Below are 72,089 nucleotides of genomic sequence, written 5' to 3' on the forward strand. Positions count from 1 at the left end.
ACCACTGCCTGAACAGTGAATGGTTATTTTGTGCTTGTCTTGCTAGAGATGGTTTCCTCAATAAACCCCAGTACAGTCACATATTTTCAAGCAATCTGATTCTTATGTTTCTTGTGTAAACCCCTTATAGGGTCTGCCTTCCATTTTATCTCATGAAACTGCTGGTTAGATGGGAACAGTTGGCTGAGCAGCTGTAGATGCCTTTTCTTTACCTAGCTGAATTGAGAAGGTGGTCTGCAAATCAGTTTTAATAAGGTGTCTTTCTCCCATTATGCTGAGGAGTCTTTCCCTGTTCTGCCTTGCCTCTTTTTCCTTTTTTACATATGTGCACACATACATAGTGCCTTTGTAGCAGGATGCCTTGTCTAATTGGAGGTAAAAGGGCTGGAACTATGCAATATTTGCAGAAGTTACTGCTGGATGAAGGGAGGTCATGCTGCTTTAGCACTGAAAAATGCTGAGACCAGTCTGGCTCATCAATCTGAAAGTTAAATGCTCTGAGGAAGAAGGACATTTCCTGAAACTGGCACCAGTGAGCACGTGGCAGAGAAAGTTCCTGATAAAGCAACCAACAAGCTGTAACACTGATAATTTATCTAAAGCTGCTGAGCTGACACAGGACTTCCAACCACTTGGTATTCTGAAACTCCTGTCCCACTTTTTAACCATATCACCCCTTGAAGTGTGTGTGGAGATTCCCCTTAGGTGGAGACCCCTCTCCAGGTTAGTCCTTGAGGCTGGTCAAAAGAGATTTGCTCATGGTCATTGGTATGGGTGTGTAACATAAATCTCTGCATAACTAATTTGCTGACTTTGATATCATGGCTTGGATACTGCTTCAATAACACTGTATTAGTAGCTGTAGCTATCTATACTGTGTAGTAAATCATACTGACTAATATATTCTAGACTAATCATTATCATCATCCATTTAAATAAATAATTAATTTTATTCACATGAATATATATGATTTGTCATCCTTAATCCTATGTGATAAAGTCAAGCAAAGGCTCCTATAAAGTTCTTTAGACATGAACCGTTGACTAAGTCTGGGTCTAAGGTTGGATCATTGGAATTATCCTGACTTAAACTCATAAAGAAAAAGATGCAACTCAGCCAATATTTCCCAGATACAGTATAAAAGATTTTGATTTCCCCCCATCCCTCCTGCTAGATTGCACTTCCACACACAATTCATGCACAAGAGCACCCCATAGTCTTCAACAGACCCAGTATTCTCACTGTTTTCTGTAAAAGCTTTTTGACTGGGTCAGAGAAGATTACTGTGGAAATCATTAAAAACTTTTATTTGACAGAATTATTCAAATGTTAAAACATGGATACAATAAACAGATGAGAACCTAAAAAAGATAATGGAAATAATTAGGGAAACTAAACACAAGCAAAGGCTGAACTGGAAATGGCATCATGCCGGGCCAACGAGAAATAAAACTTTAGAGAGGAGGTTGGAGAAGAACTGCAACCCTGGTAAAATCAGAATAATACAGAGACACTGCAATAGTTAGTGATGAAAAATCAAGGGAGATATGATATGCCAGCAATTTATAACACCTTTATGCTTGTGAAAGAATCAGCTAAGGTTTCTGTAGAATGCACAGACAGACAGACAGAGGCACACTAGATATTCTAGTATTTGGCATGAGGCACTCAAGCTACTTGTAAAAAGCAAAAAGCACAAGGGAAACATTAAAAATACTTTCCCATAGATAAAAGGTTTTTAGAGTCTCCACACTTGGAGTGGGAATATCTGAGACATTTCTCTGGATCTGCTAGAGGTTTGTTGAGTGGGTTATTAAAGCTCTCAAACATCACAGAATTAGGATGATACTGCTGCCTTTTTATGAAGGCTATAAAATCTAAAGGGCAGAAATGTGGGGGGGGGTTTATTTAAGTTTTTTTAAGGAAAATCCCATCCTCCTCTGAGGTACCAAGGATCATTCCACTCACTGCTTGCTCTAGTAACAGTTGGGTGTAGTATTCCTCTATCTGCTGTCCAGCACATCCTTTTGGAGCCGAAGTCCCCTCGCTCTCAGAGGAAAGAATGGGATTGTTCCTTCTCCTGCCCTTGCACAGCCAGAAGACAAAGCAGGGAAGGTGTTTACACACATCAGCACCCAGCAGGACTGAGCAGACAGACTGCAGCCAGCATATTTATTCCTTCTAAGGGTACATCTCATACCACGGTCAGAAGACTCCTGCACACTCTGAGCTCTGTAAAAATCTAAGAACAAGCAATAGTAAAACAATTCAAGCAGCTTTTGTTGCAATGAGAGTTGTAAAGGGAACATGTAAAAGGATGAACTCATATTTTCATCTTTAGCCTTCAGACTATCCTTTCTACAGTTCAGTTGTAATTTGTCTTGCATGTTTATTATGGTTGTACATATTTTTGTCATTACAACTGATTGCAAAGATGATAAATCATTCATGTTTCATTGAGAAAGAGGGGGGTGATCAGAAAGAAACTGGTGAAAGTGCTAGAAAATCAGCTTTTAAAAAGTGAAAAAATAGTGAGTTTGATTTTTAAAAATGCCCAAATTTGCTACTCATACAGATTAAATAATGAAAAAAGGAGAGGTTTATTCTTAAACACAAGTACATGTAGAGATAGGACAAGAGGGAGTGGCTTTACATTGAAAAAGTGGAGGTTTAGATTAGATATGAGGAAGAATTTCTTTATTGTAAAAATGGGAGGCACTGGAACAGGTTGCCCATAGAAGTTTCAGATGTTCCATCGCTGGAAGTGATCAAGGCCAAGCTGGATGGGGTTTTGAGCAACCTGGTCGAGTCACAGGTGTCCCTGCTCATGGCAAGGAGGTTAGAACTAGGTGGCCTTTAAGGTCCTTTCCCAACCATTCTATGACTCTGATTCCATGTCTTCCAAAGGTTTGTATTTCTTCTTCAAGTGCATTTCCACTTAGAAATTTAATTCAGCAGAAAGTATGCATCATTTCAGTTTATAATAAATAAATGCTGTTGAGTATTGAATTTATTGTTGAATATTGAGTTTCCTGCAGAGATGCAGTGTTCAATAATAAAATCAGAATTCTTGCAGCAGCTCTCTAAAACTGCTCCTTGATTCTAAATCAAGCTTCTCCTAGAGCTAAGCTGAGAAAAAGGGAAATGTTAGGACAGGACAGAAAAAGAAGCTGTGGTAATTTTTCTGCTGACCTTTAGAAACTTCTCCCTGTTCTGACTTGTGTCAACATTCTCAAAAAGTGTAGAGTGACCTATTCCTCTAAAGTTAGCCTCTGAAAGAAAATGACTGCTTGTACTAAGGGAAGAGCCTGTCTGAAAATAATGGAATAGCTCATCAGAGAAGATTCAGAAAAGAGCTGTTATATAGTGGGAAATCTGCTTCACAGCTCTGTCTTTATAACTTCTCAAAGAAAAGGTGCAGAAATAGTTGCATCACAGAATACAGCCACCTCCATGGAGAACTAAACTTCAGTGAAGGTTTCTACAGCATGGCAGACAAAGGTGTAAAAAGTTCCAATGCTTGGAAGACATGCACATAGACACCAGGTCTGCAAAGAAGCAGACATAAAAACTTTTCACATATTCATAGGATATTCATCTCTGGAACTGCCAAAATTTCACAGAATGACAGAATTTTTTTAAAAATAGTCTGAATGTCAGCTAGCCCAACCCTCTGCTCAAAGCAGGATAACTTCAAAGTCATATCAGACCACTCAGAGCTCTATCTAGATGAGTTTTGAATATTTTCAAGTTCAGAAATTTCACAATCTCTCTGTGCAACACAATTCACTGTTCAACAATCTGTAAAGAGAATTTCTTGTCCCAATAGGAAATAGAAACTTTCCATAATGCATTTCTCATCCCTTCCTTCTTGTCCTTTAGCATTAACACCTGATAAGAATCTGGATTTCTATTTTCTAGCAACCACCTGCTACACTGTTTAATGTATCAAGTATTTCCATTCAAACTCCTCTTCTTCTGGTTTAGGAAAACCACTTCCGTCAGCCTCCTTTTAGAATGTCACATATTTCTATTCCTGTGTCATCTCAGTGGTCCTTCTTTGGACTCCTTCTAGCTTCCAGCTGGTAAATCTCTCTTGTGGGTAGGAGTGGGTGGAGATGGAGACATGACTCTAGAGGCAGCCTCAAAACTGCGGGGCAGAGGAGAGTAATTGCATCAACCTGCTGCTTGTGCTCTTGCTAACTGAGCAGTGTGCTGCAAGGCTTCATTAAAGGACACACTGCTGATTCATGTTGGACCTGCTGCTCACTAGGACTCTCCAGATCTTCTCCTGCAGGACTCTTACCTGCTTAGCTCACCTACAGCCTGTATTGAGCATGGGGCTGCTCAGCCCAGATGCTCATGTCTTTGTTGAACTGAACAAGTTTCCCATCAGCTAGCTCCTCTAGCTTTTTGAGGTCTCTCTGTCCTTTATCAGATTCCTGCCCCTCCATGCCCTCCCCCAGCTTGGTGTCAATCCTCAGCTCTTTTCTGTCATTCAGGTTGTTGATGAACACATTAAGCAGTGGCAGAACACCGATGCTGAAGTACTGCCCATTACTGCCCAGTGGCCCTGAAGATAACGGGCACTACTTCAGTACTTCCAGCTTTTCATACTCTGTAGGTCCCTCAAGAAATCTGCATCTACCCAGTTCATCTATAAGAATATAGTTCATGGAATTAGGATCAAATAATCTAATGAAGTCAAGATAAACTACATCCACTACTTTTCCTTTTTCACCCAGCCATCTGCCATTACTTCAGAGAAGGCAATCCAGATCAGCAGGCGTCATTTGCCCTTGGTATGCCTGTGTTGAGTAATCTCAGCCACTTTCTTATTAGTGTGCTTGGAAACAATTGAATTTTCTCCACAGTTCTCAGAACTAAGGTGAAGATAAGCAGCATGCAATTTATCTGATCCTGTCTTTCCCTTAGGTTCTTCTGCTATGCTTAATGTGGATTGTCCACCCAATAAGCATTTAGCTACAAACATTAAAAAAGAATGTTGAATCAATAAACAATTTAAATCCATTCTTGTGACCTCACTTAAAATCAAGGTGGATAAGAATAAATTCTATTCTTTATTTTCCTTGTCTGCTCATGCTGGGTAGCAGTGAAAAAGGAAATAGACAATACGTGACTTTGAGCAAATTTTATCTTCACTGCTGTGAAATCCAGACTGTGGTTAGATTGGGCAAGAGTAACACAATGGTATGAAGGTGAATTTGCTTATTTTCTCTTGCTCCTACAATCCCTTTAATCTCAGTACTACACTGTTTCTTCCAGTACTCTTCTTTTCTGTCCTATCTGTTATTACTACCAATCACTTGGTGTGGAAAAATACACACAAGCAACTATTTGGTTTCTGTATCAATTAATTCTCATAAATAAATAAACAAGCAAGCCCCATGGTATTATAGTAAGGAGTGGAAACACTTTTTTTTCCTACAATTGTTTACAAAGAATATTTAGTAAATCACTTTTCTGCTGAAGTTAGGGCATGCACCTTCAGGACAGAGGACTATCTTATCTCATTTCAGTCAAATGTGAATGTCCACTCTATTGGTTCAGTCTTATGTCAATTTAGCCCTGGAGAGGGTTGCAACAGCACTGTTAAGGTTCGGATGAAATAAATATAAATGCAAAGACATGTTTGTAAACTGAGAAAAAGGAATAACAGAGCAGGGATTGAGCATGACATGCAAAAATAGACAGGGCAAAATTAACACTGGTAAAACTGGTAAACCCTGAAGAATGTGCTGCTCATACCAAGATCGTGGCAGGGATGACTCACTAGCTGTAGGCTTGTGCTCTGGTAGAGGAGGGGGGTTAATGAGTTTATAGCCCAGTGCCATTTCTCTTCCTGTTATTCAAACAAGAATATACTCTGAGCCAGAAGATGCCCAAACCAAGAAAACAACACAGCATTCCTCACTCTCAATGTCACACACAAGCCATCCCCATCAGGCTTCTTGGACACAGGTATCTAGGAGCTTATGAATAGGAAAACAAAAAATCCCTTTATCCAGAAACAAAAATAACCTCTCCCTTCTCCAGCTTCACACAGTTTTCTTGCAATCCAATGGTCTTGTGTCCCTTTCCCCACCCTCCTCCAAAGACAATAAATTCTTAGAATGAAATCAAGCATGCTATTGCAGGGCTATTACTGAACACTGAGAAAAAGCTGAAAAAGATTCACACGTCACAATTTGTAGCAGGAATTAGTTCCTGACAGGCAATTGTCACTATAAGAAGTTCACAAAGTTTAAAATTTTTATTTTGAAGCTCCAGGACTACTTAGAGCTACTCCTCTTTAGGATTTTGTTGCTATGATCATCAAAGCCTTGCCTTTGATATCTTTAGAAAGAGAATTTTGATATTGCTGAATTATAATGGCTACACCTGTTTAATTTTTATTGCATACTGACACAGAAAAGGTTCAAACCACTAATTTCTCTGTTTCCTGTGTACAGTGCTTGGGTCAGCCTGTGGCTCAAGCCCTTGAGCAGCTCATGATCACCCTGCTGCCAAGAGCAAAATCCCCTGTCACTCTTCTGGCTCAACAGTGCCCAGTTGAAGCTTTCATTTTCCACACTTGATTTTAGCACTATTTGGTTACATACTTCCAGCAAAACACCTTTGGATCAATTTCAAAATTCTCTACTAAACAAACTGCTTTGGAAGTGTTAAAAAAGTCAGACCCATCCCTTCCCCTATAATAAGTGATTTGTATTAACTCTTGGTAGATGTGTGGATAAACCCAATGCTAACAGCTCCTGAGTATAGTCATCTTCTCTGGAACTGTAGTATATCTTAGAATTTCAGCTTGAGCCTGCACCATGTAAATGCAGATCCTAAGAAAGAGACAACAAGAGGAGCTGTGTCCTTTCAGCACCTGAAGGATCAGTGTGTGACACTTCAAAGTTCAGTAGATTGCATCAATCAGCATTGCAGTGTCCCCTGTCAGCAAAACAATGCCATGAGGAGGCAACAGTACCTACATCAGAATAAAACTAGCTGTGGAAATTTACAAAAGTAAGTTGCAAATAAAATAAGCTATTTTATGGTGTATACTGCAAAAACATCAACTGCCTTCAAAGTGCAAACAAACTTGCATTAAAATATTTGTACCTAAATGTTAATTTCCCTTAGGTTCAGCCTGTATGGACCTAAATGTCTATAAAGACTGCCTTGGGCATCCACATTATCCTGCCAGGCTGCACCACACCAAATCTGGGAAGTCAGGAGAGTTTTCATATAAACAATACAAGACCCAGACATAAACAGAATGTATTGTTCCCTGAGGTACAGGGCTGCTTTTGACTGAAAATCCATTAGCTTTTCAAAATAAAAATAATAAATAAAATATAACAGTCCAATCACCACAGCATCCCAACTGCAACCCCAGCAGTCTTTGTTTAGGCAGATTTTCACAGAAAACACAAGTTATTTGAGTTTGTGCAGAAATGCTATATACTGCCATTTAAGCATAGGAGAACAAGAATTTTTCATCCACCCATCACCACCTGCAGGGAAGGCAGGCTACAAAGAACCAGGGGACATGGTTCTCTGATTTTTGCCCTACCAAATTGCCAAATTCTGACAGTCCCTTCTGTGCCACACTGCTTCACTGCTATCCCTTCTGCTAATAAAGGGCAGCTCATACAGCTATCCTCATATCTGGACATTCATGATCACTGCTATTACCACAGCCATTGTCACAGATAAAATTTTCATTAGCTAACTTAAATGGTTATTGCTGTACCTCATACTCATGCACCAAGCAGGCTTTGGTTCCTGTGTTTGCATTATGTCTCTCTTAGTGGAACTTAATGGACTAGCACAAAAGGGCTAAGAAATGAACCAACTGGTAAAACTTTACCTGAGAAAATCAGGAAGGGAACAATGTGCACTGGCAATTTTAACAAAGGCCAGTGCAACTGAGGAGGCACACAAAAAGTAAGTCTCCTTAATCTCTAGCTGAAAGTTGTACAGTGCAGAGTCAAGCTACCGCAGTTAATTTGGGCATGTTCAGTCCAAGGATATTTTAGAAATAGGATGTTTGCTTAGCTCATCCAACATATATTAACAATATATATTAACTTCTGTCTAGGGTTAGATACAGACAGCAGCATACTTCCTTTGCACAGTTCTCTCAGGACACAGAGGAACTCAGCAATTTTCCAATAAGAGTGAAAAGGAATCTGATTTTAACAAGGAGAATCAGCAAATTTCCTTCCTGAATGAGGGAACTTAATTTGAAGTACATCTGTAAAGTTGTTTACAGGATTTCAGTAATTGTGAGGATGGGTGCACAATCCAGGACTTGAGTTGGGGGGGGTTTTGTTGTTTATTGCTAGGGGGAATGTTGAATCTTTTTCCTGGTTGCAATTAATCCCACCCAATGTCTACAAAGGAAAAAGGGAAAAACACTTGATGCAAAACAGCAGAAAAGGAATAACCTAAACTGTAACACCCTGTGGCACTGTATGTCAGAGCTAATCCCATACATTAGCATGCAGTGGCACCCTTAGGAGAAGCTTGCTGAGATAAGGCTGCTCAGGAAGCAAGAAAGAGAGGCAATTCTGGTGCTGTTTGTTTGTACATTTGATGAAGAGCTATAGAGTTACCCCTCAGTAGCAGAGCTATGCCTGACATTGCTATGAGGGTGAGTGCACATAACACTGGACTGCCAGCTCCTTGTGTAGGTAATCACCCCTTTCCTTGGAAGTGCAGCCAGCCTGTGATTAATGCTAGAGAAGAAACTAAATGCTGTGGTTATAATGTTGTGGGCCAAATGTTGTGGTTATAATTATATTCCTTCCAATACTTCTGGATGTACTGATAAAAATCATTCTCATCCCAGCAGCATTTCCTGCTGCAGCCTATGCAGACCTACAAAAGGTACAAAAAAGCCTTCTCTGCTTATTCCAGTGTCATTTCCTTCATCTCATCCAGCACAGATTCAACTTCTGGCCACTCATCTGCATTTTACTGCTAAAAGAGCACCACAACATTAATTGCTTCTTGTGGGTTTCTGTATATGCTTGCAAAGGGATAGTGTGAGATCCACTTGGCTACTTCCAAAGATGAATGCACAGAACTTGCACAGAGCCAAAGAAGTTTAATTCTGGCTGTGTACCTCTACAATACAATGTATAGAAGATCCAGTTTTTGAGCAAAGGGGTTTTCTCCTGGTAAGTGAGCTGCAAGTATTTCCATTAGAATTGTCTTTGCTTCTCTGTTGATATTCTGCACATCTGTAGTCAAACTTTATCTCCTTAGAGGTCTTTTAGCACTGAACTGATTGTACAGTTCTTCAGTAGCTCAGACACATTCTAGATCCTGATTAACTCAATCTCCCTTACAATAAAAAAGTACCATAATTCTGAATTGTAGAAAGAAAAAAAAAAAGTGTATTTACACATTACTGAAAAGAGGTTTTAAATAAATGCAGCACATTGAAGGACCAGAAACAAATAGAAGACAAAAAAGCTGTTCCTATTCCAGAAAAATGTCACTGGCCAAAATGAATGGTTGTTTAAACCAGAAGACATCCCAAGAAGCCAAGGCTCAGTGATGACACAAAACCCTTACAAATGCTTTAAAACTGTCCTGACACAATTCATTTAGGAGAATCAGATCAGTTCAGGAGAAGGAAAAGGAAATTAATCAGCATCCTCTTTAGAGAAAGTTACCCAGATATCTTCAGTTGCTAATTTTAATTAGTGAGTCTTGGAAAAACACTGAGTTTGTAGGAGAAGTAATACACAGACTTAGCTGCAAAAATAGCTTCTTCCAGGAGGCTGATCAGTGTGTACAGACACACAGAGAGATTAAAAAGCTGCACTTATCTGAACGTAGCTTCTATCACTTTCATGGCCAATACTGCAAGTCACCTGTCCACAACGGGTCTGGGGACTCCTGCTCAAACACCAACAACCAAAGTTCCAAGACCCTGTTAAAAAGCCAAGGACTGCCTCCCCTTCTTCCAGACCTGCAGACTTGGCAGGCCAAAAAGAGCAAAACATACCTGGAAAAAGTCAGAAACCAGTAAATAAAATTATGTGGTAAGATTTTTCTCCCCTAAAAAGTGCTTGGAACAGTCCTGAACCTAGGCCACAAATTCTCTCCTTATATTTACTCTTTATTCACTGTTTGTTGTCTTGAGTTAACAGAGCCAAATATTTGCATACATTCCCTCTCAGTTCCTTGAATAAATGCTAACTGAGCAGCAATGTTCCCACATAACCCAGTTCAGAGTGTATGCCTGGTGGCAGCAAGGTCAGGTGACACAGAGGAACACAGAGATGCTGCTCGCCACTGCAGGGAGAAAATTCATGTGGCCAAACCTCAGCTGGAGCTGAAGCTTCCAGAAATATGGGGGATAAAAAAAAGTTTTTCCAAATATATTCATGGCAATAGTCAGTGTAAAAACAACATCAGCCTGTTCCAGGGTGAGGATGGTCACTTCACAAACAGGGACAGAAACAAGGCAGAGGTGTTTAATGCATTTTTTACCTCTGTCTTCAGCACCAGTGGTGAATCAAGTGGTTCTTGGAGCCCTGAGCTGGAGGACAATGACTGTGAGAATGATCAGTATACTCTGAAATTTTGTGGTATCTGCTGCTCCAGCTGGATCCCTATAAATCTATGGAGCTTCAAGGGATTAATCTGAGAATCCTAAGAGTTAGCTGATGTAATTGCAAAGCCTCTCTCAATCATTTTCAAGTGATCTTGGGAATTTGGAGCTGACTGGAAGTCGGTGAACATTATCCTGATATTCATGAAGGGCAAGAAGGAGGATTTCAGAAACTTCAGGCCTGTCAGTCTCATTTCAGTGATTTCAGTGTCTGGAAAAGTTATGGAGAAGATTACTTAGGGAAGTATTAAAAAACACCTGAAAGACAATACAGTCCTTGGTCACAGCCAGCATGACTTCATGAGAGGAATGTCCTGCTTATCAAACCTGATTTCCTTTTACAACAGGTTAACCCACCTGCTTGGTCTAGAAAAGTCAGTAGGCATAATCTTTTCGGACTTCAGCAAAGTTTTTGCTACGACATTCTTCTGAACAAAGTGTCCATCCCACAGCTGGATAATCCTGGTACACATTGGGTGAGCAGCTGGTCCACAGGTCAGGTACAAAGGGTTACAGTGACATCAGCTGGGGTGACATCAGACTGGTGACCTGTCACTAGTGGGGTTCCACAGGGCTCCAACCTCAGCCCTGTGCTCTTCAACATCTTCATTAATAACTTGAACACAGGACTGGAAGGGATTGTAAGTTTGCCAAAAGCACTAAACAGGGATGAGCTACCAACTCTCTCAAGGGCAGAGAGACCCTGGAGAGAAACCTGGACAAATTAGAGAGATTGGGAATCACCAATTGTATGAAGTTCAACAAGGGAAAATGCTGGATTCTGCATCTGGGATGGGGCAGCCCTGGTTGTATGTATAGACAGCTCCTGCCTTGCAGAGCTTTGCCTTTCTGAAGCTTTTGAGATGACTGCATACATTCATTTCACCATTCAGCAAGCCTCCATAGCAGACTGGCTGCTGGCAACACCAGCCTCAGCCTCCTGAAAAAGCTGTAGAGTAGTCCTCAGCTCTTCCAGAAGTTATCCACAGTCCTCAGGTGCAGCTGAGTAGATCTGGCCGTAGCTGGGTTTTCTTACATCATTACAACTGAGCCAGTAGAGTCACCCCTATGAACACATAAAATTTGTCTTAAAATCAAAGCAAAATTCTGAGGCACTGTGTTTGCAAAATTATGTTAATATTTAATATTAAATACATGACCAGCCAAAAACCCCCAAATCTAGAGGTAGTTGTAAAATTTTTATTCAAGTGCATAATGAGATTTAAAAAAAAAAAAAGAAAAAAAAACTGAAAAAAAAGTGGAATCAAGATCTTGGAGATTGTGAGTCTCAAGATGACACAACCAAACTGGAACTGGTGCAGGGAAATCAGGGACAGACCAGGGGGAGGTATTGCTGATAGAGCATGACTCAACTAGTTCCAATAAAGACATAAAATGTACCAAGCATCCATTATGAGAAGAGAAAGAAAAGGGACAGTACTGAAAAGTAAAGCAGCAATTCCTGCTTTACAGAATACACACCAAGGAAGTGTATTGCACTACAACTGTAATTGACAAACCAGTGGAGGGTGGGAGGCAGATATGTTCACTGGTAGATACCACCAGTCACAATACAGACCAGCATTTTTCCTGAATTGTTCACTTGCAGAATTAGAATTTTGTGGCAAAAAAAAAAAGAAGTGGATTGCTCTTTTCTTTGATCAATTCTTCTTTGAATGAAGATATGCCCTTTGTGTGGAATTCTGCTACTATGGTTGCCATTTCAGATTTCAGTTTGACTGTGTAAATATTACAGGAAAACCAGCTATGCCTCTAATAAACAGTCTAAAATGAGTTCTCTGTTAATTATCTGACATCCAGAATAAAAGTCAATGTAGTAAGTAAAAGGGTATGCTCTAGTGTCTGGCTATAATTCTGATTCATATAGGGATTTCATCCACAGCCTTGAAGAAATTTTGGTCCAATAAATCTTTAAGTGGTATTTGGATTCTGTACTTGTTCTCAGCAGACCGAGCAGTCAGAGAGAAATAGCAGTGTCTTCCAGAACACAAACAGTAAATTTTTTCCCATGGAAAAAAGATATCTTAGACTTTAAATGAGATAGTTGATCTTTTCTGCTTTAAAGATCCAAGTCCTCCAGAAAGCTGGCTTGTTTAGCTCTAACACCAGTAAAATAAAAAATGTGCTCGTCATTACCCCAAATCGGGACAAGAGCCGTGTGTTTGTGCGTGCATGCTCAGGCACAGCTCTGGAAGCTGTTGTACAAACACATGGCTGTTTTATACACATACTGGGGAAAATCAGTGTCTTAGCTCTGTTTGTGTTGTTTGCCACCCATATTAAAATATCAGTGGTCTCATAATGGATACAGTAGATAAACACTTTTTTTAAAATATAGTATGGGAGAAAATCCAGGAATATGATGTCATCAACAGAGCGATGAGTCTCTGTGTTCAGGGAGGGGCAGTAAAACCATAAGTTAGACTCATTCATACTAGAGAAGGAGCTGTTCTCAGAGACGTGTTGCACTTCACTCATTTGTATCTGCTCAGTGGTGAATTTTCAGTCAAGGTATGTTTTTTCACTTCTCTTTCATATTCAGTGTGGTTTGTTGCTTCTTGGAAACCACTTATTGAATTCTTAATGTTTCTGGTTCAGTGACAAAAAAGCTGATATTATTGTTCCAGAAAAATGGAGGAGAAAAATAATTTTTGCTAATATGATTTTGTAACTTGCTGGGGTTTGCAGAGCTATAATATTTACAGAAAAAATGTTTTATTTCAAAGTACTCAGTGTATCAAAGCCACAGAGTACTTCACTTGCCAAAAATAGTCCTGTGTACTGGAGGGTAAGGATTTCTCCTATCCCGATGACTCTTCATGTCTGTAATCATACCATGGGCACTATTTCTTTCATCTCACAAAAATAATCAGAAAGTACAAGCAGATAACTTTGGTTTTGGCTGAGAATTTACCTACAAAACAGTAGGGAAAAACCAGAGCCAATTCTTTTCTGTACATACTGATAATTTTTTCTCTGTTTATTATTTTGATTGTAAACTTTGTTGGGCAGGATGTAGAAGTGCATGTGTGTGTACCTTACACTGCTAATCTGCACTGATTGAATGGCAAAGGCTAAACCTTTGAAACTTTTACTTATAATACAAAGAATTACTTATTTTGGATGACATTTAAGCTACCTTATTTGTTTCTTTTAAAAATCTGTAGGCAAATAAAAAAAAGTTCAGTAGGACCTTGACTTTTAAGGTGCTGATGAAAACAGAGAACTTAGTAGTGATATTGTAATTAGAATAACAAAAAAAAAAAAAAAAATATGGGGGGAATTTTAATTTAAAAAAAAAAAAAAAAAAAAAAAAAAAACCAAAAAAAAAAAAACCAAAAAAAAAAGAAAACAAAAAAACCCCAACAAATGCTGAAATATATGTTATACTTTTAGCTACTCATTTTCCATTACTGAGTATCCTAAGCAGCCTTCTTAGTGTAATAATAGCAAATAACCATAAAGCCAAAAGTGTTCAAATAGTTAACCGTTAGAATTCTTGTTTTAATATTTTGTTTGTAATCTTAGAGATGCCATCTCTAAAGAGAGGGGTACGCTTTTATCTTGAACAGCTGTACATATTTTCTTAGAAACTAGAAGACAGTTATCTAGGTAAAAGAAATATCTGTATTCACATATGAGTCTCTAAGATAGAAGTATCAGCATATTGAGTAACATCAGTCATATAACTTCTATCTGGTAATGTGCAATCATTAAGAAAAAAATTAAGAGAAGCATCTTAGCACTCCAGGTTCATTTATAGACTTCCAAATATATTTGTCTTGTTTTCAGTGTAAATAGTGAAAACACAAACAGAAGGGATAAATACACCCAAGTTAATAAAGACCTTGGAATAGCAGACCAGAGACACCTCCAGAAAATCTTTGCCAGGTTTTCCATTGGGCCCCTGAGTACATGTGAGAACAAGATTAATTGAGTTACTCAGTGTTACCTGAACATTTTGTACCGGCAATCTAACAAAAGAACTGCCTTTCCTACTGAGTTAGAGCTTCCTGAAATAAGCATCCCATCCTTGCACAGGAAAACAGCTTTAAAAATTACTGTAGCTATTTAATATTTCAAGCATTTTCACAGGCAGAAAACAATAGGAATTAGGGTAAATTTTAGGACATTCATTATGAAGACCCTAAAATTTATTGTTTAAGAATAGCCAGTGTTTGATAATCTGTTTCTCATTAAAAGAAGGGTGTAAAAATCTTTTAGGCACTGCAATTCCACTGTTTTTGAAGTCACAGTAAGCAAAAAAAATCATATGACAAGTCTAATGTGGAGGCCTTATCAGAGAACAGAGCTTTGCTTTCAAAACAAATCCCCTCTCAGTAAGTAAATCAACTGCAAAAGTACACCTGAATCCATTAGCAATGCTAATCAATGTAAAGTCAAAAAAAAAAAAAAAAAAAAAAAAAACCAGAGAAAAATGCCATTTAGCTAAAACATCCACTTTTCTTTAAAATTGTTCTCTTGTCACTCATGGCTTTTTAAATCTGCCTCTGAAGTACTCCATAGAGATGAGTTTCCCCTACCTTATCAAAAGGCTTATCTTCCTTCCTTCTTGCATTTAGCACACTACATACATGGAGATGGAAATTCTGCCTCTGCCTGACTGATAGCCAGCTGTAAAGGAACAGGGCACTTTAAAGTGGGGGCAAGAGCTGTCCTTTGCCAGCCCTTTCTGGGCTTTAGTAAGGTGTAGCTGCTCAGGAATCACAGCCTGGAGCAGCCCTTGGGTGCTGACTCACGAACGGGTGGCAGGCACATGGCTGGAGCAGCTTGTCCCCTGGCTGGGTGCCCTGAGCAGGGACAGAGGGAGGAGAGGGCATCCTGGTCCTGGGCCAGCCAGGGGGAAAGCACAGAGTGAGAGCAGTACTTGAAATTTGGGCCCTGCAGGTTGGCTTCACACAGATGGAGCTGTAACTGCTTGTGATCACCACAGTGGTGACACCTCGTTTACCTAGAAATAAAGCTAATGAGCTACGACTGAGGGACCCTGGTCATGGACCAACACTCCATGTAGGAGTTAAATGTTGGAGAACCGGCACAAATGGGACACAGACCAGAGAAACACAAGGAGCAAAGTTGCCAGCTGAAATCACTTATCTTCAGTCTGATGATAGGCAAGCCCAAAGCGTGCAGATGCTCTGGTAATGCTGCTATATAAAACTTCACCAAAATACTTCAGGACTTCTTATGTTTTCTGAAAGGGTGGATTTGGCTTACTTTTGCTGCTGTGCTATATTTAAGTCCCCTGCATGTTAACTCCTCAACTTGATTCAGCAAGGTTGGGTTGGTTTGTATGGTCCCTGCAAACAAATCTGATCATCCAGGTTTGCAGATTCAGTAGCTTTGCACACTAAGGTATCCCAGAATGGTGACAGTATTGCAAAGACACTGTTCAGACTATGGTTAATTTGCAGAGAAGGGAGCTGTCAAAATGCAGAAATCCATTTTTCCCATTCATTTTATCTGAGATTACAGTTAAATGCCACAAAAAGTGAGTGATCCATGGTAGAGAGCCAGGTCTTTTTAACAGGATTTATGCATGCATGCCCAGAGGCAGAACTGGTCATAGATGCTTTTCCTCCTGCTGAATTCCTGCCTTGGCAGAAAGGAATAAGCCCTTTGGGACCACACCCCAGTGTGGAGGTGTTCTGTCCCTTTGCCATGGTTGTAAGGTTTCCCATCAGCTGCCTGACTGACTGAAGGGCTGCTGCTCTGCAGTGTCCTGGGTTACCAAAGAAGGACAGCAGGTCCCTCTACCCACACACACGGAGCACAGCAACGTGCTCCTTTCCTGATGTGAAGGACAAACTCCCTACAAGTAATGGGCAGGCCACAAACTGGAAGTGTTTCTTCAGGTGTCCTGAGCATTTTTACAAAAAGCAGCTGTTAAGCTGTCATAATTCAAAGTTGGGACCCAATTCTTAAACAAGTAAGTAGGACAACAGAAATATTGCAGTACTTGTTGCTAGATTTTGGCTCAGCTCTGCATACACCTCTCACCTCATTCTGCAGCAGTCTTTCCCTAGAACAAGTCATATTCTTCACTCTGCATTATATTTGGATGCTGCTTAGATTACAAGCTCCTTGAGGCACAGCCTGTCCCTGTGCTTGAAAGACTTTTGCACAGTGATTATCCCCACAGCCTCTGGCCATCAGTGTAACACAGACAGTATGGCAGTGTCCCCAGAGCTGTGCTCCTGCTCCGACCTGCTGGACAGCACAAACTGCTCACCAAGAAAACAATCAGATGGAGGCAGAGAAAAAAGAGATACCAGTAACTACACAGGCTAGATCCTCAACTGGACGGAATGCTTGCAGTGCCCTCCAAATCAGCATCAGCAGAGTAATGACAGATTATAGAAGATAAGGTCTTAAGGATATATCAGCAGATCTGAGCAACTTGCTCACTGGTAGGCTGCTTAACAAACATCATTGACACATCCTCTTGTCCTGGCCTCCGTCTTCAGAGGGAAAGGTCTGTGAAAGACTGATTGTCCTAGCTGGGAAATTAGGAGATTACAAAGAAATGTATGCCATATGTGTTCCTTTACCCATCACAACAGATAAACCCAGCTCTGGGACACATGATATGCTCCAAGTCACATTCTAGCCTTTGTAACTGTACAGCTTCAGTTCAACGCTGAATTCAGACAATGGATCTTACAATCAGCCTAATGTCATCAGGATGTTTATCATAACAGTGTCTTCTCTGTCTGATACCTGAGCTCAAGGATGAATTTTTATTTCATTATTTCTTCAGATCGAGTCACCTAACACAAATCCACCTGACACTGTTTGTGCTCTGGGGAGCCCTCCACGTGCTCCTCATGCAGAATCCTGTAGAATCCTGTTTGACCTGTTCAAGACCAGCTTGCAGATGGCTGTTCACCTTGGCATCACCTAGAAAAGTTTCCTGTGCCTGGTCCTGCTAGTGCTGGGGGTGCACACAAGCCACTTTCTCCCTGAGTAAACAGCAAAAGACCAGGCAAAAGGTGTGAGGCACTGAAGGTGACCAGGAAGTGTCTTCTTTGTGGAAATTCTCTCTCTCTACACACACAGACATACATAAACACATATTTAGAATTATGGGAATCTTGCCACGGAAGTCAAATACGTGTTCCTTTGCATATCCATGCAGCCCTGTCCTACCCATTGCTAGGGGATGATCCTACATGGATGGAACCTCCATAATCTTCCTCCCAGATTTTTATCATTGCACAAAACAACCATTAAATATTTTCATCAGACAGTTCTGATGTGTGCATCTATTAGGATCAAGACACCAGTTGCATTTTTAAATTTATTTTCCTTTGCCTGGGCAAGGATCTTTATTTCTTCTCTCAGTTAATGCCAGACTTTCCAAGTCATGAGGGACTGGGACAATCACTCATGGGCCGATAAGTAACCAAAAGCAGTTATCTGCTTCCAAGCCTGTAATCTGTGTAGAGATTTGCAGTAAAAAGCAAATTCAAATAATTTCAAAGAATTTGGAATCGTTATTTACCAGAACAAGGGAACCACTTTAAAACTTAAGAGCTTTCTCCATACCTGTATTTTTTTTCTTCTCCTCTGCAAGTTGCAAGTTCATTTTCAAAATTATATTAGTACAATCTGACCAAAGCAGTCATAATGAATCAGACATGAATGCAGTTCATTCATGAATGGCTGTGATATTGGCATCAGAAGTTTTAATTTATAACATACACATTTTTTAAAAAATAGCATGTGGAGGCAGGTCACTTAAGACAACTCACCTTCTGATTACATCTTGCCTATGAAGAACTTTTCTTTTTTTTCTTTAGAATAGTCACCTTATAGCTCATAAATTCCAGTCAGCTGGGTCAGCAAAAGGGACATTTCCCAGAAGTAGAAGGAAGTAGAAGTAACAAAGAGAAGTCAGTTTTGTGTGAGTGTTTCCTGCAATGCTTTGAGAACAGTCTTTTTTGGAAATGTAACAACAATTCATTTTCTTCTACAATAGATGTAGTCTACAAATTGGCATTTAAATCATGCTACAACTAGTAACTGTACAGTATGAGAGATCTGGAGTTTCAGTCTTCTACTCTTTGCCTCATGTATTTCTATAGACAGGTTAAGTAGTTTCCATTGCACACCTGCCTCTGGTTTTTAAAAAAGGGTTCAATGTAATGTATCAATAAAGTTTGCCTTAGAATAAATGTACTCTAGTTAAATAACTTTTTAAAATCAAAGAAAAATTTGACTTTAAATACAAGAATGAAACAATTTCAGATTTTGCACTATTTTGCACTATTGCTGGGTAAAATATGGATCCAAACTGTGTAAACTACCTAAGTTGTCTAACATTTTAAATGAAAATCCCAGATGAAGGCCCTGTAAGCCTGGCATATACCCAGTTTAGGCAAGAATCCTTATTCATTGTTTGGTTTGGAACTCTCTACCCTCTTGGGAAATTAAACCCCTCTTTCCCCCTTCTTTCCTTTCTTCCATTTCAAAGTTTATATTTCTCTTTTTTCATCCTTCCTTCCTTCCCAACACAGCACTTCTCCTTTGCTTCCTTTAGCAGCATTGTGCTCCCTTCCAGAACTCACATCCACTCATCTCCCCTTCGCTTGTTCCTGCCCTGACATCCTGCCGTGAGCCTTTGCTGCCTGCTGCACAAAACTGTCACTCACAATTCCACAAAGAGCTTTCTCTTCTACAGTGGTGACAAAAAATGATGGGTCACAAGGTCAACGGTGACGTGGTTAACTTAAATCAGGATATTTTTCAAAATTAACAAAGCTGGTCAGAAGACATTTCTGTTCCAGAGAAAAATTGGTGAAGGTTCTTGACATTTTTAACAAAAGCAAGAAAACAAACCACAAAAGAAATGCACACACAGAGGATAAATCTGCCTGGGAATGGGGAGCACTGATAAGGGATTTTGAAAGAAGCATCTTCCTTCTTAAGCAAGTGCCTGAAGGGTAAACTGTAGTGAATTGCACTCTTGCAGTCTCTGTTCTTTTTTTGGAACTACTCCACTTTGTAAAGATATTAAACTCCTAGTTGGCCAGAGAGAGCAAGAGTGGATCTGGGTCACCTGCTAAACTCTGAGCAGTCAGTACATCTTCTCCTTTGTTCAAGACAAGAAATGAAATCTTTAAAACATTTTCTGTTATATTACCCAAATCTTTTGTGAAAAATCTTTTTTTTTAAAATCAGTTTCTTCAGAAATTTTCTGTTTTGATAGTCATTTTAATAGGAGAAGAAAATTCTCCTCCTCCAACACTTTGAAAAGTATCTCCTACATAGCTAGGAGTAGTAATATGTGAGTTTAAGGTAGCAGAAAACATGATCCAGCAACTGTAGCAGAGCAGAGGGGCAGAACCCCTCCCTCACCCTGCTGGCCACTCTGCTTTGGATGCAGAACACAACTGGGTTTCTGGGCTGCAGGAGAACATTAATGACTCAAGTCCAGCCTCTCATCCACCAGAACCCCAAGTCCTCCTTGGCAGGGCTGCTCTCCATCCCAGCCTCTGCTGATATCAGGGGTTGCCCCAACCCAGGGGCAGCAGCTTGCTCTTGGCTTGTTGAACCTCCTGAAGTTTGCATAGGCTCACTCACCTCTCAAGCATCCCTTCCCTCTGAGTGAATTCCTTCCCTCTGGATGGCATCCCTTCCCCCCAGTGTGTCAGTCACCTGCATCACACAACTTGGGTCATTGGCAAACTTGCTGAGGGTGCACCTGATCTCACTGTCTGTGTCCAAGACAAAGATATTAAACTATCTTTTTGTTAGCTTTGGGTACAATAGCTCTTTGAAGGAGCTGGGGCATATACTAAGGGAATCTGTCTCTCTAACTAAATTGTTGCCCTATTTTTTGTTGGGTTTGACATTCTGGAAAGAGCAGATAGGATGTATCTTCTTTGTAAACACCAGTGGTCAGAACCTGTATATGCAGAGAGAAAAACAAACTGTCTGCACTAGGTTCCAGCAGGGCTCTGTCATCTCCTGTTGCTAACAAAGGGATAACAATAAATTAATACACAATTTAATTTCAACACTGGCAAAGCATAAAAAGGCAAAATTAAAATTGCAATCCAGACATTGATGGTTGTAAATCAGCGTTGTAAATTATACTACTTCTTAGCTGGAGAAGTGTCCTGAACCTTCTAGATCTCTCAGTGTTGAAAGTTATATCCATGTTTCTACAGTTCAATCACCAAATCCCTATTAGCATGCATTTGAACTCTTGAGTTCTAATAGAGATAGTGTGTATTCCCACTAAAGAACTGTTGTCATTAGAGTTCCCCTGGGTTTTCAGTAGAAAAATAGGCTCCATTTGGATTATATCTAATTTTTATCTGCTGTTACTAGCAAAATAATTGCAATAGAGTTTGAAGTTCACTATAGTGTGAATGAATTACACACAATTTTTAACAGGTACATCTGGTTTTGAACTTTTCTCTACAACATATAGAGTATGGGGATTTCTAACTAAGCTATCTGAAAATTGACCTCTTTTTCTTTGCAAATACTTAATGTACTGGCAAAGTGAGGAGCAGATACACGAAAATAATATGAAATGACTGTCCCAGCTGCTCAAGAAACAACAACATAGGAGGTTGTGTTTGACCTAGGAAGGACAAGGCAAAATGGCTTTCTGAATTTTATCATTTGAGAAGTGAAGCACATTACAGACTAGGCTTCTCCTTGAGAAGGGAACTCACTGTTGCTTGCACTGCCACACTCCGATTCTAATTTTTAAAAGAATATGAAATTTAAAATAAACAAACAAAACCCTAGAATTCTTTAATAAAGACAACCTGTCATTTAGACAATGAGTATCATGTCACATTTATATTGCTTCCATGACACAAATCAGCAATGCTAGGGACCATTCCCTGTGATGATCCATGAGAAAACCTATTCAGGAGGCTGAAATCTGAATTTATAGTTTAGTGTATCTGTTGTCAGAAGCCCTAAATTAAACTAGGACTGCCTTCAGAAACGCATGAATTAGAGGTGCTAACCTGAACAAACTGGGAATATCATCTCTTCTGAATTTCACCTGTTCAAAATTAAAGCTGTAATGTAAGCATTATATAGTTATAGTGAGATAAGATACCTTCTAGCCTGTTCTGTTGTCAGAGCCTGAAGTGCTTTTTGGAAACTGAGCCATTACTCAGTGAAGCTGTCCATATATCTCTGTGGTGAAAGGCATTAAGAAAACACAAGGCATTATTACTGATTTACAGGGAGGACAGATTCTGCCTGGGGTGCCTTCTGTGCTAAGGGCTCCACTGCTTGCACAGAGCCATCAGTGTGTGGCTCAGCAAAGGAAAGTTGTGACTGAACCTGTCCAGCTGCAGGTAGGGATGACTGTGTAGTTGCAAATGTGGTTTTCAGATATAATGTGACAGGTTAAAATGTCTTTTATGTTTTGCTAATTACAGCAGAGTGAAATCATCAGTTACCTGTAGGATAAGAAATGAGGAAAGCAGTAGTTGTCAAATAAATAGTTATTAGACTTTGTGACAACAGCCAATCAGCCACACATGCTGTGAGCTTCTTTGGGAGTTCTTTGCTGTGGGAGACACTTGGGCTTTCCTCAAAGGCCACACCTGTGAGAGACAGTGGTGAAAATTTGCAGGAAAAGCTGCATTATTGAAAATACATGACAATAGCATAAATATTATAGTGGCTGGAGGCACTCAAGATAGCAAATCTCTTCTTTTTTCCTAAATGGCTGCCAAAATGTCCTCAAGGTGCTAGAAGTAAAGTGCTTTCAGGGCACAGAGCCAATTCATATGAAAGGCAAATCTCTCCATTAAATATTTAATGCTCAGAGGGACCAATACTGAAAAATACTATTAGGCCATTAGACCTTCACATTTTACATAGTCATGAGAACCTAATGCTGTTACCCAGGGAAAAGAGCAGTATTTAAATTGCTAAGAAAAAGGTGTGGCTAAACTGAGCTGAAGAGGTCTGGTGGGAGTAATGCATCAAAGAGCAAAAGCTTTAAAGGACATCCACGTGCGCGTCAGGGAGGGAGCCTTGCGTGGAGGTTTGTGCACTGCTGAACAGCTTTTCTGTGCCTCCACTACAGCAAGGCAAATAAAAGAGCATCACTAACTGATATTCCTGAGGAACTGATATGCTTCGGGACTTACAGCCTTTTATTCTTACCATTGCACCTCTGAGACTTTATTAATGTCGTCTACTTCTCTCTGTAGGATATTCCTATCGTTCTCTGTAATGAAGAGATCAAGAAATTTATGTCACTGGCATGGTTCATCAGTGCTCTCCTGTCTTTCATACTGAGATCAAGACTGTAACTAAACTAGATGAACCCCAAGACCAGTTTTGAGAACCCACACTAGGAACAGCTCGGCTCCTGCAGCCCATGTCCCAAAAGCTGTCGTCAGCCAGGTGAAAATTCTCCTTTTTCTTTTCCAGTTTAGCTGGTTTTGGCCTGGTTCTTGTAATAGGTTTGAGCTATCTAGTTTTCATAAAAGACTGCTTTCTAAAGCAGGAAATTCTCACTTTAAGAAAGAAATATAATCTAAGTGCACAACCTACTCTTGATACGATCACTAGCATTTCATTTCTTTATTACTGGATACCTTAGCTATTCACTGGCCTCAGGGTATTGTCTGCCATTTGAGAGGCACATTTGATACCATCAGACCTGCCATTTCACATGGTATCAGACTCCTGCAATGGATATTAAATTGGTCTCACAATGCTAGTGTGCTAAGCACTTAATTTTGTAGTGGTGATGGGGCACAGCAATCCCTTGTCTACAGCAGAGAATTCTTGTGGTACCTGCAGAGCTCAGGGGAGTAGATACAACCACCTTTGACACTGTTCAACTTGGTAAATCTACATGTCATATTATAAAACTCAGGAAGTTTATAGTCCCTTATTTGTCTTCACACTTCACTTAATTTGTGCAAGCTTTGTAGTCAGACACCCTGAGTGCAGGAGGGTTAAGGGACATGAAAGATTTCTGCCCCAGGACAAAATAGGGTTTCCCAGCAGTTACTGATACCCAACAGGGAGCCCTGTGAGGTTCCTAGGGCCAAGGTATGTTGCTTTCACTCCAAGCACTGCTTTGGCTGCGTCTCTCACTGTACAAAAGTGCAGTTTGGCTTGCAAGACAGTTCAGTTCAGGGAGATATTATCAAGCTAGGCAGTGAACCAGCTAGGAACAAGAATAAATTATGTTAATATATATGTCAGCTTCTCAGCAACAGAACCAATGTCAAGCATAAACTCTGCAAATCTCAAAAATGTAAGCACATGACAATCTGATTGTAGCTCCTGTTCGCAGGAGGCCTTCCAGCTAACAATAGAAAACAGAAAACATCACTTTGACCAAATATGAAAATCAAGTAAAGAAAACCCAAAAGACCACAAGTCAGACATGGCTGCAGACCTGAAGCTCAGTGTTATGCTCAGAACTTTCTGAAAGCAAATGCTAACTACAAATTTCAAGACAGCAGTATGCAAAAGTAGGCTGATCCTGTATCACATACATGGGAAAACAGAGAACTGACAAGACTCAGTGCCAGAAGTGTGACAAACTCATACATGGGCCTGACAGGGCTCAGCCTACCTCTGAAAGAGCAGACATAGCCTGTCACCCCCCTAGCCCTAACCTGAACTCTAGTGTGGCCTGAATCTTTCCCCATGCGTGGTTCCCATGAAAATGTTCTCAAGGATGAGTTCGTGTGGATGACTGCTCTTCATTCCTGCGGTGCCTTTGCAGTCCCACTCCTACTGCAGCTCCTAGATTTCTCATTCTCCTGAAACTAACCTAAATGCTAGCTGTTGGCTGAGCTCTGGACAATGAGCACTCATGGTTAACCTTACCTGTTCTCATATGGGAAATGCCAAAAGAAACAAACCAAAATAACCTTCCAGCCTTGCAGAGCGAGCTTGTGGTCAGTTTTCTCCTGTTTGTTTGAATATTTTCCTTCTCAGTTGTCAAAATATTTTGAGCAAACACACTACAATACACACAGAAAAAGTGTAGATCCGTCTGTGACTTGTGTTGTGTAAGATTTATGTGCTTTGCTGCTAGATTCAGAAAGTTATCTTCTTGGTTCAGGGACACCAGGCCGTGGAGTAGAGTCACATTAAGTCTAAGGCGGGTCCAAGAAGATCAAATCCTGAAGAATTAAAGAGAAGAGCAGCAAGTATTCACAAGGAGGGGGAGAAGGAGTTGTGAGATTGACATTGTAGGCCTCAAAACTGACGATATTTCCAAAGATGGAGGATTCAGATTCAATGTTTATTTAATTATATATACTAACTGAAAATAGCTTTATAAAGATACTCTCAATCAACATTAATCAAAAAGTTTGTGGCCTTCTGGTATACAGACATGTAAATCATCCAATTTCCAGCTAAACAGCATAGAGATTTGGAAATAGATCTTTCATCTGCCCAGTGACTACAAAGAGAGGAACAAACTGACTTATATTTGTTTAACACTCAGATTTAAGACTATCGTATACTTCATTTCTTCACAGACATATACAGTCTTGAGAAAGCTAGAGATAGAGGAGAAAATAGCTCTGTACATCAGAACAGCTTAAACTTACTGAGCTGTTTGAACAGCAGAAATTGAAATGTGTACTGGGAGGATATGAAAGGCAGTGATACCTGTTTTCAGAGCAGTTAGTTTTGGAATTAAACTTCTTTCTCTGCTCATGAACTACAATTATAAAAGTGGCTGAGAGGCATAGGAAGTTCTGCTTCAGGGTAGTTCTACTATGTTTACTAATCCATCATGTACAAAAGGGAAGGGAAAAGCTGCACAGCATTAGCATAATAGAAATCTTCAGGAAAACTAAATGCTAAACCAGATATCCAGGTCTAAATTTAACTTATGGAATTGTTGCTGTGAGCACATCACCATGAACATGTTTTGTATGTATCACATTTTCAGTTCATGCTGGCCCCACAGTTGCAGACCCCCTTAATTTTATTGATAAACCCTCTCTAATATTAGCCAAATGTTTATTATTTATCCTCATATTCATTCCTTCATCCAAGCTGTGCTTTGCTATGATATGTTTCACAACAACTCTAGAGAACTTTTCAATGAATTTGGCATTTCCTATTACTTGTTTGCTTATACCCTTCCCTTTTTAATTTAATGATGCTTCGATGCAGCCTTTCTCTGCAAGAGGAATGTCCTCACTGAGTGTATCACCAACAGCAATGTTTTCATGGATATTTTCTACAGGCTGTGATCTGTGAAAGATTTCCAAACTTTACAGAGTTACATAGCTCCAAAGAACAGCCCCGTGAGTTAACACCTGCAACAAAAGTGCAACCAAACCTTTATGGCAAGAGTGCTCCATCCAGTCCTTATGCTCACCACTGACTGGATGTGCCCATGTAGCCTTGTAACAGGTCAGCTGAGAAATGTTCACAGGAGACACTGAATCCATTCACTTTTGTGAAGTAATCTACCTAAAATTACTGCTTACTTATAACAATAACACATGGCATTTATGAATATTACAATGGGAATGATAGGTGATCAGAGCTGCCCATGGCAGGGGGGTTGGAATTGGATGATCTTTAAGGTCCCTTATGACCCAAGACATTCTATGATTCTATGATTTTGTTGTTGCTGTTGGCCTTAATGCAATTGGATTTTCATTTATTAGCACAAGAAGCGTAAATTCAGGAATTTAGGATAATTCCTAAATTATGGGCTGGAAGGTCTGTAGGCCAACCTCTTGCTGGGTTGACTGGGTCATCTACAAAATGAAACTATACTACTCTGGGCTTTTCCAGGTGGGTCTTTGAAACTTCTGAGGATTATAAGGCTGAAATTTAATAATTTAGTGGCTGGAGATACTTGCAGATTCTGTGTTTTGACCTGAAACAGCCTCTAATGTTGAAAGTATTATTTCTCACTTCAGATTAAATAGAATTCTTGTAATAAATGAGCTCTTTCAGAATAACAGCAAAATCCAGCATTGGTGACATTTGCAATGTTTTGGAGGCCACCTTAACTGAAAAATTTCTAAAATACTGTTGGCAGCAAGTCAGAGGTCAAACATGGACTAATTCAAACATCATCACAAAACCTGAACTAAAACAAAGCTTTATAATGAGATGAGCCCTTTCCCCTATACAAAGGTCCTGAGATCAGAACACTAGTTCTCTCTGAACTGGTTCATATTTTTCCTCTCCTTCCAGTTCTCACCACAGTCCAGCCATGCTGTTCTTCTCTATTTCAGTTATAACTACTTTACACAGAGATAATATATTTTGTCAGAGTCATCACAGTTATTGGCTGTGTTGTAAAAAGAGCATTGAATAAAAACATACCATGTTTCTAAAGCTAAAAAGTATAGGATTCTTTTTTTAGGAAATTGTAACCCTGGAGAATTTAAAATAAGAATATTCAAGATTTCCACTTGGCAAAAATATATTATGCAAGGTGCTTTGCATAAAAGTTATATATAAAAGATATCTTATGCATTGCACTTGATTAGATTTCTGCTCTTTCCACACCTTTCTTTAGCTGGAATTGAGTGACTTCATCTCCCACACAGGGAGAAAAATTAGTAGCCTCTTCTCACCTCAGTTTCATTGTTATTGAAATAACTACTTTACCAGAACAACTTTTTTCCCCATCTTTCCTAACACAGTTGATGTAGATACCTTTAATGGTAACTGCAGAGCCATAGTTTCTTTCCATGGTGTGCTTCAAGCTTACACAACAAATAATATCTAAAAATTACACTTTTGAGAGGTAGCTCCTCTGTATATTTTCTTTACTGCCTTAATTTTCTGGCAAACTATGGAGCTGATTTGTTTTAAAAACAATTTTTTTCTTTTACAAGGTTATTTTTGTCCTAGGCAAGTTCCTGAATCTGGTTCAACATGAAGCTTCACGAACTGCAAGGGCAGCCATAGAGGTAAAAGGGACAGTAGAGAGTAAATGAAAAGCAGGAAACCTTTAAGTTAACACTGCCACAGAACGTGTCCCCTGATCTGCAACCCCAAATGTAGTAAAGCCCATTAGAGATTCATTATACAATGATTGAAAATTAAAAATTAATGTTGTGGGATTTGAACATTTTAGGAATGTTTCCCACACATTTCCTCTACCTCTCCAAAATAAGTAATGCCTCCACAGAAAAAATTAAAAGGACATTCAGAGAATGTTTCAGAGAAGCTACAAGACTGATATAATTTTACCTTCCAATATTCATCCAGGTAAAGATACAAACCCAACCCATTCTGAAGCCAAAGAGAGGGGTAGAAGCAGTTCGCCTGGTCTTGGATTAGGTGGAAACAAGAGTCTCTGTGAACTGGGGATAGATGGCAAAGGTGATTTTTTTTTTTTCAGGAGAAAAGGTTGCAAGAAGACCGGGTTGAAATAGAGGCTTTCAAAATAAACCTTATGGAGAAGGTATAGAATTTATAAACAGGGTGGGTTGCCTGTATTTTTGTTGATGCTAAATTCTGAATGTAAGAGGCCACCACTGAAGCTCAATCTTCCAGTGCACCTTTGGCTTCTTGCTAGCAGTGCCTCTGCTTATGCCATCCCATCACACACGAGGCCTGCCAGACCTGTCAGTATGGCTGGAGGAGAAATTATGCATTGAGATTGTTTTGTTATAATCTATTACTAAACAAAAACCTCCTTTTCCTCTCAAATAGACATTGTCCAGGAATCAAATCCTCCAAAGCTGTTAAAATTAAACTTCTCTCCCCTTGGCCAGCAAACGCCTGTCTGAGGGTCACAAATGAGGCAGTTTAGGGGACATCACGCCAGCCTCCTAACAGCCTGCTGAGTCTGTCAGGTTTACACTCCAAGCTCCTGAGGGCAGCAGTGGTAATTGCGATTTCCCATTTCAGTGGCAGCAGATCTGTCAGGTAAATACCCTTTTCCCCTCATGGCTCCCCCAGCTCCTGTGTTACATTGACTCTAGCTTTTATATTACCACGATGAAGCAAGGCTGGCTGGCAAATAGGCAACACCAGGGACACTTGGCTGCCCAAGCTGGGCTCAGAGATGTTCAGGAGAGCAAACTCACACAAAAAGTACAAAGTGTCAAAGCAGGCTGGGCTCTGCAGAGAAGCAGAGTCAGAGGAGAGGCTGGGGCAGCCCTTGCTATTTCTTTCTGCAGCTAACACATCTTCTAAAATATCACCATGTCAGAAGTCAGCCAATGCCTCTCAGTTTGCACCCATTCATTCAAACCCATATTTCTGCTCCCAGCTTTTCCTCTCCTCTGTGCCACTGACCCCCAGCTGTACATAGAGCTGTATGTATGTGTGGCAAGCCAGCTGTATGTCTCTGAAAACACTTTTGGCTACTGACAGCACTCAAAGCAAACCAGGTAATTGTAAAATTCTGCTAGGGATGCTACAGTCTGGGTGCCATACCTATCCTTCATATGGTCTTGCTAAGAAATCCCTGAAATAAATGGAAAATAAGGCTGCTTTCTAGGCAACTTTCATCATGGATGATCATCCATCAGAGAAATTCCTCATTTGGAGAAGACTGGTGAGGCCTTGAGCCCACTCTATCCTTTGTCCTTGCAAATTAGACTGTGTAGGAAAACATCAGGACTGTGTACCTATGCATTTCAATATTCTCTTGTTCCAGCAAACAACATTATATCAGTTAACATCATAACAGCATTTATCTGTTTTAGGCTCCACCTCTTCTCTCTGAGGACTAAATTAGCAAGGTTGATATTATGACAATCTCAGAATGTACTAATTACAAATTTCACACTTTGTTTCTGCAAAACATGTAATCAGCAGTCACAACAGCTGTAAAATATGTTACAGAGTCTCTCTCTTACTCCCACTGAGTAAATTAGTGCAGGTGACATTGAAATAACCTGAACTCACTACACATTTCAGAACTCATTCTTGTATAAGACATGACTAAGACCATCATGAGACATTTAGTTATTCACTGTATGAAAATGTTTAGCATAATGCAAGGAAATATTAACACCAGCAGCAATACTAACAGCCATGAGTTCAGTAGCTGTAGGGCTTCATCCAGACCCAAAAGAGATGGTGAAAAACATTCACCTGAAGCAGCATATCCCATCTGGGGAGTAAAGCTGTGCCAGAGCCTGCATTAACCCAGCAGCAGCATTAACTGAGCTCTGACCCTGTTTCCCCTGTCCTTCCATTCCTTAGCTCATACCTCTTGATCCCTAGAGAACTTTTTGTTCCAATTCAACATATTCCCCTCCTTTTCTTTCAAGAGCTTCCATAGCCCCAGCACGTATTGCTGTAGCATGGAGATTTGCCCTCCACATTCTAGGATTAACCACTCTGCTGCACTCGAGGTGTTCTCCTTGGCTTGCTGATTAACTCCTGCCTGTCTTCTGGCATGCTCTCTCCAGCGCTGGTTGTGTGGGTCAGTCCTTGAACAGCAGGACATCCCAGGAGTTTGGCAGGAGACACCAAGGTGCCCTGGTGACTGCCCAGCCCTCAGAGTTTCAGGCTATGGCACTGGTGACCACCACCTTTTTGGAGTCCTCCTCCACCTGCCTGTAATGACAACCCAGCAATTGACCAACCCCTTCTTCCCAGTCCCTCTGCAAGGGTTTCTCATTTGCAGCATTGTCAGGATCTAGCCAACACCCAAAGAACACCCATGAGCCAGCCCCAAAGCCCTCCTGCCTTGCTGAGGGCGGTGTCTGCAAGAGGAACAGGGCTGGTTGCCTCCAGCCCTTCCAGGCCATGACTGCCTCTCACACAGGGCACCTGAAACGCCCTCCATCAAAACCTTGTCATTCGTTCCAATGCTATTAAAAAAAAATATTCCAGAATATGAGATAATGACTGACAGTGGGTATTACAGACTGCCAAGGAGGAGGTAACTCACAACAGGATGGGAACTCCATCAGGTTCAAATTTAGCCCCCACAGGGGTCCCTCAGAACCAGTAATGATAGATTAGTTCAGCTAGGCACTATTTCAATCAAGACTGCCACATGAAATCTTGTTGAAAGTCCCTGCTGAGATATTAGGCTTGTCTTGCATTGCACAGAAAGTATTTGTAGAGAATGTGTGAAAGGACCACATTTATTTTCACGAAAATATGACAAGAAAACAGCAAATCACTGCCTTCTGTAAGCTGTGGCTTTGTCAATCATACTTTAAACGAGTCTCCTGTGCAATATAGAATAGCATCAAGCACATAATTTTAACCCTAAACATTAGGGTTTGTAAATTGATAATTAGCACATTTTACCTTGTTCTCTCCGCTGTCCCTAGCAATGCATTATGGAAGGACTTCAGTTAAGGACCAAGGAGGTAGGTTGCCAGAAGTCCCATGTCATGGACTCGGTGACATCCTAACTGGTCCCTGCACACTGTTCCTAGACCAGAGTAACATGATATAACTAACTTATTTTAAAGTATTCTAGGTCTTTCCCTTCTAAAACCAAAATCTGAAAGAGATTAATTGCAGAGAAAATACAGATAAATCAATATGCAGTTTGGGAGCTGCTATTTGCTGTAAATTAAATTCTGTAAATTAATGTAACGAGGGAAAATCCCAGAAAAAGCCAACATGACCTTTATGACCACTCTCTGAATTACTAACGCTCATTAAATATGTGCATACATCCAACCTCAAAGTGTAAAACAATGCACTTAAATTTTTTTCTGCTGGTTCACAGCCTACTACCAGCAGAAGAAACAGTTTCTGTTAATTGCATCAGGCAACAGAACTTCTCTATTCACAGATGACCTCTTGCTGCCCATCCATTAGTGTTTCACTTCCTATGTGTTTTTACAGTGAAAAGTGCCAGCACAGAAAGAAAGGGAGACTTGAAACTGCTGTTTGCAATTCGTTAGTGGCAGCTCTCACATCCACACAAGCTGGGCTTTGAGATGTTTAAGCGCTACAGTGTTTTATTAACACAAAGTACACAAAATATGACCATCATTTTTCATCAATTCTGCAACCAATAGCTGAATTTCTGTATGCATATTAAGCACTGATACCAGCCAACAATTCCAGCAACTAGAAAACAAGTGAGAACCCTCACTCTTTTGGGAATTGCAAATGCATTCCTTTTCACTGCCAAGTTACCAGTTGAATAGGACAAATGTCTTAATTAAAAATACATTTGAAAAGCTTCCAATCAAATGGTAATATAAACATTGGTTATTATAAACACCTTAAAAAAAGACAAGCAGTGTTTCTGTCACTCAGTCCAGAGAATTATATGTACAGATCTGGGAAGCCAATCTTGCATTTGAATAATATCTCAGCGTTCATTGTCCAAGAACACAACAACAAGAAAACACAGTTGGCATTTTATCAGTAGTGAGTGATGCTGCACACTCAACTTCTGTTTGGTTCTAGTAACATTTAAGTACACATCTAACATTTCTGCCTGTCAGTAGCTCCCTGTACGATCGCAGGCTGTTCTGATCTGTAGAATGTTTACAGTATTCTAGTTTTCAGACTGTGCTCTTGCACCCAAGCTACCCAAGCTGGCTGACTGCAGACATGTCCTGGCTTGTAGGATGGCCACTGTCTCTACCAGACTGCCAACCCACCCACTGCACACCTCTTAAAACTGAGCTCCCTCAGGAAGGTTGCACCATTTATGTCTACTGAGACTTGGCGCAGAAAGAGACTGCAACACAGAGACAGAAATACACAGACAATCTCAGTGAAAAGCTGAGAAAGGCTCACTGCTGGCAAACACTGATCCCTCGGTGTTCTCAATGCAAACTAGAGCTGCAAACTGTCTCTTTATTGTACAGTCTGAGAAAATATATGGTGTTCTTTGGGGAGGAAGCACCACTGAATTCTACTCAATTCCTGTTCTAGAGGGGAGGGTGTAAAATGTTGCAGGATGTGACACAGAACTAGCAGCTTTACCATGAGAAACCTGAGACACAAGGTACACCTGTCCTTTAGGAGATCATGGCTAATGAAATAAAAAGATAAGAAGACAAACTAATGGTGAACACCCTCAAAGAATTAACAAGGACTTGCTGCAGCTCAGTTCTAGTGAACAAAGGCTTCTAAATATTCTCTTATTTATTCATAACAATAACTGTTGTTGCTACATCCCCTCTGTTTCACTTGCCTAAAATTAGTCCAGTCAGTCCATAGCAACGCAGTCTGTAAAACATTCTACAGACACACCCAGTGTCTGTGAGAAGCAGCCCAGGGAACTGCAAGCCTGTTCAAAAGCTATGCTTTGAGGACATTAGGAAAAGCGAAAGACAGCTTTTCTTATTGTGTCTTTTGCAGCAATGAGCTAGATCTAGCAATCTCATGTCATCTATTTTTCTCTTCACAGAAATGGTTTCCATCACAGCTGAAAATGTTACGCAGCTGTACAACATGACCACCCAGGAACTTACAGTCAGTCCAGAATATTTCCACAATAATTCAGGAGTGCACCACATAGATCAATATGAATGTGTTAGTGCAGATGTGTGGAAATGGCTACAGGATTTTCAGCCTGGATTTCTCTGGTTTATATTTATTCTGGGATCAATAGAAAATTCCTTTGTACTCACCGTCCTGTGTTTCCACAAGAGTAGCTGCACAGTGGCTGAAATTTACCTAGCAAACATGGCATTTGCTGACCTAATGTTGGTCTGTACTTTACCTTTCTGGGCCATTAATATTTCTAATAACTTTCATTGGCCTTTTGGCCAGTTTCTCTGCAAAGCCATCAACATTATGAGTTACATGAACTTATATTCTAGCATTTATTTCCTGACACTAGTGAGCATTGATCGCTACCTGGCCTTGGTGAAAACCATGTCCCTTGGACGGATGAGACGAACCGTCTGTGCCAAATGGAATTGTTTTGTAATTTGGACATGTGCACTGCTCATGTGTTCACCTACAATGGTGTTTCGAAATTTACGTTATTTTAAAGAGTACAACATCACAGCCTGTGCTCTTCTTTACCCAGCTAGCTACTGGGAGCCCACTAACAACTGCTTGCTGAATATTGTGGGGTTCGTGATCCCATTCTGTGTAATTACTTATTGCACTGTGCAAATCATCAAAGCCTTACGAAGCAGCGAGCTACGAAAAATGAAGGTAGTCCAGACAGAGAGGAGAGCCACCATGCTGGTCTTTGCTGTGCTCCTGCTGTTCATCATTTGCTGGCTTCCATTCCAGATCAGCACAGCCATCGACACCATCCGTTACTTCTCACCCACTCTCAAATGCCTGGAGGACATCAATGACATACTGACCCAGATAGCCACATACTGCTCCTTTAGCAACAGCTGCCTGAACCCAGTCTTGTATGTGATTGTTGGGAAAAACTTCCAGAAGAAGGCTGTGGAATTCTACAAGGACTTGTTCACAAAGAGGTGCAGGAAATCACAGTCTGTGCAGATGGAAAACTCCCTGGACACTTTAAGAACTTCCATTTCAAGTGAATACCCAAGGAAAAAGTCTGTTTTGTCATTACCCCAATAACGTAATTTTAGGAAATCCTTAAAGGAAGAAAGCTTTCTAACGGGTCAGTCTCCACTCATATCCATCTCTTATAGGTCCACAGAGTAAACCTGTAGCAGTGATCATTACGTGAGGGAAAATAATTGTTTGATCTTAGTGGAAAGTCCATAAAGAAACCTGCTTCTAGTGTTATTGGATGTTTTTCATGATTGAATCCTATTTTGTAACTTACTTACATTTTCATGGCTGAATGATACTTGGCACATGCATCATTTGGAATGTTTTCTAAGGTGTACATACAATTCTCCAAAAGAGCCTCAGTACAGAAGCAATTGTCAAGATTGTGCAGCTACATATGGTACCCATAATAGTGTGTTAAGACAAGGTTTTTGATCTGGGAGGGGCTTGCATTTGAGTAAGTTCTGTTAAATGAATCCTGTAGGATGCATTTTTAGATGTATCCATCTTTTGGGCTTTTAACTTCTCTCTTCAGTCATCTAAAACTATCTGATTTTTTCATTGACAGGCAGTGTCTTTTTGCAGCTGCTCCAGTTAGTTACAGATTTACTTGAGCAAATAGGTATCAAAAGTAGCTGAAAAAAGGTAAAGCAGTAGTGGAAGGGAACCTGCACCCACCTGCATGAAGTTAGCTGAGTTTTCTTCGTAGAAGAAGATTCTTTACCCCTTGTATCTTGGAGTGAAAGCATTCACTTCCTCCTTTTGAGTGAGCGAATGCTGTTTATATTCATGCTTACACTTCAGCTCAGAGACACAGGTTTTTAATATTCACAAAGTATAATTAATGCTATTCAATGGATATATAAAATCTCAACACAACTGGTATAATTTCACAAACAGAAGAAACTGAGAATACAAAGGAGAGCGTCACCTAACTACATTAGAAATCTAACTGAAATAACAGGGGCCTTGAAAGCTCAGAGTATTCAAGAATGGCCTTTTCAGATTCTAGTAATACCTACATTTTATTTGTAGAGTTAATCTGTGAGATTTTAATACAAGATAGTTTTTTCCCCAGTTGGACTGTATTTTTAAGCTAAGTTGATTATACACATAAAGAGACTCATAGTGTACTGAATTGTCTGTATGCACTTTAACCTCTAGGAACCTTGACCATAACTGAGTAGAAGATGATTTAAGATATGCTGAAACATCTTTATTCTTTTCAAAGCACTTAAGGTTACAGCTTCTAAAGCTACCATGGGAAATGGAGTTTGGTGACATGAGTAAGCTTAGATGGCTACTACATGGTCTTTATCCGTCAGAGCTTGAATTGAGCAATAAAGTTCATTTAGGATGGGAAATTTGTATTAAACCTTCAAATAGCTAAACCACAAAATATAAGTGTGCAGATGTGATTTAAAGACTAAGGGATTTAGATCACTGTATATGATTTATAGGCAATTTCCATGCTGTTTCTTTGATAAGCCAGTGTAATCCTATGTCATAAATACTTCTGTTGCTCATCCTTTTTATTGTCTGAAGCAATGGGGGCAACTATGATGAAACATTGCAAGGCTTTCTGTTATATCCAGTCTTATCATACTGTCTCATCCATGAGCATGCTGTTCATGCAACCCTTACACAAAAGGAACTCCATACAGAGGTTATTGAGGCAACAGAAGTTATTTTTGAGTATTTGGTACTGAGAAGTAAAATATAAAAATGTTATTATGTGAATATCACATTAATTTAAATAATGTAAATATATAGGCGCAATTTTTTGGGGGTTTTTTTGGGGTTTTTTTTTTTTTTTTTGCTATACAGTAAGCATGTACAAAAGAAAATAAAGTACTTTGAGAAATAAAATTTCCTGGCATTTTCTTCTCTATCCTGTATCCTGTTACTAAGGAATGATTTGTCAGAAGTTCAACTGCTCCAGATGCTTACTTGGCTTCCCAGTACACCAAAGGAAAGTGAACTGAAACAACAGAATTTTAGTTGCTTTGAGATCTTTCTTTTCAGGGCCCATTTCTGAGTGCTGTTGACCACCCTCAGTCCCTTTGGAAGTTTAAATCAGAATTAAGGCAGCTAACGGTACTGAAATATTTCTGGTAGCTTTTCTCTGCCTGCTGATAGCTCAAGGTCCTATGCAGACACCAGCAACAATGGAAAGCCCCTGCAGCAGCTTCTGCACATCACAGAACAGACAGTGGCAGCTCACAAACTATATCATTCCCATTTTCCTGACTCTTTAGTGTGATGACACGTTTGTGGTATTCACATGCACCATTTACACACACAAGAAAAAACCCCAATAAATGAAGTGTAACATCCAAGCTACATCTGACCTACTGATAGTTTCCAGTCACGCTTGGCTCGGTTCTGTTCTTACAGAAACATGACAAAATACGAGAAGGATTTTTGGTAATATGAGGTCAGACTCTGTCCAGAGAATTTCAGAGTTGTAGATGGCAAACAGTAATCATATCTTTTTACTCTTCTTTATCCTGTCCCACTCTTACCTCTGCTCCCATCTTCTCATTTACTGAGGCTGCCACAACTAATATCAAGATTTTGGGCATGCAAAGGGCTGACTCCCCATTCAATCTGACAGAGGTGGGGACCATGGCCAGAGGAATGGCAAGGATATCAACAGCCAGATGATATTTCTGGCCTTCAGCATTTACAGGCAGGAATTATTTCTCCACGCTCTCATTTTTCATGTGGATTATTGTCTTCACTTGAAAATTAAGAGTTTAAGGGCTGTTACACAAGCTGCAGGTGCTCACTGCAGACAGGAGAATGTTGCTCCTTTTTAGACAGGGTTTCAGTGGAGGAGTTAGGATCTTGGCTCAGTTCTTCCAAATCCCTAAGCAGTCTTTAGCCATTGAATCATCTTTCCATTCCATTCAACCTATATCGGCTCCTTCATATTTTGCTGTTTCAAGCTCTGTAAACTGTAATTAGTAGGGCTTGATTATTACCAGACTGTGATAGTACCAGCATCATTCTTTGTAAATTGTAAATATCTGCACCAGAGTTTAAGCTCTCCTTAGCAATCTCTCGAGTATATGTGAAGAAATCCAAGAAAGCTGAACACAGAGTTTTTCCTCAAAAGGTCATATCAAAAACCTTCTCTGGTGTGACAGAACAGATGAACAGTTACAGCGGATAATTAGGCTGATTTGCCAAACATTTCAATAAAGAAAACAAAATCATTAAAACATACTGATCAAAAAAGATATTTTGTCCCAATCATTAAAGGCTCCAGCCATCTTAAAAGGAAAATTTTTAATGGCTGATCTGTTGGACCAAGAGCCAGAACTCTGGACACCTTTGGGATTTTAGACATTTGTCTGCCTTGCAATGTGTGTGATAATTAAGCAAAGTCTTACCTCTAAGTTCAACATGTTTGTTTAATCATTCTATTCAGAGAGGATCAGTGAATTCTTACACAGCTCTAAAATGTTTACTTTCTACAGGAAAGTCTGCCTAAATGGTGTGACTGAAGATCATTCTACCTTAAAACATTAACCAACAAACTGTGAGCATCCTGAGCTGAAGGTGCCAATAGACAGATATGCTTTTTACAGTAAAAAAACCTTAACTAGTGACTCTTACAAATATTTTTAAACTAACCCTTCACATTCCTTCAATTCATAGTCCATTATATCTGTGCAAACTGTGAAATGTTACCAGATCTTTATTTACTTTCTATAGGTTGAAATGTGGAATTAAGTTGTAAAGACACAATAAATTAAATCCCCTTTCTATATAAAGTTACAGCTTCTTCTTTAGACTTGTTCTAAGATCTTTAAATGCTGGAACTACTGCAGTGCCCACTCACTTTTTCTACTAAATGCATAGACTTCCAATTTTGAATCTCTCTCCACTACTGAAAAGTGTTCCAAATATAGCAACAAAAAAAACCCAGAAAATAAGAAACTAGATTTGCAAAGAGGAGTTGGATTTGCAAAACCAGTATTTTGATCTCATTTTAATGTGACAAGTTTTGTAAGACTTGTTATTTATAAATAAAAATAACATATAAATTGTCATATAAATTTTAGACACAGCTGCAGTTTTTTATTCAGTCTGTGAGTAAATGTGGAACTTGGCAGATCCTAGAGATTCATGTCCAAGCATGGACAAATTCCAAACTTCTTGTTATTGCTCAAATGTTCTTCATTATGGAAAAAATAACAAACACGGAAATGCAGTAGTGTAAGCAAAGTGGAGACTTTGGAAAGTCTGTGACGAAGATCTCCTGTCATATTGCACTTACCTTTATGAGTCAGTGTGAGATGGGTTGTTTCAAGATTTTCCTTCTGTTATTTGTTAGGATTCCTTACATAATGTGTAATTCACAAATTACATGTTGTTTTTAAGTATTTGCCAAAATTAAAATTTTACAAGATATTAGAAAAAGCAAACCAACATTAAATCTTGAGCCATTTAGAGTTTTCTCCATTGTGATGGTGTTAACTGGAACATGTTTTGTTTATCAATTTTAGCACTGTTTGCATAACTATCTTACTATCCTTTAATGAATAAAAAATTTGGAATAAAAGTATTTTTCATGATAGGGAAGTCCATAATAAGATATCACCATTCAGCCTCCCCTACCTTTTCATTTTAGCTTTCTTATCAAACAAAAATGGACACAATTGAATAAGAACTGAGATATATGGTGCATGTGTTGGTTAAGTAGCCAATGAGAAGAATATTTTCCTATAGGTAAATAGCATTCCAGTAACTTGATAATTTCTTATATTTTTTTTAATTGAAAACCTACATTGTTTACGTGGTTATGCTTAAGACAGATTTGCATGTAAAGTCTGGGATGCAAGCTATTATCTTTTTAAAATATTGCTCTAATCAGTGGACGATCAGAATGAAAAAGATAAAAATAACTTATAAACCACCACTCTCAGGCTACTTGGTCCCAGAAAGTAATCAGAAAAACAAGAAGCTTATTTGGGTACAAGTCTGAGAAAATCCAGCAGTCATCATGAATATTACTGAGAAGCAATATTCACAGAGATTCATGCCCTGGACATCTATAGTGGGGTGCAAAAAACAGTTCTTTTCAAAAAGAGTGTTAGTGGGGTTTGCCAAGGTTCATGTTTCAGCAGCCGTTCCCACCTATCCGTGCTGCTTTCCCCCAGCTCCTTGGGGAAAAGGATGTCATGTCTAGCAGGTAAAGGAGCTCCCAACACAACAAAAGCCTAATTCTAATTTCTCCCTGTGTGCATTGGTACAGAGAAGGCAATTCAGAGCTGTTAATTAAGTTCGTATTTTTACAGACATTCACACAATGGAACTTTTAATTGCCAAGGACAATTTGAGAGCTTTAATTAGCGGTCAAAGGATGACAAGAGCCATGACACTTGGCTTGTATTATTTCACAATGAGAATGAAATATCTTACATGTCTTGAAAATTACTTCAGCTGACGTTTGGGAAAGTTAAAAAAAAAAAAAAGTCCTGGGGCTTTCTTCCAAAATGTAACATCATACACATGGTGTATGGCCAGCAAAACACTCAGGACAGCCCTCAGTCACTCAGTTGTGCCTCAGGATGCATCCTTGAATTCTCTCAGTCGGCTCTGTACTGCTGTTTATCAACTGTTTCCGAATTTGAAACTTTGCCTGGATTGCCAGGAAGGACAAAGAGTAGGTATGCCTTTTTAAATTTATAATCTTTATTGAAATAATTTCTATATTTTATCTTAATAATATTTTTTTGCTCTCAGTTCTGATCTACGAAGTCTAGTAAGACTTTCCCTTTCTTTTTCACCACAAAAGTAATTCTGAAGGTCAGTATAAGTTTATGTGTAAAGCCATGATCCATTTTACCTCATTGCTCTAACTGGCAAATTAGTATTAATAGTAAAAGGGGTGACAGATGCAATGTGCATGGAAATTCATCAGAAATCAGTTCAAAGTAAGAAAAATATGTCATTATTTGTATAAAAGATGACTGGAATGTTAAGGACAGAAATTGAAAACCATTCATGCTGCTAATTTTCCATTAGCACTAACTACTTCAAAATACTTACAGGAATTACAGAAAATAAAATGCATTTTCTGTCAAGAGAACATTTGGAATTCTAAATTTACAAAAGGCTTGTGGCTTGTGTAGTGCTCAGATACTGATTAGTAGACTCTGAAGAAATTTTTGCAAAAAAAACCCTACAGAATCCTCGGGTACTATTGCTAGCTGAACAAGAATTCAGATTTAGCTGTGAATAAAATCTAAGTTGCAATGAAAAATAAAACTTCCAGGTGTTTTTAGCTGAGCCTATCATGAATGAATTTGTGGCTCCAGCTGACAGATTGTATCTGAAGTGTGCGGAGTGGCTGGCTTAAGCTGGTAGCAAGAAGTGTCAGGAAAAGGGCAGGCAAGGACAATAAGAATTTCTTTTTATTCTATATTTATTAAAAGAAATAATTCTGTTTAGGTTTAACTGTTATCTTTCTTCTACACTATTTTTGAAATATAAAATTACAGATTTTCTGCCATTGTTCTCTCGTGCCCTAACCAGCCTCCTGCTATAAAAGCATTAGATTTCTGCTGTTTTATAAAAAGTCTCTCTGATGCTAATCAGCCATTCATTTGCTACCTGTGTTTTACCTGTAGTTTCAGATCCTCTCAAGTTATCTTTGTTTATGTGAGAGGTCTGTGAACTAGGTAACATTCAGACTGTTGTGAGGGAAATCCAGGGAGCTGTGCTAACTTGAGTTGTAGCTCAATTCCCCACCATGGCTGCCAGCTTGAGTGAGTTTATGAACTCAGACACAACTTTGCTGCTCACCTAATTCTGCAGCGATGAAAAATGTTGTGTGCATTAGTACCAGATAGCCTGATGTGGAATATTAATACTTAACTTATTCCTAGAGGCATCCCAAAATTAGTACTGCAAGGTGCTCATATACAGAAATCACTGAGGCTGGACATGGGTGTAAAAGAGACGAAAGATGGTCTAAATTCTCTCTTCAGAAATTCCATCATTAGGTGGAAAAATAGGTGCAAAATACAGAAGCTGAAAGGGCAGAGTTAAATAGCTGCAGCAGAAAGTCAACATTTAGAATGATTGATTGCAAAATATTCCTTTTTTTAAAATACATTATTTTCTGTGATTGACATGCTCTACTTGCATATGAAATACTGAAATGTTAGATGGCAGAACAGGCTCAACAATAACTTGCCTTCCATAACGTTCTGAGACCAAATGCTTGTAAAAACCAGGATCCAGGCACTATCATCAAGCATGGCAGCACCAGAAGAAAGAAGCAGGGGACAGTTCTGAGAGTGGATCTGTGGCAAAAAGTCCACTAGATTTTCATAGGAGGATAAGGTTTTACCCATGTTCTTAGTCCTGTACAATCTCACATGGAACTACCGGAAAAAAACTAAGGTATTGCCAATGCTATGATGAGCTAAACACTTTGGAGCCTGGGACAGCCAAACTCAAAATTTTTGAGCTGGAGAAGAGGGCTGTAAATTTAGAGCTGCAGAGGCCTTTCCTCCAGGCACGATTTTTAGTGTAATATTTTGGAGAAGTCTGTGTTTTATTATTCCAACCACTGACATTTGAAGGCAATAAGCTGTCTAATCTAACAGCAATTTTGAACCCAAAGTTCAGGGTGGCAGGAACTGAGAAGGAACAAAAGAATGCAAAGTTCAGTCAGCAAGTGGCACATACAGAGCGTGAGCAGCTTTCTCAGTTCAGGGAAACAGGCATGATCCTGCTTCAGCAGGACAAGAGAATATAATAATATATTAATGTATATATAATATAGTATATAATACAGTAACATAATAATGTACATAGTATGGTAAATAAGAGTAAGAGAAAGGGCAGGGAAAGATGCAAAGCTGGCTTTGTGTCGCCAGCATGACTCCCACTACTCCCAGGGAGATGGAATTCTCCCATATCTGTGTCTGCCATCAGTCTCGAGGAGATGTACAGAACTATTTACACTAATTTGTCACTTTCCTTCCTCTGTGCCACTTCAAACAATGGAAACATGGAGAGGAAACTTAATGGGATGTAGAGGAAGTTCTATCGTTGCTAATACTGGGAACATTTCCCACTGCTGCACATATCAAGAATGGATTGATCGAGCCTGTAATAATCAGTAAGGACTAATAAAGAATTTGCAGCAGTTAAATGTTTGTTACACCACTCATGGGAGGCAACTTTTGCTCTTTTATGCTTCTTTTTTTGCAGTAATTTTCTCTCATTTCAACGACGTCTCCTGTTCACTTCAGAATTTTTAAAAAATGACTGAAACTCCTCTACTGAATATTCCCACCTCAAACCAGAGTGAAAATCAGAGTAACTCAACTGTTTGCCCAGAACTGGATGACTGGTGGGACATCGTGTACTACATAGGACCCAAGTACATCAACACTGTCTGCATTATTGGTATGCTTGGAAATGTGTTTGTTCTCTTCATTTATTCACTGCACAAGGGCCCCCTGAAGATAGCTGAAATCTACCTTATGAACCTTGCTGTTGCTGACCTGATCTTCCTCACGTGCCTCCCTTTCTGGGCAGAGAACATCAGTAATGAGTTTAACTGGCCCTTTGGCAGTTTCCTGTGCCGCAGCATCAGCGCCTCCATCACCCTGAACATGTACACCAGCATCTACCTGCTCGTGGCCGTCAGCGTGGACCGCTATTTGACTTTTGTCCACACCTTGAACCACAGAGAGATATGGAGCAAATCTATGACCAAAGGGATCTGCTTGCTCATCTGGTTCTTTTGCATCCTTCTCAGCGTCCCAGCTTTCATGTTCCGGACTGTGAAAGACTTTCCCCAGTGGAATATTTCAGCCTGCACTTTGGAGTTCCCCAGCCCATCGTGGGAAATAGCTGAAAGCCTGGTAGGCAATGTGGTGGGGTTCCTGCTGCCATCCACAGCAATCATCTTCCTCAATTTCTCTACCATTAGGTCCCTACAAAAAACAGCGAAAGAACGAAAAGCACTCAGAGCAAAGGGTTGCAAGAGGCACAGAGGCACAAAGGCAACCAGGCTGATCTTCACTGTGGTACTGATGTTTCTTTTCTGCTGGACTCCTCACCATTTTTTTGTATTCCTTGATATATTATACCATACAGAAGTGATAAAAGGCTGCTTCTGGGGGGAACTGATCAACTTTGGGGAGCAGTTTTCTTATATGCTGGCTATCACCAACAGCTGCATTAACCCCGTGATTTACGTCTTTGTTGGGAAATACTTCAGGCAAAAGGCTTTAGAAGTTTTTTCACAGTTTATTCCCTGTGGATTTCCTTCGAGATGGGTATCTTTCAAAGAAATATCTTCAAATTTCAACATGTTTCCAGTCAAGAGTAGTTTAACATAAGGATTCTCAGTTCCTCTTCATCTTGATATTATAACTTATTTTATGCTGCTGCAAATGGCATTAAAAATTAACATGAAACACTCTGATCTGGCCTTCACAGACCAAGCTAATTATCTATTAAAGTAAATCACTTGATTGATTGCTTACTTTTTCCTCAGGCTTGCTTTCCTAGTTCTGTGTTATCCATCCAAATGTATAACGTGTGATGCCAGAATTTTTTACCAAATGATCTAACCTTTCTTACCTATTAACAGTGGCTTAAAAACTTTTTGACAAAATACCAGAAATCTGGTTTCTTTGCAGAAAGCCATAAGCCAGCTGAATATTTTGCTGCATTGTACCTGTGATGACAGATACTATACCACCTTTAACACTATTCATAAAATTACAACAGGTATTACAGAGCAAATATGAGCTTAATGTTTAGCTGATAAATGCATTTAAGCAGGTATGGGATAACTTTGGTCATTTTGAACAAAATTTTCACTGATTTGCATTTTTACGGTAAGATCTAGAGAATTTTTTTGTGCACTTTAATTATGTGCAGTGCATAACTATTGTACAAGAGGATGTAACACAAAGAAAGTGTACAGAAATTGTGAAAAAAGCAAGGTAACACAGTAGCCTCTTCAAAACTTGATTTTTGCTGATCCAGTAAAGTATTACAAAATTGCTCATAAAGTACTGTAAAGATCCTTTTTATTTTTTTATGTGAATATATCTATGATGGCCACTGATACAGTATTATTTAGAGGCAAATCCTTAGATACGTATTTATGGTTTTATGAATCAAAATTAATAAACTATGTAACATCTTATTTTGCTTCATAGTCTTGTTCTTTCTTATATTTATTTTTTATTTTTTGTCTCTTTCCCCCTAATCCTTTGGGAAAGAGCAAATATATAGTTCTGTCATTAAAAATCCTTGTTGCTACCAGAACACAAACTCTCATAGTTAAAAAAAACAAAAAACAAAACAACTTCTTTTCCATCACAGCCAAAATGGCAGAGTAGATGTAAAGCAACTGAGATCAAATTATGTGTATGTGCAGACATGGAAAAAGATAGAAAAGATAGTGCAGCTTGTTCAGCCAGAGGATGCTGGTGCAGAAGGGAGCATCCAGACACACCATTTGTACAACAATTCATTTAACTCCTCACTGTAAAGCCTGTTCCGTTCAGCCTTTACAGTTATTCACTGTAACAGCACTACATTTTCTGTGGTTCTTTTTTGTGTTTCCATTTTGAATATGTAATTAATCTCTTATTTGGTTATAGAAATCTGCCTATTCAACTTCATTGCAATAAGATTAGTGTTAATTTTTAATGGTTCTTTCAAACTTTTTGAATCTGAACAGTGGAAGCCTTTTGAAGACTCAAAAGTCTATCTTCTGGCAATGATGGTTTAAGAATCAGGGGTGGATTAAGGGATCAGGGAGGAAGAATCTGTCATAGGTTTACTACTTCCACTGCTTCTATGACAGATGTTTTTAAAATAAATATCAGGCTTAAACACCAGTAATAACAACAGTATGTGAAGTCCCCTGACTCATCTGAAATCAAATTCCTAATTCCCATCTATTGTAAACTTTTGAACACTGCATCTATTTAATACATCCCCACCTGAATCTTTAATTCAAAAAACTTCCAAGCAGAGATATTTTCTTGGGAAAGGGGAGGAAAGGAAAGGGAAAAGGAAAAAAAAAGGAAAAGGAAAGAAAGTCTGAAATTGTGAAAAAGGTGCAGAAGAAGAAGTTCCATTTTCTCACTACTGATGAGGACCTTTAAAGGGAAAAATATTTCGTCTCATCTGACTAACACTGGCTCATGTTATTCAATGTACAAATAACTGGAAAAAACACTTCTTGAGTGTGGTGGCATATTTGGGCTATGACATAATACATTGAAAATTAGTATGAAATCTGAATTTAATGGAAAAACCTCCTGTTTCCATCCATGAGCAAGTGACAAGGGTTTTCATGAAAGCACTGCTTCTTTTACATATGCTCAACTGTCAGGAAAAACATGTGTAGTTTAAATACTGCTTTAAACCACTTAACAGAGTCTTGCAAATCAATGGATTCCAGCATGAATGTCTGTAAATGTATGCATTTCTGACTGTGTGTTAGGGTCTGGTGCTCGTTAGTGGCCACTTTTTGCTGCGGTGCTGTGCTGCACTCACCTCTCTGAGCTGTGCCCAGGAAGGCTCTGGTGACAGCCACGGTGATGCTGCTGGGCTGGCAGGTGGCCAGGGCATTGCTGCTGTGCTGGACAGGCTGGAACCAGTGTGACCTTGAGCTGAAGGGATGTGGATGAGCCCATGACGGAGCAGAGATTCACCTGCAGCCCCTGGGGGACCCGGGGCTGGAGCAGGGGGATGCCTGAAGGAGAATGTGGTGTGACCCTGCGAGAAGCCTCTGCTGGGGTAGGTTTTATGGCAGGACCTGTGACCTCATGGGGCACCCGCACTGGAGCAGTTAATGAAAAACTGCAGCCCTTGAGAAGGACCCACAGTAGAGAAGTTCAAAGAGGACTGTCTCATGTGGGTGGGAACCTCTGCTGGAGCAGGGAAAGCAGAGATTCTCTTCCAGCCCATGGTGAAGACCATGGTGAAGCAGTGTGCCCTGCAGCCCATGGAGGAGGACAATGTAGACTTGTCACTGTTGAGTAAGAAATGACACAGACTCACCAGAAGGCTGATTAGCATAACACACCATTTCTTTCGACTGCTCCTTTTTACAAGTGGTTCTGATCCAGGTGGACTTGCTTGGTCATTTGGTTAATACATTTCACCTGACTGGCTAATTAACAAGACACGCTTCTTATAAACAATCTTTGAGAAAAACAAGAAAACAGAGAGTAGGAAAACAACACCTGCAGGCTGTTTATGATAATAAGCTATCATTGTTTATCTTCAACTCCCTAAAGCCTCTCAGGCCAATTCTGGGAAAACTTACCTAGTTTTCTCTCTCTCTCTGACCCAGCTGTCACATCCACATAGACTACATAAGTGATGGACTTCAGGGAGAACTCTTGTTGCAGCCAGGCTGGAGACAAGAGGAGGAGTTCATTGCAATGTTAAACCAGATAGCCTGGTCCAAAAAGGGGCCAAGGGTGGAGATTGTAATGGATGTGCCTTTAAATTGCTGTAAGCTGTGATTTGAGTTCATGTTACAGGAATTAGTACAGCAGAAATCCATATCATTGGAGGAGAGGCCTTACAAGAAGAAGCTTAAGAGCATCAGTGACCAGACCTGAGCTGGCTTTGGTGCCCAGTAACTCCAAGAAACACAACACCACACCACTCCTGTACTGAGTGACTGCCAGAACAGATGGAGCCTGAAATCGTGGACTAAATGAACTCAAAGGATCTTTTGTAAACATTTGTGGACATTTTATGAGCATTTTCTAGGGGTGGTCCATTGACTCAAGAAATAACTTCTGTGTATTATGTCAAAGGATGGGAAGAAGGGTGGTGGTTAATGAAGTTGTATCAAATAGTGTGGGACCTGGGCATGATGCAAATGGTATGGAATAAGTGATGGAATGTGCTGGTTTGGGCTGGGGTAGAATTAATTTTCTTCACAGTGGCTAGTATGGAGCTGTGTTTTGGATTTGTGCTGAATACAGTGTTAATAATATAGAGATGTTTTTGTTATTACTGAGCCAGGTTTACACAGAACCAAGGCCTTTTCTGCTTTCCATGCTGCCACACTGGAGAGAAGACTGGAAATTGGAAGGATAGGTGACTCAAACTGACCAAAGGGATATTCCAGACCAGATGATATCATGACCAGTATATAAAATGGGAGGAAGAAGAAAGCAAAAGGAGGAGGGGATATTTGGAGTGATGCCATTTGTCTTTCCAAGTATCTGTCACAGGTGATGGGACTCTGCTCTCCTGGAGGTGGCTGAACACCGGCCTGCCCATGGGAAGCAGTGAATTTATTGCTTATTTTGCTTTGTTAATTTGTGTGGCTTTTGTTTTCCCTATTAAATTGTCTTTCTCTCAACACATCAGTTTTGACCCTTTTGATTCTTTCCCAGATCCCTCTGGTGGGGGGATGAGCAAGAGTCTGCGTGAGGCTTGGCAAATGACTGGGGTTAAACCTCAACAAACCTGACCCAGGAGTGCTGTGTTGTTTGTGCCTTGAAGGTGTATATGAAAATAGAGAATGAACTTGAATTGCAGCAAGGAAATCTCAGGATAAGCATTAATGAAAAAGCTCCTGGTGGAGCCAGTGACAGGCTGCCCAGGAGAGAACCCAGAACAGCAGCAACAGGACCCTCGGAGCCCACTTTAGACAGCAATTTTTGGGGAAAATATCAACATAGCTGGTTCTGCCCCAGCACAAGGGAGTGTATACCCCTCCACTGATCCCTTCTCTTGTGGTCAATAAATAAAGTTTCCTTGTTTGCTCTTTCAGGTTCTTCACTGATCACCTCTCAATCAGTACTGAAATGTCAGCTCTGTAGGACTAATGTTGCCAGACTCCACTGCCCATGGCTTGTACTTTTCAATAAGCATCATTTTTACCTTCTCTCATGTTACTTCTCACACTCCTCATAAACATTGTCAAGAATTAATAATTAAAAAGCTCCTCTGCTGCACCTCAAGAGCTTACAAGTATGATTTAACCTGTTCTCATCTGTCTATATAGAATATATATTTTACTATTAATTACTCTAGGACAAGGACTATCTTTGCACTGTCTGTTCAGGCCTTGCTTAATGCCCAGCCTGGTCTTAGTTGATCATACAGGGCTCCTAGCACTAGTGTAATAAAGTGACATTTAGGATTCACTGAAACACATCTCAAGGAATAATACAGCCTGGACTTACATTTGTAACATCAAAACATTTTGACAAGCCATTTCAATATTAAAAACTCTACCTGTAAATACAGATAGTTTTGTCAGAGAAACTTTGCCTTTGACAACAACAGCAAAGACACCACCAAACCCAGCTGATTGATTTCTAAAACCGAAAATTGAAGAAAATACATTGATCCCTAAAAGTAAAGACTTGAGCATTTTCAGAGATCTATAGCCACATGGATTTCTAACCTGCCAGCAGTCATCTTCCTGGGAAGAGATCTGTTTGTCATCCCTGTCAAATCGTGCCACATTGAGTAAATATGTTGACTCTTGGATAGAAAAAAGCACTTTGCTCACAGGTCAGATGTACTGCAGCTTTCAGCAGTCAAATCCTCACAGAGATGCTTACACCTCTGCAGCTGCCTGTGTCAGTGTTTCACAGGAGACTTGTTCACAGAGCAACAGGACCCACTTTACTGCCCATGGGTCAAGGGTGGAGGGTGTCAAATAAACTGTTCATTGTCCCAGTGAGCTCTTGGTGCACTGCCAGCAACAGGACAGGAAGGAGTGACAAAAGCTGCACCAAGGTGGCAGGACCAAAATCATACTGGGGAAATGGGTGGAGTTTAATGGAGAGCAGAGAAATATCTGATTGGAGATTGGGAGTCAAGAAGCAGAGGAAAAGGGTGAGTCAAGAGAAGAAATAACCCACCAGTGCCTCTGTCAGCATCTTCCCAATGCCAGAGTGTGGGGACGAGCAGGGAGGTCACAGTGACCAAAAGAAAACATTGAGGGAGCAGGAGACAGGCACTGGCTGGACCAGGGGACAACAATGTGGAAGGGAAATGACTTTGACTATGAACTGGAACAGAGTTGGGACCTGATGGTGAAGAGGTCAGAGCAAATTGTGAAAAAGGGGAAGAAGAAATAGATATCTCAGGATGGGACTTGGAATATTGCATTCCCTTAAAAAACCCTGTCAGGACTGAAAACACTAAAAATCAAACATCCAAGGGCCAGGAAATATTTGACCTAAGACTGTCCCTGGAATTTCAGTTTGGTCTCCTTCAGGGTATGAGTTATTATATGGTCTTACAGTCTTATGACTAAGCTTTGAATTTCCAACATTGCAACTTATCCACTTCTGATTAACCTTGTGTCACCCCGCCTTGTGTAGGAGAGGAACACACTTGCGTAAACCAAATAATACCCTGAAGAAATTAAATCATCCATCCTGCATATTAAATAAAATAAATGGTATTGATAACACACATGCTGCCTTGAATTTTACCCTGAGAAATCTTTGAGACAACATATAATTAAACTCAAAAATTAATTTCAGTAAGGTTTTCTAGAAGGAAATTAGTCTAATAATCATGTTTGATCACAACTGAAAATATTAGAAGACATTGTAAAATAAGAGAAGACAGGAAGAATATTGTGATCAGCAAAAATGCAGGAAGAAATATTCCCCTTTCCATGTAGAACAGTAGGACTCCTGACAAAGAGCAGACACCCCTTTTGGTCACTGGAAAGGATTTGTCAAAACACCTTCATCACAGAACAACAGGCCAGGACTTTGGGTCTGTCAGGAGGACAGATGAAGAGAAAAACTGGGATTTCAAAAGAAATCCTCCTCTGGCAGCTCAAAGAACAGATGGAAATACACATCCTGGGACTGGACCATACAACAGCAGTTTGGCTTGGTTTGTTGTTTTTTTTTTTTTCGTAAGGGAATTTGAAACTCTCATGCAAAACAAATCCATCTGAATTACACAGTTTATTTAAGTATTTTAGCTGTTTTTCCCTTTGAGTTTTCAGTAGTTGCTGTTTATTGCCAAGACTTCTATTTCACACATGACTCAGAGTAAATCCTGGGTATCTTTCCCAGCCTACTGGGCTAGATAGGGGACCTGCCCCCTCTTTCCTCAGCTCCAAACCACAGGAAGCCCTTGCAACTGATATGTTTATCCCTGGTGGAGAATGGCCATGGACCCATTTGGTCACAATTGCCTGTCCTATCTGAATTTTCCAGAGGACACTGCACCACGAATACCCATCATGGTGAGCGAGAGAAAATGTTAGCAAGGCCTATTCTTGAGTTTCAGCTTGGTTAGTAAGCATGGCTTGAACAGATCCATCTCCCTCTCAGGCTTAATCCATGGGCAGCAATGCATCTGTCCAGATTTTGGCTGGGCTAGGGTTAGTTTTCTTCTTAGCAGCTGGCACAGCACTGTGTTTAGCTTTAAGATTAAGATTGATATTGATATCAAATTGATTTCAGCCAGGAAACAGGTTGGGCATTGGTCAATTAGTTGTGAGCAACTTAATTGTGCATAATTTTTTTTCTTGGGGTTTATTTCTCTCTCTCACCTTTTCTTTATTGTTATTATTGTAGTTACTATTATAATTTGTATTATTATATTTTACTTTACTTCAATTATCACTGTTGTTATCTCAACCCATGAGTTTTATCTTTTCTTTTCTGATTCTCCTCCCACTCACACTGTCAGTAGGGTGTCTAGTTGCCTGCTGGAACTACAACTACATCATACTACCTTGTGTGAATAGTAAGAGGGAAGAAGCCTGCTTTAGCAGTGCTCCTCAACTTCTGGCAGAAGAACTTTGTCCACACAACCAACTTTGGCCACGTTGTTGCCACAAACTCAATAAGTCCCTTGTGCTATCAAGCACTGCTCATGGAGAGTTATTAAATGACATGACACAGAATAAAGAATCCATTAATTCAAAACTTCCTAGTTTTATGCATATGTGTGGCTGGTTGCAGTGCATTCTACAGGAAAAAAAAAACATTAGGAAGAAAACATGAAGCAACTGCTCTAGAAAACCCTCCGCTGCCATCTTAATATTGTGCACTTCAGGTTTGTTCCAGCAAAATTTTCACTGTCTGCTAGTGATATTTTCTTTCAGGAGTGAGACTTATTTTCCATTATTGCTCCAATATACAGCTACAGCTGGAAAAGATGTTCTCCTCTGGGAAGTAATTCACACATAGTAAAGTTCACATTTGACTTTCAGCTCCTGTACAGAAAATCTCCAGGCACGCACTAGAAATGAAACCAGCCGCCACCATTTCCCACAGGAAGAGCTGGAATAAATCTCACATCCATCACACAAGACTAACTTAATAGATAAACTGCAAGGTCCAAATCCTGAAAAAACTTTTCAAATTGTCCCATTTTTGGTGTATGGATAAATGCATGTGATATGTAGCCCTGGAGTATCATGGAGTGAGAAATGCTCTTCAGCACTGGAAGGAGGGTAAATAGAAATAATTAATGCTCCAAGCATTCCTTACCTGAGTGACAGAACTGTGCTGTGAACAACAGGTTAGAGGCCAAAACCTCACTTGATGTACATCACAGTAGCAGAAAGCTGTACATATTTGTAGCAGACAAAGGGCTAGTCCTGAACAGAGATAGTGAACCTGACTATTGATCATTATATCATAACAAAGTTACCATAATTTTTTGAGACAAAGAAATGACATCATCTTATAGTTAGCATAATAAGCAATAGTCTCTCTCTAATTTTTTTTCTTCTATGCTCTTTAGCTATTAAGCTTCTAAGAAAAATATTTTTCATGTGACAAAACTGCTGGTGCACACTTTAGAAGTTATTGGGGGTGATGAGGAGGATCTCATGACGAGAAAGTTCAGCCTCCAATGATAAAGTGAGACACTTGGTAAGGTCAGATTGGAAAAAGATAAGCAAATTTTTTTAAAAAAAAAATTAACAAATTAAAAAGCAGCTAAGACATTTTCAAAAAATGAGAAACCCATGAAAATTTAAAGGTGAGACTGCCTATTCTGCAAAACTTTAGTCAGTCTCTTATGAATCAGAGGAAGCACTGAGCCCCTGAGTGAGGCCTCTTGCCAGCATTGCTCAACTCTTATCTGCTGGTTGCATGCCAGCTCCCCAGCAAGGATGCCAGTAATTCATAAGGCAAATCACCCACAGCCAGAACACTGAATGTCTCTGACGTGGCAAGTGGTAGTCAGAGAATGGATGATGGTACATCTGATGGGGCTCAACACCCTACAGATATCCCTCTAAGGCAGACATTTATTGCAGATAAATAGTAATCTACTAAAATAATCAGAATTATTTGTAAGAAGGTGTTATGAGGTCAGGCACAGTTTTGTCTCCTTCCTTGCCTCAGACTTTTGGATGTGAAGGGCTGAAAAGCATCATTGAGTCAGTTAAATACAGTTTAAAGCTGTCCAAAAACTGTCAGCAAACTTTCTTCTTCCCCTGGTGTGGGAGAAAAGAACTGCTCTGATAAACCATCACTATCAGGATATAATGGAAATGATTGTCATTGCCCAGTTAAGAGAACAGGGAGCTAATGATGGCAGAAGATGAATGCAGCAAACTGACTTGCAGGTATATGGAACATCAGGAACATTCCCTTCCATTCCATTTCATGGTATTAAAATCCCTACAGTCAGCCCTGGTATGGTCTTCATGACTGGATCATAAAGGAGGAAGAGAAACAAATTCAGGCTAACAGGAAAATACCTAACAGAAGACAGTTCCAGAAAAGAAGTGTTACTTTTCTAAAAGAACTCCTAGGTGTGCAGACTACTGAGACTTCACACATCCTGAGCTTCAAAGCAATTCCTTGCTAAATTGTCATTGCAGATCAAGAGCAACATTCAGGTGCTCTGTGATGCATTAAAGACACACTTTCCTTCACACATGGCCCTGTTCAAACCAAGACTTGCTATCTTTCTTAGGCCAATGCACACACGTGGTAGCCCAAGGAGGAAAGACAGTGGTCTAACTAGCAATTGTGCATCCAGTATCTAAGTTCCCTAAAACCACAGTGCACCAGCTCTGGTGCCAGCTATACCCACTCAGCCCTTTGGTGCTCTGCAGCAGCTGTATTAGTTCTTCTCAGCTGCCCTTGAGGGCTGGCTTTCAGCAGCAAGATTTGGTCAAAAGTATTCCAGTGTCTAAGGCACAAAGGGGACTTCTGAGGGACAGTTTCAGCTCTCCCCCCTTCTGTAGCCTTTTTTTTTTTTTAAATCACCAGATGAGGTAAGATGTGGCTCTAATTGCAGCCTTGCAGGCTGTTCTAAGCTCTGTGTGCACACCCGATTTGCCCCTAAATGTACCAGCAGTCACCCCAGAGGTGAGCCCTGGACCAAACAGTGCAGCCAAAAGGGCACTTTTGTTTTGAGGCTGCTGTGATCTGCCCTACACATAGCAGGATCACTGCCACCAATATATGTCAGGTAACCACCAATACAATGAGGTTTCCAAATCTCACAGATGTCTTGATCTCTTGTGGTACCCCAAAATAAAATAGGTATATGGTCATAGAATCATGCAATGGGCTGAGTTGGAAGGGACCCATCAGGACCATGGAGTCCAACTCTGACTTGTGCAGGACACCCCAAGAATCACACCATGTGCCTGAGGGCATTGTCAGATATCAGATACTGTAACAACAGAGATTACCAAGTGCTTCATCAAGACAATGAAAGGTATTCCACCCATTGTCTGTGAGTATATGGCACTTACTTTAAATGCAGGACACTTGTCCAAATTTTTCCCACAATACCTGTCTTGCTGGTTGTTTCATCCACAGAGGTGGCAGCATCACTATTGTTTTCCTACCTATGTTCTCCGTAAAGGTATAGATTTGTATTTGCTAGTAAAATATTATCTATAAAAGAAGTGTTAATATGTTTTACTATGAGATAACCATTTACTTGGAACAGCAGGAAGAAAATGAGCTTTGTTAGGATTATTCATATTCCATCTTTCATGCTCTGCCAAAAATCAAATATCCTACATGTTGTCAAAGCAAAAGAAATCCTCTAAATAGCACTTGATGTCCCTGAGAAACTGCACAAAATACCACTGGTGGATCACATTGAAAGGAGTAGTCCACAGAGAAAACATGTAAAGCAAGGGCACAGCTTCAGCAGAATAAAATTAGATGTGTGATGTTAGACATGCATTGTTCTTCCTGCCCCTGCTCTGCTTCACTTCCAGGCATTCTACACAACCCATCCTGTTTACTCAGACGAGGTGTGAAGGGTCTGGAAGAGTTATTTTGGGATACTGTCCCAGACTTTTGGAATACTGATGTAAAATACAATTCCTTTTGGGCACTGGATTCTTTCACTGCTTTTTTGTTAAATTCTAGCTACTCAGACTAATACCAGTGGAGTTATCTTGTGTCCTGATTTTAGTGAAACCCTTCCCTTTTCAGTGCAGTGTGTTGTTTTCTGATGCACTGGGCAATGTCGTATCCAGTCGTGTTGCAGGAGCCTTGCCTGGAGTCCCTGGCCACCAGTGGAAATCAGTAGATAATGGCAGATGTCCTCCAGCAGGGCCACACAGCCTCTCTCCATGAACCAGTTGTATCCAGAACAGGCTAGCCCAGAGCGGGAAAGCCCCTGCAACTCAGGGACAGAGCAAGGGACTACTCTGAGGGCAGAGAACCCCAGGAGCCAACAGCAGGAGACACAAGTGATGGACTAGTCAAGCCATCTTCCTTTTAGGAATCACCAGCAGCATCTTCCTAGATATCCAATTTTTTTTTTTTTTTCACACATGCTAATAGGGAAATTCCTTTTTTTTTGTCCAAGGCTTTTGCTGCATGAAGTGATGCTTTCTGTACACCTTTCAGGAGTAAACAAGACAGCAAGACACACTCAGTTCTCTGAACTGAGACACGTACAGTTCTGTGAACATTCTCCCAAGGTGTGAGGACAAAGACTGAACAGCTCTGATGGTATTACCCCAAATTAGAGTCATGAATATCAGTGCTAACCTCATTGCAAGGACAGTAAGACAGTTCACTGTTTGGAAAAAAATGTGTGTGTCATGGAAGGGAAAGTTAAATGTCTCATAATTTGACTGTGAGAGCAGGGGTGTTGTGGGAAGGCAAATGGGCTACTGCATCTGATATTGGATTTACAACTGTGTTTCCTTGTTGAAAGAAGCTAAAGAATAAACAGCAAGAGCCAGAAAACTAGAGGACTTGCCCCCTCTTGTCAGTCCAAGCCCTGAGAGTGACAGCAGGAAATAGACTGTGTGGCAATAATTATTTAGTCATGTGAGCAGAGATTGTCTCACAGCACGAGAAGGTAAATGAAAGTATGGCAGACAGTGGAGGCTGTTGCATTTGGTTGCTTTCTGCCATTTGTCTTGTCAGTGTTATTTGCATTATTTTGCTATTAATAGTTTCTGTATTTTTGTATACATATGGAACTAGGACTCAAATACCTTTCAGTGTTCAATAATCTATTTCTACTTCTACAGGAAAATAGGGAGAAGCTACAGTTCTCTATAAGGCAAATATTTTCTAAATCATGAGGTCTAAAACCCATCAATTTACCATTTGCAATATTCTAGGGCATTAGCTCTTCCTTCCTCCACATATGCACTACAATAAATACTCTAAATTTCCCTTTCAGCAAATTTGTTTTTAGTGTCTGCTAACATAACTGACTGTAATTACTGTCTGACACTGAGTTATATGAAGATAGATGGGTTTGATTAGAATTGGTGAACCGTTTCTAGACAAGCATTTTATTTGAAAAATACAGCCACTTTTTTCCTTACCAAATATCTAGAGAATGAACATGCTGTATTTTGTTTCAAATGATCATTGTTTGGAATTTTGCAGTACATGGTATATATTGCAGCACACTGAAGAATGATTAACTCTTTAATCTTGCTGCTGGCAGTTTCACACGCTGATTTTTGGTGTGGACAGCCATCCAAAGCACCTACTTTCCTTTCTCTTCCATCAGCCAGGATTCTTTCAGACCCACTAAGCAGAGCCTCTTTTGGCAGGAGCACCCTTCCACAGGAATAGTCAAGTCACTTTGTTCAGATTGGCACGTGGCAGAAAAGTTGGGGAAGTGGGGGGAGGAATTTGTGAATATGGGAAAGAAGAAAAGGGTGACTCTTTTGCTTTGCTGGATTAGTAGTAGCCCCCAAAACTGCTCTGCCTCTGTGGTTCAGCTTGGCACGCCTGCTGGAACCTATCTGGGTTTCTTCCACCCGACCTCTTTGAAGCAATTTCCATGTCTCCACTCAGTCTGCATACATGGAAATTAATTCAGAGTTTAGGTCTGTTTTTTGCAGCAGCACTTACCAAGCTGGAGGAGACCTTCCCAACAGACCAGCATAAACAGTGGCAAGCTGCACACACAGCACTGTGCTGTGTCCTAAAGGACCTTCAGCACAGTTTTACCAGCAGCTGTTAGCCTGAGCTATTGAAATATTCACAGGTATTAGGGGCTTTTGGTGAAATGCATCTCTTCAGTCTCAAGGAAAGGCCATGTTGCACATTCTACTTGCTGCTCTATGCAGCTTACTGTGCTGCCTGCCAAGTTTGTCTCTGAAAGACTAATGATATTTACAGTGCTTCATCCACATTTGAACACAATATTTTCATTGTAATCTCATCTAGAATTCAGACCACCCCATAAGATGGCCTTCTCAGAGAAAATAAAAAATAAAAAAAATCTCCTAGTGAATATGATTGGTAAAGCAATATACAGCGTCATGAATGCCTAATTTCTCTAAACCTTTTAAAATTGCAGTTGTAAGTTATGCAAATTTACAACTGCAATTTATAACACACAGACAGAATTTCAAAAGCTATCACAGCAGGTCTCTTGTGTTGCAGCCTAGACCACTGCTGCAGAACTCTGTGCAAGGAGCATTGATCCACACCAATGTTTGCCCCATGCGAACTGACAAGCCAGAAAGCACTGTGGGCATGCTCTTACTGGAAGTGTCTGTGAGCTCTGCTGTGCCTCCCACTCCTGCCCAGTGCTCCCAAGCACCAGCACTGCCCAGCATAGCCTGTGTCACCAAATCAAAGGGCGCGGCAACGCTGACATGGCCTCCTTTTCAATCCCAATTCTTCTGCACACTTCACATCAATCACAGAGCACACAGGCTGTCACTGCAGCAGCTCTGGCAGCTTAGATTAGGTGCTACAAGTATGAGACATGACAATGCCACAGGGCAAGCTAGGTCCCCGCTATGTCCACACTGATGGAACCATGACCTATGGTTCACTGCCTGTTTCAGCAGTGAAATCACCAAGAGATTTTGTATGGAACATACCATTAGAGTTAATACACCTGAAAGAAAAATGAAGGGTAATTGCACTTAAACAGCAAAGTAGAGGGACCAGAAATGTGATTCAGGAGCAGACAGATGAAGCTGGATCTCCCTGATCCATTCCAACACTTAAATTGCTTTGTTCACCTTGGTGGCCTGTATTAGAGGAAAACACTGGAGCATCAGGCAGCTCCCAGTGTCCCCTGCTTTGTTAGCTAGTCCTTGTGTTAGAGGTCCTCTGGCCTGCTTACTCACCCATCTCTTTTTCCCTCAGAGGAGCATTGGAGGACAAGGTAAAGAAGCTTTCCTGAAGGTGAGCAGAAGTGCAGAGGCAGTTGCTGAGAATGGGTATAGGCGTGTTGGGGAAGTACAACATTCATATTTTTCTTTCCGATTAGATGAAAACTCCTACTTCTCTTCTTCTCAGCTGTTGTAAATCCCTTTCTAATTACAATCTGTTTTGGGCTGATGTGACTGTTCTGAGGGACTTGACCTAGTAGTCAGGCAGCAGCCAAGCAGCCTGAGAAACTTCTGGCATTATTACTTAGGACTGCAAATGGAGAGTAGAGCTCTGTTAAAACACAAAAAATAAATTGAAAACAGAAGCTTATGATTCAAAGCAAGGTGTGCTCACTGAACAGGTACTCACTGAACAATCCCTGCTCTTTTCAAAGGCATGAGAAAGACCTACCCATCACATACTGTCTGTAAACAACCTCCTAAGACCTGTGAATTTTAGGAGATCATCAGGATGCCCATTTCTTTCCACCAATGCAGATGCCAATGATACTGCTCTGTGCCAGTGAATTCTTGTACCACATGGCCCTGAAATTCAAATAACTGGTGCAAGATGATTTGAGTGGATGCCAAGTAAATGAAGATATTATTGCCTTCCCAGGGGTGAAGTGACAATGTTGTTGCTCCTCAGAAAATAGGAATACATGTCACTCATCAGCCACATTTGAGCTGCTTCAGGGACCACATCAGTGTACCACAGTGAAAACCTTGTCTCTTACAGGAGATGTGCATTTGAGTCCTCAAGAAATGGGACAGAGGGAAGCAGAAAGACTGTATGCATGAGCATGCATGAGAGAGGAGCTGGGGGATTGAAAATTTCTAAGGATATGTGCTTAGCTCTCATGGTAACAGGTAACAGTTAATGTCCTTCCTGCAGAAACACAGTCAGAAATGCTGTTGCCAAGAAAAAGAGATGGGAAGGCCTCCAAACCACTAAAGAAGCTCAAAGAAGCTCCTAAGGATACTTATGCAGAATTTCATGGTAGCCTAAATTGTTTTGCATTACTTTTGCTAAGTGCATATTTTGTATTAAGCAAATCCTTAAAATTGTTTAGTTTAAATATTTTAAAGTATTTTCTCCCTGTTCACAGATTAAAGATGAAGAAAGAATACTGCCTAATGTAATGTTAGTAATCTCCTGAGATTTCAGCATCCTGCTTTACTCTGAAACCATAGACAGATTGTTCCAAGAAATGTGTACCTAGGACTAAAGTTCACATTATGAAGTCACAGAATTTTTTATGTTAGAAGGGACCTCCTGAGATCACCTAGTTTAGGTTTCCAGTCTGTCTTAGCTGAAGGAGAAAACATGAACCTGTGCCTAACCCAAGAGCTAGCAGGAAGAGCCCTTTCCGTGGGCTCTGAACACATGCCACACTGGGCAGGCTCCTGACCTCCTGCATGGGTTGGAAACTCCTGTCCTAAGGCTTCCAGCAGAATTTAGGATCAAGATATCCACACAGAAGTTAGTCTCTGCCAGGGTTGTGTGACTCTCTGAGTTCACTAACAAGAGTGACCAATTCCCGTGGGATTTTTAAGAGCAGAAGTTGAAAAACCTGTACAATTAGTCAGCAAAGCAATATCAGTGACAGTGGTGAATGTACTTTGATGTAATGAACCTAAAGGCCAAATTATCCCTGTGGATGGTCTGGTTTCTCACCAATACAATTGCTTTATTCTTGTTTGCCTTTCCCTCTCAGCTGTAAATAATGCACAGCCAATTTAAGAATATTGGAACAGACCTAATGTGATGGCAAACATCTTGCTTAAGTCACTTTACTGGAATTTGGTTTGCACCCTCGCTCAGCTCTAGAAGACCCTGGGGCAGAATGCCATGGATTTTTAAAGTTCTTTTGGCAGAAACACAGGTTCCCCAGACAATAGTGAAGTCTTGCAAAATCACTTCTTCCAAAGCACTGCTGCCCCTTAATTGCCTTCTCCAAGGGATGATCCCTTACAGACTCCTCTCTAACTAAAGGCAGTGCTAGGTGTGAGCACAGAAAATTTAAAGGCTACAGAAGGAGCCTCCAACAGCACAGATCCTTTGTCTGCAACAAGGCCAGTCTGGTTTGCACCTCTGTGAGGACACAGAGAATCAATCATGTAACTTAGATGTTAGTAGAAGAACTCTTGCTGCCTTGTCCTTTTGTGTGCTACATTTTTAATGCATATTACCTGTGTTGCTTAGTTACTTTCAAACATTCCAATGCAGTTTTAAAAAATACATTTATTGCCTTGCCATGCACTCTCTACTCAAAAAGAAGCACTCAGAGAAGCAGTTCTTGGCAACACAGAGCTGGACACTGATGGTTTCTAACACCATGCAGAACTCACTGGCCTGCTTCCCAAGCCTTAGCTGCTGTGTCTCCTATGGAAGAACAGCAGTAGAGACTACTCTGTCCTGCCTGAACTGCCCCAAAATCATTCTAGAGCATGTCTGATGAGAAAAGATAACTCAGAATTATGAACTCAGAATTGCCAGTGTCTACATGAGCGGACAAATAAGCTGTGAAGCAGGAGCTCTGGAATCAAACACTATGAAACATTATCAGAACACTAATGACTGCATTTCCCTTCCATTTTCACTCTTGCCAACAAGTCCTCCTTATGTAAATGGATATGCAAATACATGCAAAGGATTCTAAAATAACCGGTGCAAAACTCAGAACTGCAAATGGGCACTAAATGTGAGTTTGCATGGTGTGGAGCAGCCTGTGGAGAGCACAGGTCTGTGAGGTGGAGGATGATGGTAGCTATTTGATTGCTTTTCACATGAATCAAGGGTGCTCAGGAGATGTTTCTGGACCAGCATCCAGGCTGATTTTCATATCCCCACAACACTGTATGGATTGCAAACCCTGAACTGAGCACTGACCCAGACTCTTGGATGGATGGTAACTGAGCACTAGATACCCATTTAAAGGGAGCTGGAAGCTTTTACAGGAGGCTTGGAGTTTAAGGCACCATTTAGAGTTGGAAAAAAAAAAAAAGCTGTCATGTACACACAACTTTCACCTCACTTCTGTAGCTTAAGGGTAATAAAAGAGGTCTTGCAAAGGTGAAGATGGTCATCTTTATCACACTTACAAAGTGTGAATTTAAAACCAAGGCATTGGTTTTCTGTGAGAAACATCTGAGAATAAAAAATTGAAGCTTAGACTTCTGTATACTGTGCTTAATCTTGACTCAAGTGGAAGTGATCATGGAGGGCACTAAACTGAAGTCTTCCAGATGAAAAGCAAGGTGTCCTGGAAAGAAAAGCTCCCTGAGGCCCAAAAAAACCCCCAAAACAACAAAACCCAAACATAAGTGGAACTGTAGCTCAAAATGGGAATAAAAAAGGATGAAAGCTACATCATTTTTCTATGCCAGAGAGTAACGCACACTTTGTGCTCTGAAGTTTTGAAGCCAGTCAGGCCCAGATCCCTGGTGACACAAAGAGAATTCTTTTCACTACTGTGTTCCAGTTTGCATTCATTAAAGACAATGGATGAATGAACAGAACTCTTTATAACTCATGACGTGTGGACACACAAGACTCCTCTACCTTATATGTTTTGACAGTGTAAATCAAAATCATCTCCTCTCAAGAGCACATTCATAAATTGGCCAGTGGCCAGTCAAATTCCTTCCTGCTGTGTGTGGACAAAGAGCAACCACTAAACCTGCACATACAAAGAGCTTTGGGGTGTTACAACCACCCTTTTTTTCTAATACTTTAGCACCTCTGGCTCTGCCAAGCAGGAACCAAAGCCCTGCTCAGTCACAAATCTTGTCTACAGATTTGGCAAGATGGTAATCCTCAAAGCTGGCTGTCATCACTGCCTCTGGCCCAGTCTGCTCAGAGAGGGATCCCTCCTGTCCCCTCCTCCAGAGTCTGGGCACAGACACTTCCCACAGGCTCCTGTCACTGACACTTGATGAAGGTCTCCCCCTGAGTGAACCCATGGCCCCAGGACAGACCCACAGACCTGAGAGTCCTCCAAGAATGTAGCAGAGGCAAGTGTGAGTGAGGAGTGGTTTGTGTTGGGTACAGCCACTGTCTTGAAGAGGAGCACAGCTAGAAATCCTTTACCAAAAAAATTCTGGGACAGAGATGTCCACCCATACGTGAGGACATGTGCTCCTGGATGCTGAGGAAATGTGCCTGCCTTGCCAGGAGCTGGCTGCAGTCATGATCAACAGCTTTGAAGGGCAAGTTGCCATGCAGGGAGCTTGGCTGGTCCAGGCTGGCAGATGAGGAGGCTCAAGTTGCTTTGGAGCACAACCAAAAATATCAGAGCAAACTTTGTGAACAAATCTAAGAAAGCCAAGAAGACTGACAACATTTCAAAGACCACTTTTATGGATGTCTAAGGCAGCTGTTCCTTCAGTGTTTCAAGAGTGAGATTAACTCTGGTACATGGGTAGGGCATTGTGAAGCAAAAACCGCATGGGATTTTTTGGAAGTATTTCAATGATTTGAATTCTCACTTCCTCTTCTTTGCCAAAACTGTAAATTATTCAGTTAGTGTAATAAGAAAAGCCATAATGGTATGAAAAGGGGTTTTTAAAAATACTATTTTATTTATTATTATAATAATACTTCAAAAGATTAGTTAATTATTGAACTTTATTATTATTTAGATTAATGACAGCTGAGGCACAGAGGCATGAAGACCCAAATCAGAGGCATTGCTATTATTGAGTGAAAGACTCCACCCCATGACTGAAGTTTCAGAGCATCATACGAGGCTTGATGAGTGTATGTACATGCACACACACAAGTAAGGAACCTTTCCTATAAGCTGCCTGAAATTTGGGAGGCACATCTGTGAACATCATATGTGAACATCTGACACACACAGATCTGGAGCCCAGCCAGGCTTTTCTTCTTGGACTCGTTTTGCAATCAAGGAACAGTTGCTGAGCAGCCCCTTCTGGTAGAAATGTATTACTGCTTCTCCAGAAGAATTGGAATTCAAGGTGTTTAATTCCAGCTACAGTCACTGCAACTAAGTTGTTCTCTAACACTTTCCCATGCCGTCAGTGAAAATCTGAAGGGATTTAAAAACACACTCTAGAAAATAATCTGTTTAGCTGAATTTTGGTGAAGATCCAAAAGTGCCACTTCATAAAATCAGGTATCTGAGAAAATGAATCATCCATTGCTTTAAACAGTTCATGACCTTCAATGTGTCACACCCCACACACTGCTGTGAATTTCAGTTATTTGTGTAGAAACTGAAATCTGTTTTCAAGCAAACAGTTAAGGACATTTTCCTTTATTACAAAAACCACTTAGATTATTGCTAACTTCGACTGACTTCTGTTTAACTGTTCTGCTAAATCTAAACATTACACAAGGTTACTCACAGTCAGGCTTTGTGGACACTTAAACATTTAGGTGTTTAACCACATGGAAAAAAATAATAGCACATAAATTGCACTTCATAAGTTACCTGTGGTGTAGACAAAGCAAGTTACATATTTTAATATTGATGAGTCTTTACCAGTCTCCACACTACCCTCTGAACTACTGGCAGAATCTGAGATTTTGACCAATTAGACTACTGTCACAATCGGCATAAAAACTGCATTGGTGTCATCTCACTGAGATAGTAGAGTATTATTTATCCCAGCACAAAGGGAGATGCAGGCAGAATAAAAAGTATTATTGCAAGATGCTAAATATTAAGGCTTTTTCTACTAAATTAATGTAGCAAAATAAATACAAAGAAAAGTGATAATATCATGCAGATTTTTATCAAGGCCAATTCACATATAAATAAACACATGCATCTCAGTGTTGACTAGTGAACCTCACAATCAGAGAACAGCAAGATAATGAGAGCTCTTACATTTCATAAAAAGGGAAGAAAAGGAGGAAAAGTGATTTTTTCATTGTTCCTTGGTTAACTGAGAGAATGAGTTTGATAAACAAGTGTCAGGCTATATTACCAAAAGCAGTAAAAAGTCATATCCTGCTGTGACAGACAACAACAGATCCAAGTGCTCATAAGCAGTCTGCTTACAAGTTGGTAAATTCTGGGAGAAATGGGATTTCATTTCTCCCAGAGAGCAAATTAAGACATAAAGGTAACTGATCTTTGCTGAGGCCACAGTTTCCCATATATTTTTTCAAGGACTCTGTTGGCTTATCCTACCCCAGATTAACTTTTTCTCCACTCGTTTGTTCTTTCTTCTTTAGCTGAGGCAGGACAGAGGGATCTGTAGATGTGTGATGAACTGAATCAGGAAAGTGATCTGGATTAAAATCCATTAATTATCCAGTTCTAATGTTAATGCACCAGGTAAGCACAAAACCAGGTATCCAGGCACAGCTCAGGAGGAAAAGCAGGACATGGATGGAGTAGCTACTGGAAAGAAGGGTGAAGGACAGCTTTAGCCACTCTGTGACCTAAATGTAATGCATAAAAAACCCACAGTACAATGCCACAGGAATTACATAGATACAACTTATTCTTCTTCTCAGGTAAAATCAGGGCTCCTGCCTCTTTCTTAAAGATGGTATTTTTCTGGAAATAACTGTTTTATCATCAATTCAAGGTATTTCTATGCATCACTATTAATACATTTTTGCCAGTTATAGATGTGGACAATAACATTTATTTCTGGTAGAAAGCATCTCAACAAAAACTTCACATTTGTAAAACAACCCCCCATTTCCTCAGTTGCTGGGTAAAAGTGAACTGCAATATCTTTCAAATTAAGAACTGAAAAGTATCCAGAGAAAGCACAAACTTGCTGTAATATTGTCTTTTCAGGGTAGGAACTTCAGTGCAGAATTCAACTCTGACATCAAGGCCACAAAACAAGGTGGTTCTTTGAATAGACCAAAAGCTGGTGAGCAGGAGAAATATTTTCCCATATTTCCTCATATTTCTCCTGCTCACCCTCTTTCCCCTTTGACTGAGTTTCCTCTGGTGGAAAATACATTTACCAAGGGAAACCATGTCCTGAACTGTCCAAATGGCACACAAGCTTTTTAGCAGCAGCACACCACATGAGTGTGAGTCAGGTCACTAAACTGCATCATGATGATGTGTTCCATTACTGGAAAGAATAACATCTCCCAAAGTTAATGTGGCACTGCACCATCATGATTTAAGTTATTTGACTGTAATAGAATTTTCAGTTCTCAAATATTCTTAGTGCAGTTTGCAGTCTCTTCATTCTAAACAATGCATTTAACTATTTTTTAACATTGCAATACAAAGCAATTACCACTGTTCCTTGAGAGGCCATGTAGATACACATATATATTCTAAATAAGCCTTTAGTCATTTTCTCTGTTGAAAGAGAAGCTAATTTATTGTCGGTAATTAATGCAGCTTTGGTTATATTAAGATACATCACTTAGTTGTGAATGGCTTGGGAGACCTCACTACTTAATTTGCTGTGACTTTCCCTGGTCTCTGTGAATGACTATGACTAAGACACTTAATTTTCTTCTGTAGCAGCCGCTTCCTTGTTAGTATTTTCTGTCACTGTGATCAGTTTCTTCTGAAGTCAACCTCAGCATTTCATTATGAGCAACTAAAAACTTCCCCTCCGAAAATGAGAAAATTTGGGGAAATTATTGATAAGCCTTATAAAACATTTCCTTTGTCATTTCATAAACTACATCTATTGCTTTTTCACACATATCTTGACTTCCTGGAATATTATTATCATAATCACAATTATAATCCATATAAGGATGTAAATTTTCCCAGCTAGATATATATATAATACACCTAAAACTGACCTTAGCATCAGCCATAGATCTCAGTGGTAATTATCCTGCACTTTGTGTCCTGACTGATTAGAGCTCATGTGTTGTCCTCTAAACAAGCAGTTTCTGTTCCACAGTAGATATATGGGATGAAGCTTAATTTATAAAAGACATTATTTGCCGATTTTGATGTAAACAAGATAAACAAGAACTATTCTGAAAATACATTTCCCTTTTTTTTTTCACCATAGAGAAAGCTGTTATTTATGGCACATTCTGTAGACAAATTCAGGATTTTTATGTGTTGGAGGAATGTAAATTCTTGCTGCTTGGAACCTAACACAGTGGACTTGGTCTTAAGCAGAAAAGTGATGTGAAGAAGGAAACAGCTTTCAGCAAAGCAGACTCAGTCATGTGGAAGTTACCCTGGAGACTAACCAAACTCTATCAAAAAGCTCCCAGTTCTTTGCTTTACTCTAAGCAGGTCCTTCAATTTTCAAGCAGTAAAGAATTTGAAAGAGTCTTTTCTTTCAGTTCCCCTCAAGTTCTCACTTTAGTCTTGCTAAAAATAGGTAGGGACAGAGTTTCAGGTTTTCAGTTTTGCTGTGGGTTTCTAAAAGATTTTTCAGCACCTGAAAACACAGGAGGAGGTAGGAGCAGCCTGACACCTGCCTCCATGGACACTGGTGTAAACTCAGAGTCCCAGCATCACATTTATTTACTTGTGCAATGCAAGATCAAGACAGATTTATTTTTTTTTAACAAAAATAGGACAAAAAACAATTTGGATTTTGCAGTAAAAACAAGATGTATTGAGAAGCTGGTTTTGCTTAGCATTCTCTGACAGCTAAGACTTCCCCTGACACACAGCACAAACTGGCTGAAACAGAAACTCCTTGGGAAAAGGGGGTGATATCAGTATGTTACAGAGAGGAAGGAGAAAGCTGTGTGCCTTTCACTCCCTGCACCTGATGGCCCTGCAGAGCACTCAGGGTAGGTTCCCTAAAACACAAGGAGCTCAGAAAGGCTCTGTTTTCCTACCAACAGGAACGGACACTGGCTGTGCTTTGGAAACCAGCACCTCTGTCCTTGCTCAGGATGGCTGGATGCTTACACCCAGCTTCCTCCTCAGCTAGCAGGCTCTGTTCAGCCAGCTGAACTCACCTCACTGTCCTTCTCCACATTAACTTTGCTGCAGAGATGAGTTTTGCAAAAGCAACAAGTATCAAGAGCTGTTACTCAGCAACACAAAGAGGACTCCAGTGAATGTGTTTGAACAGCTACCCCTAAAATATGTAGTGAGAAAAGAAAAACAAACCCCAAACATTTTTCAGATATTCAATATTACTCTGAAAAATCTGTTGTGTCTCTTTATCCTGTCTGCATGACTAGCTTAAATCCAAGTGATTGCCCCTGGAGTAGCTGGATTGATCAAGAAATTCAAACACAAGAGCACTTACCAGCAAATCTCAGGGGTGGCAGAAATAACAACATTGCTCAACTTTATTCATCAACCTTCCTTGCTTTTTCTGCATCTTCACAAATATCTGTTAAAACTATTCTTGGGGCTTCATGCTTAATAGGAAGCAGCATCAGTAAAAATTCAGGTCGAGGACAACAAGGCAGGATGGTTATGATGAAAATTGCATCTGAAAACCTTCTCTCTTAACGTCAGTGTGGATCTTCGCATTAAATTATACGAGAGGCTCAGGGCAACGATGCAGAGGCATTAATGGTTAATGCAGTGGGACATGCTCCCTTGTAATTGCCTCCTGTCATTGCTGCAGTGCCTGTGAGATACTGTGAAGAGACAGAGCCCAGTTTACAATCCCACGTCAATGGATTGTCTCAAACTCAGAGGTAATTTTTCTTTTTGAATGAATTGTCAAACTCCATTGTATTAACAAGTTTACCTGGAGGGGCATCACCTCTGGTTGGAAAAAGGAAAAAGGGCCTTCTTGCCAAAAAGTTATAATTCTCAGGAAAGAACAGTAGCAAAAACAAAAAGCCATGATCTGGGACAGTACTTTTGCCTGGTGTAAACAGAATTCAGCTATCAAGTAAGAGAGTTTTCCTCTAATGGAATCTATATAATTGCTCCCCTTCATTTACATTTGTTGCATTTGGCCTGTCAGCAGTTCTGAGGAAAATAAGCACTCAGAGACAGAAAGGACACAGGAAGGAAGAAAAGGAGCAAACACTATTACAACAAAGTAATTGAAAGGCCAAGAGAAAATGGAACTTGAGCAACAATGGAAGCCTCATATCTAAAATAAAGACATATTTTAAAATAAAATAAATACTTTTAGGGCTCTAAAAGACAGTTCTGGCACAGAGTACACAGAGACAGGCCCTAATGAAGGTGAAGCATTTTATTTTATCGAATAATTCCAGGAAATCTTTCAGATCTGTTAAATATTACTAAAGAGATAGATAATACCAGGAATTATAACTTAAAAACTTATATTGATATAAATAACCTGCTTATAAAACTAAGCACTACTTTTGCCATCCTCTCATGGCATACTCTGCTTTTCTATCACTTTTCCATCCACAGTAGTGTTATGCACATGTCTATATTGATCACTGCAGGTTTCTGTGCTATCTTTCCATCAGCTGCAATGAACCCAGATCTGTACAGTACTCAGCATAGCAAAGATATACCCATGCTGTGGTCTTACCAGCACTCTCAGAGCACATCCTGTGCCATTTCACCTTCTGGGGTTCAGCTCTCCATGCCTGCACCTGCCATTTGGCCAAGGACTGCCAGTGTTGCAATGACAGAGCAGAACTGTCAAACATCCTCAAACTCACAACCTGAAGTCTCCCTGAGACTGTTGTACACACAGTAGGAAGCACTTCAAACTCATCAGGGAGAAGAAGGGAAAAAAAGAAAGTCATCCTGGGAGATTCATGGAGTTGTTGGGGCCACCAACAAATCTTCAGTACCAAACAACAACCAGGTGTTGAAGTCTAAAGGTGCAAGTTAAAGGTTTCAGTGGAAAAAGCTACTTATTTTATCTTTGTGCTCATGAGCTACAGTGGACCAAGCTTCATCTTACTGAGTTCTGTGCCCTATCTCCAAAACTGAAGTAACCTTCCTCCTGCTCTAATGGTTTCACATCTCTTTTCCTCCTTGGAGGCTTCCTTCCTCAAACTTCAACCTGCAAGAACCAAATATAACACTCGTGCTCTTAACGAAAAAAGAAATCAACAAATGAGCAAGTAATTAGATACACAAATAAAAGCCTGGAAATAGAACTACACTACAGATAGCTCTCAAATCCTCATGACAAACACCTAAGAAGCTTGAACTGCTTACTTGCCTGTGGGGCTATGAATATTCACTGTTGCCCTTCAATAAGTTCTGCTTCCATCTAATCACTCTGTTGGATGAAATAGCTCTGAAACCTCAGTTATCTGTCACAAAAAGGTAGCTTTATTACTTTTATAATCTCTGTTAATAGAGATGGTTTTAAATACTATTTCCTACAAATACTAATTGGCAGAAAATACCTCACTATTTAATATCATGTTTCAAATGTTGCCAACAAAATTCACTAATGGGAAAATAAAAGAACACCTGAGCCTGGGTCATCCTCAACTAGAAATAGAGATCAAGGATACCAGCTCATGTCGCTGGGTTGGAATGACTTCCTGGTGGCTTTCCATAAATTCTCAGGTAGCTGGAGTGTCATTAGTCTCCTCTGCTCATCTGGAGGCTAACCTGAAAACATCAGGATTCTCCCTGGTATTCCCTAGTATTGCAAAGAAATAAAGAACTCAGGTACTTTCCTTTAATCCACCATGAGGTCTTGTTTAAAAAAAATGGTTGGGGGAAGAGAAGCTACACAGGTTGGGAGTTGGCTCCGCTCTTAAATGAAGGCTCACTGTTTGCCAGAATAGTGATCCAGCCTTATACAGTGACCACCCCTCACCCCGCCAAATCAAAACATCATTACAAAACACAGCAGCAAATTGTTTCCACCTGTCACATTGCTCACGGATCTCGCACTGGCACCAAAATTCAATATTGCCCAGTACGCAGAATTCTATGATCTCTTTTCAGATGCTTGTAACTAAACACACGTGAAGTGGGCATGAGAGAAGGCTCCTGAAAGGAATTAATTATTTTGCATTCTTCACAGGGTTTGGAAGCTGATGAAGCTTTAAGAGCCTCCACTAAATGCAGAGATAAAAACTACATTTTTAATAACTAAATGCAGCAACAGGCCTATGGGGGACACAAAATCTGATTGTTCAGGTAAAGAGCTTTGTTGATGTAAAACAGAAGTGGTTTCAGGTTATATCAGCCAGCTTAATTAATTTCCTACCTTTTGACCTCTGTGTAATTTTAAAACTTTCTCTTTTTGTATCAGTGATTTTTTTTTTTTTTTTTTTTTTTTAGGTACAAGTCTTAGCTTTAACAGTTAATTCTGGTACTTTGAGAGACTGTTTTCTGTATCAGTTATACTCAAAGGTAGAGAAAACCAACTCAAGGAACAAATTAAGATATTTATTTTTGCATTGTTACAAATTTGGGAGGGGATTTTCCATTAAATGTATTTAACAGACAACCTATTTGCACTCAGGCCTTTCAGCATTTTAATACGCTAAAATATATACTTTTGGTGCCATACAAATTATGGTTAAAAATAATTCTCAAGGACATACTGAGGGTTCAAGAACTTTAAGCAAAATAACTCAAGTTGAAATAGTCAATTCCCTTCAACAGTGGTTTCTATTTCATGAGATTATATTCTTTACACTAGCAAACTATATACAAACAATACCACAAAACTACCATAAGTGCAAAAATGTAAAAAATATACACAAACATATACACAAATTGCCGTGTTTCTGTCTGAACTACCTTATAGTTAAGAAATCCAGTACAAATGCATGATTTGTATTTATGTATTTGACTTGTAAGTATCTAATATTTAATTGTAAACAAGATTCAGCATGTAGAGCAACTTAAAACAGTTGTCAGAAGCATAAATCATGAGGCCTGGAGACTGAAGAACTGTGCACACTAGGATCCAAATTGACATACATACCCACACATTTTCTGACTTACCCTGCAGGGGCATTTAGGGTACTTAAAAGATTTGGATGTATTCATCTACTCTAAACAAATTCTTGGATTTCATTGTTTTACAAAATGCATATATTTCAATATTCAAAGAAAAATCAGTATAACTTTTGCAGGTGTAGGTTTTCACATTTGGTAAGAGTATCTTGTTCATCACCATTGAATAGTGTTTTGGTTTATTAAGAAACTTTTCTTGGCAACTCAATTAAGGAACAGTAAATGAAAGCAAGCAATGGATGTTCACAATCAACCACTCAGTGAGCAAACAGAAGCAGACATGTCCCTTAAGCACAGATGAAGTCACAGGGGATTATCCAGTGAGTCACTGACAATGCTGTTCATTAGGCAAGTACACATAGGGCACACTGCACTGCTAAAAACCTGCAGGACTTAGAAGAGATAGTGGAAAGAAAATGGAAGCTGCCTTTGCATCGATGTGATGATTTGCTGCTCTCAGTCATTGCTAAGATTCTTAGCAAGAATGGTTTGTTTGTTTTACAAAAGATGGCTGGCTGTCTTTCAGGTACTTCCAGGCCACTCATCGATGTATTATTTGAAACACCTGGATATTTAATAAAACCCAGGATGACAGTTCTGTCTATTAGGATGGTGCTGGGCTAAGTAATAGCAGTACTAGAGTGTTTGGAGGGAATTAAAATATTGTCTATGCCAGTTTAAAGGCTCTACAAATATGAAAACTGCCCATAGCTATAGCAACTGATTTCACTGGAAAATTCAAGTACAAGAATATTCTTTACAATCTCCTTGTGCTAATGGAAAATACAGTAATGTTGTCCATAAGCTTCCATTTCTGAGGAATATGTCCAGAGTCAAATCTCATTTTGTGTACTTTTTAAGTGCTTGAAAACTCTTACAGTATTGAGCAGAGCATTTGATGAATCCCTTCTCATACATGATATTTTTTGATTTAAAATACAAGCTGAGCCCTGTAAGACACATTCTGTAAACTAGTCTTAATGTAAAGACTAGTTTGATAAGTTTTGTGATTTTTTAGGTTTTTTTAAACATTTCAAACACTGCAACAATGCAGAATATACACCCAAAAATTAGAAAACCATTTCCAAAATAAAATGTTGGGAAAAAAATTTAGAATCAATTTCACTGAAAAGCCTTACTAAAGTGCAAGCAGCAAATGAGAGGGTTTACATAGTGAAAAGTGAAGTTTAATAAATTGTACAATCTGTATTGCTGACAATGAAAGACACACTATAAAAATGTTTTACCTTGACATCATGCCCTCATATAAAAATATATTCTAGTTACCTTGCAGTACAATTAGATCTTGACAGAATTGAAAAAGAAAAGAACACTGAAATGCCACTTTTCAGCAGCGTCTGAAAGGCAGAAAATATGTAGATTTATGCTACAGCAGTGTATTTTAATTAAGTGGATGAATTGGATTAGCTATTTACTAGTACTAGCTACTTACTAGTACACTAATTCCCAATGAAAAAGGTGCATTGCTACTTACTTGCATTGATTCACCACCACTTCTCGAGAAGGCATTCAGGAGGTGCCACATTGCAAACATGGAACTCATTCCTGTGCAAAATGCTCATGCTTTGAGCTCTC

General features: G+C 39.9%; 3 protein-coding genes across 5 annotated transcripts in view; 2 read left to right on the forward strand and 1 right to left on the reverse strand.

Annotated features, from left to right (window-relative positions):
- Positions 1-13,082: 13,082 nt before the first annotated feature.
- Positions 13,083-35,850, forward strand: BDKRB2 (bradykinin receptor B2). Of its 3 annotated transcripts, none has more exons than XM_041476318.1 (3): positions 13,116-13,175; positions 22,886-23,081; positions 32,989-35,850. In XM_041476318.1, exon 3 carries the CDS (start codon positions 32,991-32,993, stop codon positions 34,131-34,133), a length of 1,143 nt encoding a protein of 380 aa, XP_041332252.1. In that variant the 5' UTR covers positions 13,116-13,175; positions 22,886-23,081; positions 32,989-32,990; the 3' UTR covers positions 34,134-35,850. The 3 variants fall into 3 exon arrangements, with proteins under 3 accessions (XP_041332251.1, XP_041332252.1, XP_041332253.1); XM_041476319.1 differs by lacking the exon at positions 22,886-23,081 and adding an exon at positions 28,036-28,118 and having other exon boundaries at positions 13,148-13,175; XM_041476317.1 differs by lacking the exon at positions 22,886-23,081 and having other exon boundaries at positions 13,083-13,175.
- A 3,765-nt stretch (positions 35,851-39,615) lies between these two features.
- On the forward strand, positions 39,616-44,265 carry BDKRB1 (bradykinin receptor B1). Its single transcript, XM_041476320.1, has 2 exons — positions 39,616-39,751; positions 42,309-44,265. The coding sequence occupies exon 2, from the start codon at positions 42,362-42,364 to the stop codon at positions 43,445-43,447; it is 1,086 nt and encodes a 361-aa protein (XP_041332254.1). The 5' UTR covers positions 39,616-39,751; positions 42,309-42,361; the 3' UTR covers positions 43,448-44,265.
- Positions 44,266-69,896: 25,631 nt separating this feature from the next.
- The window catches only part of ATG2B (autophagy related 2B), a 45,754-nt gene continuing 43,561 nt past the window's right edge, over positions 69,897-72,089 (reverse strand). The window contains exon 42 of the mRNA XM_041476393.1: positions 69,897-72,089. This exon is cut by the window's right edge and continues 2,279 nt beyond it. The gene's annotated coding sequence lies outside the window, so the exon portion shown is untranslated.

The sequence above is a fragment of the Pyrgilauda ruficollis genome, unplaced genomic scaffold, assembly GCF_017590135.1.
Source record: "Pyrgilauda ruficollis isolate IOZ18807 unplaced genomic scaffold, ASM1759013v1 scaffold38, whole genome shotgun sequence".
NCBI lineage: Eukaryota > Metazoa > Chordata > Aves > Passeriformes > Passeridae > Pyrgilauda > Pyrgilauda ruficollis.

What these genes read in the sequence shown, in the direction of transcription:
- BDKRB2 (XM_041476317.1), top strand. Translation starts at nt 32,991, where the DNA reads ATGGTTTCCATCACAGCTGAAAATGTTACGCAGCTGTACAACATGACC.
- BDKRB1 (XM_041476320.1), top strand. Translation starts at nt 42,362, where the DNA reads ATGACTGAAACTCCTCTACTGAATATTCCCACCTCAAACCAGAGTGAA.